The following is a 72089-nucleotide window of genomic DNA, read 5'->3' as shown; positions in this document are numbered from 1 at the left end:
ATTTTCAGTGATGGGGTCAGTCACAAACATTCAGATTACAGTAGGAGTATATTTAAAAACCTGGAAAACACAATTAATTTTGCACAAGCTTACTTTGACAAAGATTCCCTAGGTTGATCTCCAATAATTTCTATCTCCTAGTGTTCAAGTATTTGCATAATACTCTTCCCTTGAGTGTGAATGGGACTTGTGACTTACTTCTAACCAATAGAATATGGCAAAGGTAAAGGGATACCACTTCCATAATTACATAAATATGTATATAAAACATACAATATATTGTTTATATTATTTGTATACATACATTATTATAATCTATAATAATAGGTGTATATAAGCCATTTTATATATAGATATGTAAGCAATTTTAAATATATGTACACACACAAATATATATTCAAAATAGAGCACAAAAACCCTGCCTAAGTCATTGACGATAAGGACAGCACTTGGGGTGGAGAAGATTCAGAGATTGAATCTGCAGTGAAAAAGAAGAAAATGACAATGGGAGATGATAGGAACAGAAGAGAGAGAGTCTGGCTTATTTAACAGGCTTGAGTCTCAGGGGAATGACAACAGCATTCACTCCAAAAGGACCTGTAAGCAGCAACTGACGTCTCTATTAGAGAGGGGAGAAGTCTTTAATATAATTCATTTATGCTGCAGATTTCAGGAACATGCTCCTATAATTTGTGCTTGGCTGAATTACCAGACATTAGGGTGGATGGTCTTTCTGGAAAAGTGGAGGGAGTGTTTCCTGTGGAAAATGTAACTTTGATGCTACATAAAGCTGGTGGCACGGAATGGCTTGGTGTGGCACTTTTTGCATGGAAAAGACAATTCCCACTTACTTTGGATGGAGCACGTGTTCTAGAGCTCATGTAATTTAGTTCACAGAACAACTGGTGATTTTTTGTGACTCAAAGTTGTCCAAATTTGTGGGGTAGGAGAGATGCAGATTTCTTTCCTTTTTTTTTTTTTTAGACGGAGTTTCACTCTTGTTGCCCAGGCTGGAGTACAATGGAACGATCTCAGCTCACCGCAACCTCCGCCTCCCAGGCAATTCTTCAGCCTCAGCCTCCCGAATAGCTAGGATTACAGGCATGCACTACCACACCTGGGTATTTTTAGTAGAGACGGGATTTCTCCATGTTGGTCAGGCTGGTCTCAAACTCCCGACCTCAGGTGATCTGCCTGTTTCAGCCTCCCAAAGTGCTGGGATTACAGGCAGGAGCCACCGCGCCTGACCTGAGATGCAGGTTTCCTAAACTCCTTTATTGAAACATTACAGTGGCCTCTGACTTTATGTGACCACTTGGCTTCTTCTAAAAACTGGCGAATTATTTGCAACAAGCACTAAATTAACACAAACCAGACTAGTCATCTTTTCTGAGACCAGTGTCCTTTTCTCATGTTTCATGGAAATATCCTTAGACAAGTTTAAATTTTAACTGGGCTTATTTGAGCAAAGAACAACAAAATGAAACATAGCAAAACAAAACAAAAACGATTGAAGAATCAGGCAACCCTACAAACCAGAGCAGGTTCAGAGAATGCCAACCAATAACATGGCCTAACAGCATTTACGGGAAACAGAAGTTCAGTGGAGACAACCTCATTGGTTACAGCTTACTTTGTTAACTGGTTACAGAGCCTCCAGCAGGTAATTAAAGCTCAGCTACTGTATTTCAACTCCATATTAGTTTGATCTGTGAGGCTTAGTGGAGGAGCCCAGTCCAAATCAATGGCCTCCTAGACATTTTATTCAACAGATACAATAGCCTTTATCTTTCCTTCAAACCTCTTGCCTTATGCACTCAGGTCTCCCTCTATAATATTTTCTCCTGGTTTAAGTGAAACACAAAAACTATTTTCTGTCATAAACTGGATTGTGTGATCAAATTTATGTTGATTCATCAAAGTTATTATTAGGACTGCAAATTTAGACTACTGGGAGGGAAAATGTAGAAATATCCCACAAACATAAGGTAATTGTCCTAACTCAGTGCAGAGGGTGTGTCTGTGCCCCCTGTTCATGTGATGGTGTGTCTGTGCCCCCGTTCATGTGGTGATGTGTCTGTGCCCTCCTCTGTTGTCTCCATAAATGCTTAGGACTTCCACTCCATTTCTTTTTTTGCAGCCTTTTCAAAAGGTGGTGCTCCCTCAACAATACCCAGAGTCTGACCTCAGCACAGGTAGAAGACAAAGGAGTTTTTCTGCACTCTCGCTTCTTTCACTTCAGGATTCAAACCGGGCAGAACAGGGTAGCAAGTCTTTGCGGTGAATAAGCATCTCCTGCCTCCTCAGTTCAAAACTGGCATTGTTGAACACCTACTTTTCTATCTCTTAGGAGAGGGTAAAGAAACAAGAAAACGGCTTGTTTCTTTGTTGGGGATGATCTCTTCTATACTTGTCATCAGGGCCAGCTTCACGGGTCTGTGACCAGTGCAGTTCACAGGATTTTGGGCTCCACATATTGTGTAACAAAGTCTTGCTTTTCATTACTGGGTTCTTCATCCCACAGGATGCTGCTTTTTCCGAAGTACTCGAGCAGGCTGACTTTTTAAAAATGCTCCAGCCTTGCCGGGCGGGGCGGCTCACGCCTGTAATCCCAGCACTTTGGGAGGCCGAGGTGGGCGGACCACGAGGTCAGGAGATCAAGACCATCCTGGCTAACACAGTGAAACCCTGTCTCTACTAAAAATACAAAGATTTGGCGGGGTGTGGTGGCACGCGCCTGTGGTCCCAGCTACTCGGGAGGCTGAGGCAGGAGAATCGCTTGAACTCGGGAGGCGGAGGTTGCCGGGAGCCGAGATCGCGCCATTGCACTCCAGCCTGGGTAACAAGAGCGAAACTCCGTAAAAAAAAAAAAAAAAAAAAATACTGCAGCATCCTAATATTAATATTAAACTTTCCGCCAAATCCAAGAACGAACCCTGTTGAACTAATTCCTGATGCTAGTCTGAGGTGCACGAAAGATGAGGTGGAAGTGTGGCTAAGTGTCTAAGGAGATCCTTTTCTAAGTTAAGGTGATTTTCCTGCCCTCAGAACTTTAATTTTTCCCACTACATTTTTATGAAGTATAAGACTGTAGCCAACATAGCAGTGATTGCTCAGAGTGGGTAGAGAGAGTATGTGAGTAACAAAAATGTCAACAAGTAACTTTGGTAGAGTCAGGGAAGCATTGGGAAGATGTTGGTAAAAGAATACAAAAATTACAGTAAGAAGAAGTTCAAGAAATCTATTGTACAACATGATGACTATAGGTAAAAACAATACAATGTATTGAAACATGATGAGATTTTAAAGAGTTGTCACTACAAAAATGATAACTATGTGAGGTAATGCATATGATAATTAGCTCGATTTAGCTACTCCACAATGCATGTGTGTGTGTGTGTGTGTGTAACATTTTATTTTTTATTTGCATTTTAAATTGACAAGTAATATTACGTTTTTATCATTTGAGATATATATCTCAAAATAGTATGTTGTACATAATAAAAATGTAATTTTACTTGTCAATTTAAAATTTAAAATACGAATAGAGTATGTTATATAGCACTTTTTTTAGGACAGGATATTAGCATAGATTATCTTCTTGTAAATCAAGATGGTTTTGAAAACCTAAACTCATGGTGAGGAAACCCGCCATCTTCATTGGTGGTGGTGCACAATGTAGTATCAACTAGCTGGAGATACCAGGGATTGAACCCAGGGCCTCGGGCATGCTAAGCACATGCTCTATCACTGAGCTACACCCCCATTGCAGTGACTTTTTTTGTTATAAACATTGTAATTTAATCTTTCTCTTTGCTTGTGAGTTTTGAGATCTGAGTGGCTTTCCTTCTGTTTTCTTTGAAGCCACCAATATCAGTGGCTACTTTGTCAAAAACAAAAATTAAACTGTATGCATGCTTTCCAATGTGCAGTTTGTCTATCTCATTTATTGATCTAAAAGAAGTTTTAGCAACTTAATCCTCGACCAAAAAATTAACTGAATTACTAAAGAGGTGAGTGAGTGAAGAGGTGGCCAAGGTGAGAGTACCCCTAACTTTTTCTCTGAGGGTGGAAAGAATGTTGTGGTATCTGTTGTGGAACTTGGGGCTTCCAAACTTAAGTTTAAACTGAGAGCCTAGTGGCCAAAACAGGTCAATCAGACACTTGGATTAAATATCTAAAACTCCATGTATTTTGGCTAGAGTGGGACCCCAATAAGTTTATCGTGAGTTCATTTACACAAAAGTCTAGGGCCATTTTGTGTGACTTTCAATGTTGCCTAAAAGATTGGTGGGCAATAAGATGTAAGAAACCAGCTGGGCGCAGTGGCTCACGCTTGTAATCCCAGCACTTTGGGAGGCAGAGGCGAGCAGATCACCTGAGGTTGGGAGTTCAAGACCAGCCTGACCAAAATGGGGAAACCCCATCTCTACTAAAAACACAAAATTAGCCGGGGTGGTGGCACATGCCTGTTATCCCAGCTACTTGGGAGGCTGAGGCAGGAGAATCACTTGAACCCCAGGAGACGGAGGTTGCAGTGAGTGAAAGTCATGCCATTGCACTCCAGCCTGGGCAACAAAAGTGAAACGCCATCTCAAAAAAAAAAAAAAAAAAAAGATGTAAGAAACCACAAACTCTTGAAATAGGGCAAATGTAGTACGCTCTCTCTCTCTCTCTCCCCTTTCTTTCTTGCTTTCTTCTCTGGCTTCCTTATTTGAATTAACAGGGAGACTTGGGGACAGCTCCTTCTTCTGTAGCATACATCAAGCACTGATCATCCACTTCTAAGGCTTCCAGAGTATGGCAGACAAAAGCTGAGGAAACAAAAATGTGTCTCATGTTTTTAGCATAGATGAGCTTTCATTTAATTGACATTACCTGAACATCTTGTTTTCTTCATTATAGGGGCTATATATTGCTTTCCTCCCTAAACTAGAGAAATTGGAAATCGGCATTTCCATTTTTTTGTTTTGTTTTGTTTTATAGGCTTTTATTGGTTTTAAAGTTTTCACAAATCCAAGATTTAGTGCTCTTAAACTGAATCATAATGTTTTTTCCAGGTGAGTGATAGTTGAGGTACATTTACTACCAGGTGTAGGGAAGTTTGAGTTTTGAAGGCACTGAAATTAACTGGGCTTCTCAAGGGCAAGTTGGAATCGTACTTATAGAATCCAAGGTCGAGTTCTGACTGTGGTCAATATGACCCTGAATGCTTGAGGTAGCTGAAGATAACATGTGGATAATGTAATAACAACGGGTTGCATTAAATGAGCACATCATTCCTTTGATAAACCAACTTTTTCAGAGGTGAAATAATTGGCCACATAGCTCACAGCCAACATGTAGCAGGACGAGTTTCAAAGCCAGACAGATTTCCTCCAAAGCACTTGCTCCAGATATTTTCTTTAGAGACAAAAATCCTGAATTCAAAAGACAGTTTGAATTCATTTTCAACTTTTGGATTCATTTTCAGTCCAGAAACTATCTCTTCATGTTATTTATTGTTAAACACACTGTTTCTGGCTAATTCTGTTTCCTACCATGAGTAAAAGGTAGCAACATGGTTATTACTCACAATACCACGGCTCTTTGGAACTCCTTTGTGTTGAAACAATATGGATCTTCCTGCCTCTACAGTTCCCAAATGCCTTTTGTTGGATGCTGACTGCATCCTCACTCATGAAGCTGCATCAGCTTTCTTTCCACCTGTAAATGCTGGCTTCCAACTTCTCTTTAGAAGGTTATTACTATGACTTGTTAATAATGACCACAAATGGAAGTCATATCCAGAGTATGTAGGAAAATGTGTACAGGTTAACTTTTTTTTTTTCTTTTTTTGAGAGAGTCTCTGTCACCCAGGCTGGAGTGCAGTGGTGCAGTCTCAGTTCACTGCAGCCTCTGCCTCCCGGGTTCACGTGATTCTCCTGACTCAGCCTCTCAAGTAGCTGGGACTACAGGTGTGCACCCCATGCCTGCCTAATTTTTTTGTATTTTTAGTAGAGACAGGGTTTCTCCATGTTGGCCAGGCTGGTCTTGAACTCCTGACCTCATGTGATCCACCTGCCTTGGCCTCCCAAAGTGCAAGGATTACAGGCATGAGTCACCGCGCCTGGCCAGGTTAACTTTTTCAGTCGAGTTAAATTTACAATTTGGAATTTAATAGCATCAATGTAGAATAACACATTTAGCAATATGTTCTTCTGAACTCTTTAGAGTGTAATCATTGGATTCGTAAAATGTGATTTCTTCATTGGCAGATGTAGCCTCTCCAATAATTTTTATATTTTTCATTCCAAACCTATTCCTGAATCTGTGTAACCATCCCCTACTTGCAATATATGGGTTGGTGTCAATCATTTCAGAGGATCCCTTGATGAAGTCTTCATATGGGCTCAGTGTTTTCTGGTATAACGTGTTGCCATCAAGTAGATTAAGTGTTCTGTTTAAGTGTTTCACCCGCACATTTACTGTCTTTTTAATGTTAACTATGCACTTATCACACACTGTAGCAGTAACTTCTGCAAAACTAGCACAAATTTCTTTTCTCTTCTTTACAATTTCATGGATAGAAGATTTATTCTTTTTTTTTTTTTTTTTTTTTGAGACAGAGTCTCGATCTGTCGCCCAGGCTGGAGTGCAGTGGCGCAATCTCGGCTCACTGCAATCTCCGCCTCCCAGGTTCATGCCATTCTCCTGCCTCAGCCTCTCCGAGTAGCTGGGACTACAGGCGCCCGCCACCACGCCCGGCTAATTTTTTTGTATTTTTAGTAGAGACGGGGTTTCACTGTGGTCTCGATCTCCTGACCTCGCGATCCGCCCGCCTCGGCCTCCCAAAGTGCTGGGATTACAAGCGTGAGCCACCGCGCCTGGCCAGAAGATTTATTCTTACCATAGCTCTTAGCAACCTGTGATATGAATTTGTTTCTGTTTCCTTATTAAATAGAGAACTTTCTCTTTTTTACTTAAAGGTAGCACTTTAGGGCTTCTCTTTGGCATACCCAAACTGCCAGCATCACTACTCTTGCACTTTGGGGCCTTTATTGAGTAAAATAAGGGTTATTTGAACACAAGCAATGTGAGGACAGTAGCTCAGATAACTCAGATGGCTACTGACTGACTAACCAGTGGGTGGCTTACTACACAGCGTGGATATGCTGGACAAATAGAGGATTTACTTCCCAGGCAGGATGAAGCAGATGAGGCGAGATTTCATCACGCTGCTCACAACAGGGAAATTGAAAACTTATGAATTGCTTATTTCTGGAATTTTTCATGTAATAATCTCAGATCGCAGTTGACTGTGGGCAAGAAACAAAGGATGAAAGGGGATTACTGCTATTCATTTTAATTCCAAGGGCCTTGGTTTTTCCTAATCCCACACTTCAATGCAGCATTATTTAGACATACCACCCAAAACGTGGACCTTAGGCTACTTTTGAGTTGGTTGCCACTTACAAAGCAAATCGTGCTGTCTTATGCCCAAGGGCCCCTGCTCTGGGCGGCTAGGCAAATAAGCATAATACATGGAGGTGCTGGGGATTGAACCCAGGGCCTCGTGCATGCTAAGCACACGCTCTACCACTGAGCTACACCCCCTGAAAGCTGCTTTTTCTACTATATTTTATAACTGGCTGTCACTATTATCTGCTAGAGTTCTACGATTTAAACCGAGGACAAAGTCTACTCTATTCAACTCTACTGTTTCTGAAACCCTCAAGTTCCATTCTGGATGGAAAGATCCCTTTAGTGCTACTAGGGTCTTTCATAATGGCGGACTCTCCAAGGACTGTTCCTAGGGAACTTCCCAAATGGCAGCTTTTGCCCACCACCAAGGAGAATCCCAGGTAGAAATATTATCTTAAACAATCAACTTCCTACTTTTCTGTCTACAGTGCTCCCAGAAAAGCATAAACGGTGCTGCCAGGGAATACTAAGACCAGTAATAGGAGAGCTACTCAGGGAACGTAGGTCCAAGAGTGGAGATAAGACTGGAGGGGAATTAATTCACAGTATCAGCGTGAAATGAAGAGCAAAGCATGTGTCAGTCACAACTATCCCAAGCCGCTGGGACGAGCGTCTACGGAAGCGTGGAAGCGGCGTTCTGTCCAAGACGCTGCTCACTGGCTGAGATCCCTAGAGAGCGAAGACCAGAAAGAAAACAGCTCCAGGCGACTTTTACCTCTTTCAGGCAAAATCCTTTCACAGCGAGGCGAACACAAAGAAAGCAAGAGGAACGAATTTGCTCTTTTTAAGACCTCCTTGAGCCTGGACAGGTCCTCAGACCCTGTGTTCCTGGAGCACAGAAGGTAAGGGTTTCCTGCCTTTATTCAACATGCGTGCCACAGTCAACACAGACTAGCGTTTTGGAGACAATGGGGGTTGGGGGCAAGAATGTACGTAATTTAAGAACTCCCCCAGGTGACTGAAAATCAGCACGGTTCAGTTACAAGTGGAATGTCTGAGAACGGAAGAGAACTGAAGAGGAGGACGAGAAGAAGGAAGGAGATAGAGAGTGGAGGGTGTTATGGGCGAGAGTGGGGAAAGGGGAAGAGATGAAGCAGCGAAAGACGAAGAAGAACAAGAGGACGAGAAGACAAGAAGCGGGTTCAGGCAGGGGATTTGAAACACCATCAGCATTTAAATAGGGAGGGAGACTGGACGTATCCAAGTTCCCCTATCTGTCGCGTTTTCACCAGGCCCACGGCAAGACAGAAGGTTCCACTCTTCTAAACAAAGTAGGCTGAAAACGTAGGTCCTGCACGAAGATTTGGTTTGGTTTGTTCTAGATTGTCGAGGGTTGGGAGCAATTCGTTGCTCTTTCTCTCTGGATAAACAGTTTGAGCGCTTCACAGGCGTTCGTGTGGCTGAATTTTTGTGCAATAGGTACTGGGAATGGCACTTTTTAAATTTTTTTTATTTTTTTTTTTTGAGAAGGAGTCTCGCTCTATCGCCCAGGCTGGAGTGCAGTGGCGCGATCTCAGCTCACTGTAAGCTCCGCCTCCGGGGTTCACGCCATTCTCCTGCCTCAGCCTCCCGAGTAGCTGGGATTATAGGTCCGACTAATTTTTCTTTTTCTTTTTTTTTTTTTTTTCAGTAGAGACGGGTTTCGCTATGTTGGTCAGGCTGGTCTCGAACTCCTGACCTCGTGATCCGCCCGCCTCGGCCTCCCAACATGCTGGGATTATAGGCGTGGGGAATGGCAGTTTTATAAAGAACATCTTGAAAGCCACGCCCGGACTGTTTTGGTGTTCTTTACTTGCATCCTGCACTTGTCTTAGCTGGAGTCAGAAGAGAAACAATTTGAACAGAGAAAATATGTTTGCCATAGCGTTGTAGAACCACACTATCGTCTGCCTCATCTCATAGGGATTAATTAATGGGCTGAAGATGAGGGACCATTCTGACAGGTGTGTAATGACATCTCATTATGGTTTTATTTTCATTTTCCTAATAGTTAGTGATGCTGAACATCTTTCCATGTGCTTCCTTGCTATCTGTATATTTTCTTTAGTAAAATATTTCTTTATATCATGTTCTAATTAATTTTTTTGTTTTTTACTGTTGAGATCGGAAGTTATATTCTAGTTCTTTATATATTGATACTAGGCCCTTATCAAATGTGTGGATTTATGTTTGCCACTTTCTAATTTGATTTCCATTTGTTCTCTCTGGTGTTTTTGTTGTAGCATTAGTTGTTCCATTATCCTTTTTCTACCTTTTTTTGGATGTCTTTGATGATTTTTGTATTCCATTTTAACTTAATCATTGGCTTTTTCTCTAAGTCTTGTTACTTTAGTGATTGCTCTGTGATTTAGTGATTACAATATGCACACCATCCACTTAGACTTCATAAAAGTCAGCACCAATATAGGATCTTTACCCCTTCACCAACTTTGTTATAGTTGTCAAATGTATTACACCGACACATGGACAATTCCACTAGATAACACCCATATATATTTAAAATAACCTAGGAGAAAAAAATTATTTTATATTATCACAGATATTTATCATTTCAGTGGCTCTTCCTTCACTCCTGAAGATCCAAGTTTCCCTATGGTATCATTTTCTTTTAGCCTGAAGAATTTTCTCAATATTTCTTGCACAGAAGATTTGATGGTAATGCATTCTTGTAGCTTCCCTTCTTTGAGAATACCTTTATTTTCTCCTCATTTCTGGATTGTCTCCCTAGATACTGAATTCTGGATTAATATTTCCTTTATCATTTTAAAGATGCTGTTCCATTGTCTTTTGACTATCATAGTTCCTGAAAGAAAAATCCATGTATTTGGATCGTGGTCTCCATTTTAAAATTGTGTTATTTTCTGTAATTGTTTCCAAGATTATTTTTTGTTTGTTTTTAAGATAGGGTCTCACTTTGTCACTCAGGCCGGAGTGCAATGGTGCAGTCACAGCTCGTTCCAGCCTCAATCTTCTGGGCTCAAATGATCCTCCCACCTCAGCATGCCTCTCTGCCTTCTGTGGCTGGGACTACAGACATGCACTACCATGCCTGGCTAAGATAGCTTCCTTCCTTCCTTCCTTCCTTCCTTCTTTCCTTACTTTCCCTTCCTTCCTTCCTCTTTTTTTTTTGAGATGGAGTCTCACTATGTTGCCCAGGCAGGTCTCAATCTCCTGAGTACATTGATCCTCTTGCCTCAGCCTCCCAAAGTGCTGGGATTACAGGTGTGAGCCACCATGCCCAGCTCCAAGATTTTTAAAAAAGCTTTTATTTTCAGCAGCTGGATGATAATGTGTCTAATTCATTTTTTTAAATTTTGATTGGAAGTTTCTTGAATCTGTAAATTTACATCTTATTTTTGTCATTATTTATGTAAATATTTCTCTACACCAATCTTTTTTCTCCTGAGACTCCAATGACATCTATTTTAGACTATTTGATATTATTCTACAGGACCTTGAATTCATTGTTTTCAGTCTTTTTTTTTTTCTATCTCTTCCCATTAAATTGAATGGTTTCTATTGATCTATCTTTAAGTTAACTGATTTTTTTCTCTACATCTCCACTGAGTCTATCCATTGAACTTTTAATTTCAGATATTATATTTCAGGTCTAGAATTTCCAGTTGGTTTCTTTTTCAATACTTTCTATTTCTTTTTGTTTTTTTTGAGACAGGGTCTTACTCCAAGGCCCAGGCTGAAGTACAGTGGTATGTTCATAGCTCACTGCAGCCTTGAACTCCTGAGCTCAAGTGGTCCTCCCATCTCAGTTACCTGAGTAGCTGGGACTATAGGTGCATACCACCACACCTAGTTTTTTTTTTTTTTTTTTTTAACCTTTGACAACAGACATCTCTAGCTGTGTTGCCCAGGCTGCTCTCAAATTCTTGATCACAAGCAATCCCCCCCCTGAGCCCCCGTAAAGTGCTGGGATTACAGTTGTCAGCCACCATGCCTGACCAGTTTCTATTTCTTTTAATAAAAGTTTTTACATTTTGGTTCATTAAAGTATGCTTGGCATAGAGCACAGTTAAAATAGATACTGGAAAGTCCTCATCTGATAATTTCAAGATCTGAGTCACCTTGGATTTGCCATCTATTGATTGTATTTTGTCTTGAAGATTGAATATATCCCCCTGGATCTTTGTATGTTGAGAAATTTTTTATTGTGATGATTTTGTGGAGAATGCTTGATTGATTTATTTGTTTTTAGCAGGTAACTTACCTGATTAGTTCAGACTGAAAGTTTTATATCTCAGCCAGGCATGGTGGCTCATGCCTGTAATCCCAGCACTTTGGGAGGCAGAGGCGGGCAGATCACAAGGTCAGGAGATTGAGACCATCCTGGCTAAAATGGTGAAACCCCGTCTGTACTAAAAATACAAAAATACAAAAATTAATTAGCTGGGCATGGTGGCGGGCACCTGTAGGCCCAACTACTTGGGAGGCTGAGGCAGGAGAATGGCATTAACCCGGGAGGCAGAGCTTGCAGTGAGCAGAGATCGTGCCACTGCACTCCAGCCTGGGTGATAGAGCGAGACTCCGTCTAAAAAAAAAAAAAGTTTTATTTTCAAAGCTTTTGTTATGCTGCTTCAGGTCTTCCCTTGAGCATGTCCCACTTGGTATTAGTCTGAGATGGAGGTCTTCGTATAAATATACTTTTAGTTTGGAAAGAATTTGTTATGCTGTTCTGGTTCTGTCTACAGCATGCACAGCTCAGAGCTAAGCCCAAGACGTATGTGGCTTTATATACAGATTTTAGGGAATCTTTTCTTCAGTCTTTCAGGATTTTCCTTAACTCTTCAGACTTTTCTCAACTTTTCCTTGATAATTTGGCTAGAAATATGTAGTTTCTGTCACAGTTTCTGTTGCCTACACAACTGCTTCATGATTGGGGCTCACTCTCAGTAAAGAGCTGTGAAAAAAATACTAAAAATAAAAAAACTCATCTTTAATTCCTTGCGGGTCACCCTTCCAAGTTTTTATTGCCTCCATAATCTAATTGCTTTTGTTTGCTTGGTAAGTTTGGCGGGGGTGGGAGTGTGTGTGTGTGTGTCCCCTCTCCCCATAATTTTTGCTATAATCAGCAAGATATATTGTGATGGGATTATGCAAACATAGAAAACCTGGAATCTTCTGCTTGTAAAGTTTTACTTTTAGTTCTTGAAATGTTGGGCTTGATTCTTAGAGCTCCCAAGGGAAAAATGCTTTCACCAGAGGCCACCAAAGGAACGGTTCCATTAAACCAGAAGTTGAGAATGACACTTTACCACTTTGGCCTTTTTGTGCCAATAAACCAGCAGGCAAGGAAGGGGCTTACTCTATTGCTCATGGTGATTGATCCTGATATCAACTTAAATTGGGATGTTACTACACAAATGGGGTTATGAAGGAATATGTCTGGAATTTAAGGGGGTTTTTAGCAGTGCCTTTCAGTAATATCATCCACTGTGATTAAAGTCAATCAAAAACTAGAGCAATCTTTTGTACAGAGCACTGCTAAATGTCATAAACTCTCTAGGAGTGAAGGTTTGGTTTACCCCACCAGGCAAAGAGCCTTAACCTGCTGAGGTACTTGCTGAAAGCAAAGAGAATATGGAGTGAAAGAGATAATTACAAATACCAATCAGCTGCAGATATAAGTACTGTAATAGTTATGAGCATTCTTCTTTGTGTGTTTATCATAACCAGTCTTTTTTCTTTCCTTTTCTGGCTCACCCACTGTATTAGTTTCCTAGGGCTGCTATAACAAATTATCACAAACTCAGTAGCTTAAAACAATGGAAATTTATTCTTTCATAGTTCTGGAGGCAAGCAGTGTGAAATCAAGGTATGAACAGGGTCATATTTTCTCTGAGACTCTGAGTAGAATCCTTCCTTGCCTTGTCTTAGCTTCTGGTGGTGGCCATCAGTATTTTGTATTCTCTGGCTTGTAGCAGCATCACTCCAATCTCTGCCTTTCTGGTCACGTGGCATTCTCACAGTGTCTTTGTATACAAATTTCTCTCTTCTTGCAAGGACATCAGTCATATTGGATTAGAGTCCACCTTAATAATCTTATCTTAACTTGATTACATCTGCAAAGACTCTATTTCCAAATAAGGTCACATTCTGAGGTTCCGAGAAGTTTATGATTTGGGGGGAAGGACACTATTAACCCAGTACAACTACCATCTAACATAAGATGTATTAATACTAGTTACATTTATATCCCTGAATTTAAGTAACTGTATATCAAAAGAGGAGTGGAATAAATATCGCCAAAAGAGGGTTCTATGGATTTTGTTTTTGTTTGGAAGGTAAGTACGGTTTAAAGATGTGTGTGGGGGGCTGAGCAAGTTGCAATACATAAGTATTTGTCAGCATAGGCAATGGTTGAAAACAGGAACAGAAAATACAGGAAATTAGAACCCAGGCTTGTCCAGTCAAAAAAAAAAAAAAAGAAAGGAAAAAAGAAAATACAGGAAAGTTTGGAGACACAGGAGGAAGAGGAGAAAAAGAAGCGAAAAAAGAATAATAAATAAAAAAGAAAGAACAGGGAGAACTCCACAATATAAATGGGAAAATTATTTACCACTGAAGGAAAATAGATTTAGAAGAAGCCAGGTAACACTGAAGAAGCTCTGGAGGCAGAAGAAAGAAGCTCCGATGGTAAGGAAATCATCCCAGCATTTTTGAGATTTGAAGCCCTAATTCCTCAGTCCCTAAAGAAGAATTATAAATCCAGACTAAAGAAATTAGTTGCAATTATGTTTTTGCTGCATTACTCGAAGGGAATCTTATGCAACTATTGTTTCCCTTCAAGAAAAATAAAAAACAGTAGCTGTGCACATTATCTTCCATTCATTCAATCAAAGATAAGTATCAGCAATGTATAAGGGGGCAATTATCGGGTTAATCTCTTGATTCAAAGATGTGGATGAAATAATCCCTGACCTCAAGGAGTTAGAACTGGAGAAGATCAGAAAGTAAATACATCAAAACCTGCAAGACTATTTGATAACTTACTATTCTCTGGTCCTACCAGCTGCAGTGTGCAGCCATTTCATAAGATACAAAATTGAGAGAAACAAGACAATTGGAAATGGGAGTCAAAAAGGGGTCACTAATGTTAACAAAACCCTGACAAATAAAGCAGGGGAAAACCATGAAGAGAGGATTCTCATGCTTGTATGCCTAATAACAAAAACTATCACAAAAGACTGTGAAAACCACAACCTTGCAGTCTTACACACAAAAAATATGTCTACAAGGACATCTGCCTAGCAACTGCCTGTCCAACCTTGGACTAGTGTCACCCTTGTTATTAATATTTGCAGCCAAAGATAATTATTTCAAAAACAATTTTGTAGCCCTCCTCAATTTTTCTTTAAAAACTTTTGTCTTTCTTTACCTCCCTGAAGACATACATCATTTACTATGGCATGCCTATTCCCACTGCAATGCTCTGTTCACAAATAAACATATTTTCTTTTAGAGAACCTCTCTCTGCTATTTAGGTTGACACATGGAAAGTCTCAGGGTGGAATATTCTGTTGGGTCTTCAGTCTCTTCCTCACTACAATTTCTTTTTTGTTTCTTTTTTCTCTTTTCTCTTTCCTTCTCTATTTTTTTTTTTTTTACAGTATAGACCAATCTATCCAGTCTTTCTTGGCCATTTTGTCCATATCCATGTGTTAAAAAATATTATCTATCTAGAAATAATTTCCACCTTTGCTTTCTATATCATGCCCTTTCTTCTTCAGCAGCAATCAACAAAGTCCAAAAAAACTTCTTGAAAAATTAAGAAGCATCTCAACATCAACATGTGCAAAATAAAAATTATTGTCTCCCATTTCCACTTTCACATGTGTAGGTGGCACAAAATTAAAAATAAAAAGAAGCTTTAGACCAGTGACAGGATCTGAGAGAGGACTTACTTGGCAGGTAAGATTGAGCAGGGGCCAGGCACTGTGTCTTACACCTGGGAGGCCAAGATGAGTGGATCACTTGAGGTCAGGAGTTCAAGACCAGCCTGCTCAACATGGTGAAACTTTGTCTCTACTAAAAATACAAAAATTAGGCCGGGTGCGGTGGCTCACGCCTGTAATCCCAGCACTTTGGGAGGCCGAGGCGGGCAGATCACGAGGTCAGGAGGTCGAGACCATCCTGGCTAACATGGTGAAACCCCATCTCTACTAAAAATACAAAAAAAAAAAAAAATTAGCTGGGTGCGGTGGTGGGTGCCTGTAGTCCCAGCTACTCAGGAGGCTGAGGCAGGAGAATGGCGTGAACCTGGGAGGCAGAGCTTGCAGTGAGCCAAGATCATGCCACTGCACTCCAGGCTGGGTGACAGAGCGAGACTCTGTCTCAAAAAAAAAGACCAAAAAACAAAAACAAAAACAAAACAAAAAAATTGGGCGTGTATGTCTGTAGTCCCAGCTACTTGGGAGGCTGAGGCAGGAGAATTGCTTGAGCCGGTAAAGTGGAGGTTGCAGTGCGCTGAGATTGTGCCACTGCACTCCAGACTGGGCAGCAGAGCAAGACTCTGTCAAAAAAAAAAAAAAAAAACAAAAAAAAGAGCAAAAATGGTGTCATATGCTTTAGAATTTATTATCCTTTCTTTAACATAGGTGTGAGAAAGGATCTAGGAAAAGGTTATTGAAATGGACTTTAACAGAATAGACATTTACTTTTAAATGTTACACTTTCACAAAACCATGTAAAATACAAAACTAGAGAATATGAAACAAGAAATTGCAACAGTGATGGGGCTGTGGCTTGATGGTAGAGCTTTTCTCTTGCAAGTGTGAGGTCTCAAATTTGATCCCTGGGAGCGCCAGTGCTGCTTTCTTTTTCCACAACTCTGACAATGTGGAATTGGCACCTTCCTTTATTCCCCCTTTCCCCCTCATTATTTTCTGCTCCCTGGCAAAGTAAAACAAAATGCAATGGGTTGCCACTACACAGAGTTATTGGGACAACACAAGAAAAGCATGAGTGCAAAGCACCAAGTAGCCAACAGATTAATCAGCTTTTTTAAAATTTACCTGGTCTAGGCTGGGTGCAGTGGCTCATGCCTGTAATCCCAGCACTTTAGGAGGCTGAGATGGATGTATCACTGGAGGTCAGGGGTTCAAGACCAGCCTGGCCAACATGGTGAAAGCCTGTCTCTACTAAAAATACAAAAATTAGTCAGGCGTGGTGGTGGACGCTTATAATCCCAGCTACTCGGGAGGCTGAGGTGGGAGAATTGCTTGAATCCAGGAGATGGAGGTTGCAGTGAACCAAGATCCCACCACTGCACTTCAGCCTGGGTGACCAAGAGATACTCCATCTCAAAAAATAAATAAATAAATAAAAGAAAAGAAAAGAAAAGAAAAATTTACCTGGTCTACCATTTAACAATAGTACTGAAGAGAAAGAAAGACTATGAAATGAGGAAAAAGAAGCTCATAAGCAGAAAATACGCCACTCTCTCCTGATCCTCTGTCCTTTCTGTCTTTGCTGTCATTCTCCATTTTTATCTACACAAACTTCATTGCAGACTTTATCTCGTGGGTCAGACATTTTCACCATCATTATCAGTGAATTACGTGCATATCACATGGCAAAACCATGCCACTTCGTTTCATTTTAAAGTGGATTATGTCTAAGTAACAATATACAGAGTTTTTAGAAGGCACCCTAATCTCTGAGTCAGAAACTCTGCAGACATGACATCTCTTATCCTGAGTTTTGCATTTTCATGAGGCTGTGAAGGAGAGGTCCTCTAGAGAGTGGCTAGCATGAGCGCTCAAAATTATTCATTCTTATCAGAACATATAAGATTTTTGAGTATTGTTCCAATTTTCATCGTGAGCTGTCAATTTTCTGATTGGGAATTAAGTGTTTTTCCATTTAACCTCATGGGTTCTTCATGCTCAATTTTCCTTAATGCCAATACAAAGCCTAATGCCACATAACAATGGGAGGGATTTTGTTTCTTACTTTTAATTCAAAAGGTAATCAACCTAACAACAACAAAAAACCTGGCAGAGATTCTGCTTATCTTTCTGTACTTACTAGCTAGATAGAAGACTAATCAAGCTACTTGGAAGTCTCCTTAAGTAAATCCCTCACTCACTAAATCCAGTATAACTCCAAATCCCCTATCAATCTACATTCTTCCTTGTTCTCTTAAATCTGTTTTTCCACTTTCATGCCTATAGTCACTCTTCTGGTAACCCATCGAATTCTCGTAAGTCTTCAATGTTGGCTTCTGCCTACAGTGGTAGAATAGAGTAGAAAATTGCTGGGTTGAATCTGTTTAAACCATGGAGTTCTTATTTTACTGCAACCTTGGTTTTGCTCCCTCAAACTCTCGACTTTTAGAATCCAGTTGAGCAAACAGGAGGATATATGGAAGGATGTGCTCACTATAAACACTTAGTTTCCTAAGAGAAAGCCAGGTTTCAATTTACCTCTATCTAAAAGTTAGAAATACATAGGTGAAATAAAAGATTAGCTTTACCAAGGGTTTAAATCCTGAAATCTCACATTAAAAGACTAAACCTCCACCAAATGGGCTATGCCCTTTCATAGTTAAAGAGCTTCTTGAAATCTTTGTCAAGTGAATATTTTAAAAATTATACTCTAACTGGTTTGTCTCATATTTTCTCTTTCATTCCAAGTTTCCACACTATTTTTTCTTTCTTTTTTTGAGTCGGAGTTGCCCTTTTGTCGTCCAGGCTGGAATGCAATGGTGCGATCTCGGCTCACCACCACCTCCACCTCCCGGGTTCAAGTGATTCTCCTGCCTCAGCCTCCTGAGTAGCTGGGATTACAGGCGTGTGCCACCACACCCGGTTCATTTTGTATTTTTAGTAGAGATGGGGGTTTCTCCATGTTGGTCGGCCTGGTCTTGAACTCCCAACCTCAGGTGATCTGCCCGCCTTGGCTCCCAAAGTGCCAGGATTACAGGAGCGAGCCACCGCGCCCGGCCCTCCACACTGTATTTTGCTTACACACATACCTGAGATGCTCAAGCCAAAATCAGTCATAAATTCCACTTCTATAATTAACATTGATTGCAGTGTAACCACTCACACTTTGCACACTGTGGTTCTTATGGAAGCCACCAATAACAGTGGCTCCTGCACCATGCACCTTCAAATCAGCTACACGCATGCCCTCCAAAGTGCTCATGGTGTTTGTCCAGTGACAGAAAAAGGCAGCGAGGCATTGTCAAAGCCATAACAATTTTAGACTAAACAAGTCAGATCTTCCTGTGGGACAAATGTCTTTAGTGTTTTTTCTTCCAGAAGAAAGGGGACCTTGTATAGATAAGAACTTGTGCTCTAGTGATAACAAGAAAGATATAGACCTTTGGATATATCCTGTCTACTATATGTTCACTTCACCTCCTCTTCTATGAAATTTTCCTAAAAAATTAACTCAATACAGGCTCTGGGTGCTTGACTTCCTAGGCTATTGGTTCTCAAAGCTGACTGATTACTGGAATCATCTGGGAAACTTTAAAATCATGTACATTACTGGCTGCTTCTGCTAGAAGGTGCCCTAGGGTTTTCTTCAAAGCTCCTGTGAGGGTTGACAGTCACACAAAAATATTGGCAAAACTCACAGGGACTACTCTTCGTGTCTTATGTGACAAAGTTGGAGGACTTCTCTAGGCCTAAAGAGGTTTCACAAGGATCTGGATTTTTTTTTTTGAGATGGAGTTTCACTCTTGTCCCCCAGGCTGGAGTGCAATGGCAAGATCTTGGCTCACTGCAACCTCTGCCTCCTGGGTTCAAGCAATTCTCCTGCCTCAAATTCTCCTGCCTCAGCCTCCCTAGTAGCTGGGATTACAGGCACACGCCACAACACCTGGCTAATTTTTGTATTTTTAGTAGAGGTGGTGTTTCACCATGTTGGCTAGGCTGGTCTCCAACTCCTGACCTCATAATCCACCTGCCTCAGCCTCCCAAAGTGCTGGGATTACAGGCGTGAACCACCGTGCCCAGCAGATCGATCGATCTATCTATCTACCTATCTATCTATCTATTTTTTTTTTATAAAAGACATTATAAAGACTTAATGTTCCAGCTCACATATTGTTTCTTTTCCACTTTCCTTATTCTGGAGAGAATTTTATCCAAATGAGGCTTTATAATACATTGCAGATTTTCCCTTCCTTTACTCTTTCCGTTTCTTTCTATGGGGCCTCCTTAACTAGAGCTGAAGCATCCATTAACTGGGTCCAGGCCAGGGGTTGCTAGAACAGTGACTGTGAAACACTGTTGTTGCTCTTCATTTATAGCCAGGCTTTGAGATAAATTTTTTCCTCTTCTGTCTTATCTACCCAACATTAGCCTATATTTTGAGATTGGCACTCATGTCACTCATTTTGTCATACTTCATGTCTCAGCAAGTATTATTAATTTATTGCACTTCTATCTTTCCCGCTTACCTGGATCTAAATCCCCTGAGGTAACACATTGCTAATATTCTTTATGTCCTTCTGCACTGTCTTCTTCTTTTTGTCCTTCTGCATTGCCTTCTTTTTTTTTTTTTTTTTGAGATGGAGTTTTGCTCTGTCGTCCAGGCTGGGGAGCAGTGGCATGTTCTTGGCTCGCTGCAACATCTGTCTCCCGGGTTCAAGTGATTCTCATGCCTCAGCCTCCCAAGTAGCTGGGACTACTGGCATGTGCCAACGCACCTCACTAATTTTTGTATTTTTAGTAGAGGTGGGGTTTCGCCATGTTGGCCAGGCCAGTCTCCAACTCCTGACCTCTGGAGATCTGCCGGCCTTGGCCTCCCAAAGTGCTGGGATTACAGGCATGAGCCACTGTGCCCAGCCTGCACTCCTTTGTCTTTTTTGATACTTTGTAGACAACATGGAAGTTGAAAGAAAATAATATTGAAAAGAAGTAAATATCTCAACTTGGGATTCTCCTCGATGAGTTGAAGCTGATGCTCTGTAGTATGTTGGTGAGCAGAGCTTGGAGTGGCCTGACTGGAGTGAGAAAATTGGAGGAGGAAGCTCTTAGTAAACAAAACTGTTTTTTGGTCTAGCATTCCATTACTTTTCATGGCATAGCTGCAAAAAGGGACTGGTCTAGGATTTTCTGAAATAGTGAAGATGAATACAGTAAACTGTCCTACCAACCACTAGATATCCAGAAATTGGGACAATCATCAGTTTTAGAGGATTTACTGAAATGTAGGGTCAACTGGGGTATATAGCTTGGTGGTAGAGCACCGGTTAACTAAGCATGCAGATGAGTCCAGGTTTATTCCTTCAATACTGCTTTTCTCTTACTTCTTCAAAGCTGTACTTAAATAACACACCCCTGTTGCATCAGCATAAGACAAGAAGAATTGAGAGAGAAATATCCCCCTCACTCAGGATCTCCCGAAAGGAGAGGAACAATCATGTCACCACCACATTAGTAAGCTCTCATTCTTTTCATTCCATTACACAGTTTCCTGAGGAACAACCATGAAAAAGAACGATCAAGGAAAAGAAAAAGAGGCCCTTAAGCAATCTTTGTTAACAAATCTTTTTGTGGTTGTTCCTGTGTGAAGCCTGAGGAGCCGAAACTCACCCACTGATTTTTCTCTCCCCTCACTTCTCTTCCATGCACACAGATGGCAGTAGTTTCAATCAGTTACCAAATGTGGCAGGTTATTGATCCCAACTTCTGAGTGAGGGATCAAGGGAAAGACATCTCTCAAATAATGCAGCGCTTTTGAAACTCAATAGCTGAGATAATTACTAGTGTCAGTGAAGGTAGAGGTGTAGCTGACATAACTCAGTTGGGAGAGCCTCCGATTAAAGGTCTAAAACTCCCATATCCCTCCTCAGAGTTTGAAATCAATGATTTGTTTCAGCAGCATGTTGCCTGATCACAAACATCCTCCTGCACTCACTTTTCAAGGAAATCTTCTAGAGGGCTAAGGCGAGGAGAATCAAAATTGGGTGCCTTAAATGTTCCTTGCCTTTGCCAGTGAACACTTATTTTTCAGTGTTTTGAGTCTTTAAAAGGAAAACTTGCTTGATATAACTTTCGTCAATGTTACACAACAGCTCTTGGATAAAGAAGCAGCCCAAAGCTTTGATGTGAATATGTACATCCTTGGCCTTATATGCTAAGCTGAAAGCTTCCCGTGAACAAAGGGCTGTGCTCGTTCCCAGACAATTCCATTCTATTTGCTTTGCCATATCCAGGACCTGCTCGCATTTTCCAGTCCCCTGGTGGCACTGCTTGAAGGTTTCCGGGCCTCTTTGACCTTTTCTTTCAAATATGTACATATATAGCAGAATTCCTCCTTGTGTCCGTGGGTTCTCAAAAGGAAGGCAGTTGGAAATTCTCTCCGCTGCCCTGCGTCTGACCTTGCCCTCTTTATTCCCTAAGTCTGGGTGGGAGGGAATATGTCACTCCATTTAAAGTTGATGGAGTTTTGAAGTCGCTGTTTTAAAATCCCTTTGTGGATATAATAATCGTCAAGCGAGAAATAGAGATGGGGTGTGGAATCAGAGCAGGACAATCTCAGAACCTGGGACTTACGAAAAGAGCTGGAAAATGGATGTTGGCAGAGCCTCCGACCCAGCATGATGTGAAGTTCAAGGAAAGCCCGCGGCTGCCTCTGGACTGAAAAAGCACTTTTTTCTGAGTCATTATCGCTGCTATATATGTTGGAGACTTGAGACTGTCTCAGGACTTCCCTGGTGGAGGCAAGAAACTCTCACCAAGTCGCTGGCGAGTGGACCTCGGAGCAAGTTATCAGGAATGGGAAGGTCCTAGAATAAAAAACGGTGCTATTCAGACTAAAATCTGTTACTCGTCTAATGAAGCCACTACACAGTATCCAGTCTTGTAACTTCAGAGATAATGAAATGTAATCCAGTGGACTTTCTCTAGCTAACTCTTACGTTAAAAAACTATAACAAAACAAAACCAACAAGAAAAATAGCAACAACATTTTATAAACGAACCCAGGCAGTTTGATGGTCAAGGGGGTGTAGCTCAGTGGTAGAGTGCGTGCTTCGCATGTACGAGGTCCCTGGTTCAACCCCTGGCACCTCCATTTTTTCCTTCAGCCAATCCGTCCTCTTTCATTATGGACCTCCATTGACTTCGAAGAAGCAGATCTCAGGTCTGTTTGGGTGAGTGACTGGAAGAACTTGGATAACCCAAACCGTGTCTCTTGAGGAATGCGGAGCTTGCCAATGTGAACTTTGAAAACTCATTTGCGGCCTGGCGCGGTGGCTCACTCCTGTAATCCCAGCACTTTGGGAAGCCGAGGCGGGTGGATCACGAGGTCAGGAGATCGAGATCATCCTGGCTAACACGGTGAAACCCCGTCTCTACTAAAAATAAAAAAAAATTAGCCAGGAGCGGTGGCGGGCGCCTGTAGTCCCAGCTACTCGGGAGGCTGAGGCAGGAGAATGGCGTGAACCCGGGATGCAGAGCTTGCAGTGAGCCGAGATCACGCCACTGCACTCTAGCCTGGGTGACAGAGCGAGACTCCGTCTCAAAAAAAAGAAAGAAAAAGAAAAAGAAAACTCATTTGCAAGTTTGAGGGCCAGATGCTATCAGCATGCAGGGAGAATTAGATTTGGTAGGGGCTTAGGCTTAAAGTCTTAAAAGTTTTCTTCTCGACGCCGGATTTTGGCAGAGTGATTAGTCTGGTAGATAGTAAGTAGATTCTCATTGAATATTTTGACAGGCTGTGTTATCACATACTTAGTTGAAATAAAATTGCAAGAGTATTAGTGGGTGATGGGTTAAAATTTCTTCTCTACTATGTGTCTTACACTTGCCTTCTGAAAAATCAAGTTTCTTGTGTTTACAGTTGTACAATCAGAAAGTAGATTCGTGAGTTAACAACACACCAAAGATCCCTGCGGTAGATGCAGCCAAAGGGGCAGTGTGTGTGTGTGTGTGTGTGTGTGTGTGTGTGTGTGTGTGTGTGGTGGCGGGTGGGGAACAGTTTAAGCATAGACAGATGCCTAAGTTTTTTGAGTTTCCTAAAATAAACACTGGCCGTACAAACAAGGGGCCAGTAAAAATGATAAGATGAAGAACTACTTTGTTTCTAAACATAGTCCTACACTGGAGGAATGTACTAAAATCAGTTCCATTTTTGTTTCCTTTTGAATGCTAGTTCATGTATCAAAGCGGGGGACAAAAAGTGAAAATTTCAAGCTGGAATTCTGCTGAGAGCTTGCATCTGGAGCTCTGGCTTTTCCCGTGTCTAGGGAGAAGGCCTTTGAAGTGAGGGTAGCAGGAAGACTGGAAATGCATTGATATAGATTTCTGGAAAACAAAATAAAACTTGGCCTTAGACCGATTTTGGACCCTGGGATTCATTGCTTCTGCCTCACACATCTTCCTACCTGTCAGCTTGCTCCAAGGTCCGCTCCACAACCGACTCCCTGGCGGGCACTTCCATTCACAAAGCCCCAGGAATGAAGCATTTTCTTGCCTCTTCAAGTTGCCCCTTTCCCTCAACTTCTTCTGTCTAAGGACACCAAAGGTGACACAGAAAGGAAATCAAATAAGTCAAGTTAAATGCTGCTTGGGGAACTCTAGGTCCTTACGGAGGATGTAAAACAGAAGCATAACGAATTCACAAAACCTGGCCTGAAATGCAGAGCGACAGCGTGTGTCTGGCAAATTTGCGGTGGTTACACGGCCAGGACAGACAGCTGCTTTTCCATCGCCGAAGCTCTGATCTGAAAGAGAGCAGGCGGGGTAGGGAGGAGGAGGGAGAATGCTGCAGTCGGATACATAGCCACTTTCAGATAGGATTCTCTCTGGAATCAGGAGAGGGCAAGGGAGAAGGTGTGTGGACTGGGGCAAGATCTATGCAAGGAACTAACACTTTGTACGCCTGGTGAGCGTCTCAAACGTGATCTGACATAGCTCGAAGGGTCGACGCCGTCATCCTCTCGCCACTGTTTTTTTGTGACAGTCAACCCAGACCTGAGTTTTGGATGACGACCGAAAGCACAGTCCAGACGGGGCCAGGCAGTTAAGTTACATCATTTAGAAAGCGCCCTAGATTCGAAATCCGGCAGATTTGGGAAATCCTGGCCTGGAAAATCAAGAATTCAAGCTGGATGGAGTGGGCTGAGTTATTGGGAAGTCATCGCCTAGGAGGAGGCAGTGAGGAGACCAGAAGGGAAAGGGTGAAGGGATGGGTGGTTGGAGAGAGGGGTGAGGCGAGGTTGGGGTTAACAAAACAGCACGTAGAGGATTTGGATGGATGAGTAAGTAGGACGTGTCCAAGCTCTGCACGTTTTCTCTGAGTCCTCTAGGTACGAAAAAATATTACAGTCTTGTGTGTTTGAAAGGAAGTGGGCCAAAACCTTTCGTCCCCTAGTAAGATACCATTCCTTTTTACACAAACTGTCGGCTTTTGAGAGCGTCTTTGGGCTGTTTCCAGAGCTGAACTCCTCGGGAGCATACCCGCGTGGCTAGGTTTTGTTTGATGTGTAGTAGCGGCTGGTTTTGGTGGCTTTCGAAAAAAGCCAGATGGTTGTGGTGGGAGTAGGTTGGTGAGTGTAGAAATGGGATTTGCCGGCTGTTTTTGGTTTGAGCACGTGAGGTGGTTCTGCAAGCGATTGTTTTCGTTTGGAATGGAAGACAAAGTTGACGATAACTGAATGTATTTCTCTGTACTTAAGCTATGAGGGGAAAATTACTGCTGTGAGTCTGGGTAGCTCAGTCAGTAGAGCTATCAGACTTTTAGCCTGAGGATTCAGGGTTCAAGCCCTTGCTGGGGCATGAGGCCTTGGCCTTCTGCTGATCAGTGTTTTATATACCAAAAAAGGATTTTAATTCACCTTGCTCCATTCTGGACATTTGAATTTGAGCTGTTAGGCCAGAAAAATCATGGCTGAAGCCATCAATGAGAGGTTTCTGGTGCTTGGGATTTTGTTTAAAGGCAAAAATTAAGGAAAGCCCTGGTGCGGTGGCTCACGCCTCTAATCCCAGTACTTGGGAGGCCAAGGTGGGCAGATCGCTTGAACCCAGGTGAAGGGGTGGCCTGCCCCTCCACACCTGTGGGCGTTTCTTGTCAGGTGGGACGAGAGACTGAGAAAAGAAATAAGAAACAGAAACAAAGTATAGAGAAAGAAAAGTGGGCCCAGGGCACCGTCGCTCACAGGCTGGCACTGGTCTCTGAGTTCCCTCAGTATTTATTGATCATTATCTCTATTGTCTCAGAGAGGGGGATGTGGCAGGACGATAGGGTAATAGTGGGGAGAGCGTCAGCAGGAAAACATGTGAACAAAGGTCTCTGTGTCATAAATAAGTTTAAGAAAACGTGCTGTGCTTTGATGTGCACGTACAAAAACATCTCGTACACAAACCTCTCTCGGTGCATTAAAGAGCAGTATTGCTGCTAGCATGTCTCACCTCCAGCCTTAAGGCTGTTTTCTCCAACTCAGTAAATAGGACATACAATCAGGTTTTACACTGAGACATTCTATTGCCCAGGGACGAGCAGGAGACAGATGCCTTCCTCTGATCATAACTGCAAATAGGCCTTCCACTTTTACTACACAGACCCTTTATGGGTGTCGGGCTGGGGGACGGTCAGGTCTTTCCCTTCCCACGAGGCCATATCTCAGGCTATCACATGGGGAGAAACCTTGGACAATACCTGGCTTTCCTAGGCAGAGGTCCCTGCAGTGTATTGTGTCCCTGGGTACTTCAGATTAGAGAATGATGATGACTTTTAACAAGCATACTGCCTTCAAGCACTTTTTTAACAAAGCACATCCTGCATAGTCCTAAATCCATTAAACCTTGAGTCAACACAGCACATGTCTCTGGAAGCACAGGGTTGGGGCTAGCGTTACAGATTAACAGCATCTCAAGGCAGAATAATTTCTCTTAGTACAGAACAAAATGGAGTCTCTTATGTCTGCTTCTTTCTACATGGATGCAGTAACAGTCTGATCTCTCTTTTCCCCACATTTCCCCCTTTTCTTTTCAACAAAACCGCCATCGTCATCATGGCCCGTTCATCATGGACTGTTCTCCATGGTCACTGTTTCTTTGGAGCTGTTGGGTACACCTGCAGACTAACAACAGACAGAACAGACATACAAAGACTAATATGAAATTTATAATATTAGTACTTCCGATGGTCTTAACCCAAGTGACAGGGTTAAGATTTGCGAGACCATCAGCAACTCCCGCGATTGTCTCAGTTCCTGCTACCAAATTTAAATGGGCTTTTGATGCTTCAAAAATTTGTTCTTTTAATTTGGAAATGTCTAAAGTGAGATTATCTTCTCTTCCCTGTAGATGGCATCTAACCATGTCCCAGTGATGTTCAGACTCATTATAAACTCGGGGTGTAATACAAAAATCTGACCTATTCCAGTCACACTGTAACTGGAAATGATGTTCCAAGCTCATGAGCCTATCTCCCATCCAAATGACAGTTTGTCTAAGATCATTAATTTGATTTGCCAATTTTTGATCAATACGAGATTGTGAATTCCACAATCTTGTAGAATTCTTTTGCCAATCGTTAACAAAGTTTACTGTCTGAACAGAAGAGTGCAATGCAACTCCTGCCACAGCGGCCGTAGCTGTGACTGCACTTAATCCGCACTGCATTTAAATAACACTGCAATTAAAGTAAAAATGAATCTTTTGGATCTATTTAAAATGCCTTTTAATACTTCAGTCAAAATATGGACAGATGGCGAGGCCTCCCACGGTCGGTCCATGGACACGGGGATCCACACGACTTCTCTTTCTCTCACTAGCCGAATACGGTACTGCCAATTAAAAGTCGAATCAATGCAAGTAAACAACCTGCAATTTTCACAGGTTATAGTTTGGGAGTCTGGTTTAATAACTATATTTCCTACAACTAGCATATAAGGGGGCTTTACACAACTTTGCAAAGGAACCGTTAGACTGGAATTTAGGTTGATAGTATAAAATGGCTTACGATCTCTTGTTTTTATAGCTTGATTTCTAGACCAAATTCTAAAGTGGTATGAGGCCACATTAAGCCTCCATAATTCTGGATGTTCAGGACCAGAAGGAGGACTTATTATTTTTGGTCTTGGAGTAGAGATTTCTTTTTCTCCCCATTCCCAAGGGTAGAAAGACTGTAACTTTTCATGCTTACGTTTGTCTAAACTTTCTGTTAAGTCACTATTAACAGTTGGACTCACTTGTGCACTGGGACACGACTGAGTTTGTCCTGTGCAATTGTGGTAGAACTGACCTCGAGGTGCCCAATCTATAATAGTTCTGAATTCATCGTTTTGTATTATCACCGCTCTATTGGCCACACATTCTTCCCAAACTAAAACTTCTGTGTATTTTGATACTTTGGAAATTTCCTTGGGGCAAGGTTTCGCTTTAGGCCTAAATTTTAATGATCTTTGATAAGAAAAGTCCTGTAAATAATTTACCTGTGGCCTGAGTGACATTCCACTTACCATGTGATAAGTAAATCTACTGGTGGTACTGACAGTAGGTACTTCTACCAACAAATTCTGGATTGCAGGCATTAAACATCCTGGTGATCTCCCTAGGCAAATAGGAGGATAACAATACCCAGTGGAAATATTTATCATCATTCCTTCTTCCTCAGGTTTGGCAGGGCAATAATCATCTGTGGGGCCAGGTACCCATACACTATTATTAACATATAATTCAGTAGGATTATCCATCCATGTGACTGCCTGAATTAAGGGCGGGAAAGGCACATAGGCCCAGTAGGTATAATTAGCTGCAGCTGCTCCTGCAGGCATGGGGAGACTTACCACCGGTGATACAATCATCAAAGCTGCAAGCAGCATACTCTCTGGAGTTTGTGTCTCCTTTGTGCTCTTTAGACATTTTGAAGCTAACTGCGTCAGCTTCTTTAATTGTGCCCAAGTCAGCGGCTCCACCTTCTTGGGGGATGGCAACTTCATCTGTTCTTCTGACATCACCATTCTGTTCATCTTGTGAGTCGATGGTGCTCGATTGGGGTGTTTCCGTCTCTGTGGAGGCGCTTTTCTTTGCATCTCCGATGGGTTCATTGTATAACTTCAAATATTTAGTTGGTATCCAAACAGGAAGCTGATTTTCTCCTGGTGAAACACAAGCAAAACCTCTCCCCCACGTTACCACCTGCCCTATTTCCCTTGTCTTATTTTTGTTGTCTTTCCACCAAATCAGTTTTCCTTCATGCGGGCTGTTCTTTTTACCAGTAAGATGTTGTTCTGCAGAAGTAGTAGTCTGATTTCTATAAATGTTTAAAACATTTAAAGTATAGAGTGCTAGATTAAGTTGCATCTGAGGAATGGTGCAGTCCTTACTGTCTCCCACTTCTTTTTGTTTAACTAATTGAGTTTTGAGTGTTCTATTAGTTCTTTCAACTATGGCCTGTCCTTGGGAGTTATAGGGAATTCCTGTTGTATGTGTAATTTTCCACTGATTTAAGAATTTTTGGATTTTGGAAAGCTTTACTACAGTATCCTGGTCCATTGTCAGTTTTAATTTTTTCTGGAACTCCCATTACAGCAAAACAAGATAATAAATGTTTTTTAACATGGGAAGTACCTTCTCCTGTCTGGTAGGTTGCCCATATGAAATGTGAATAAGTATCAACTATTCCATGAATATATGATAATCTTCCAAATGAAGGTACATGCGTGACATCCATTTGACATAACGCATTAGGACACAGACCTCTGGGATTAACTCCTGCCTCTTGAGTGGGCAGGTGTAGGAGTTGACACTGGGTGCAATGTTGTACAATATTTTTTGCCTGTTTCCATGTGACATCAAATTTGTGTTTTAATCCTGCTGCATTTACATAAGTCAAAGCATGAAGTTCTTGTGCTTTTGTGAATGCAGATGATACCAGTAAGTCAGCTTGTTCATTTGCTTTAAACTAGTAAATTAGTGTGTGCTCGAATATGAGTAATATAAAATGGGAAATTTCTTTTTCTTACAGTTTGTTGTAATAAATTGAACAGCTGGCTTAACTGATCATCCGTGCTATATTTAATTAGAGCTCTCTCGACATCCCTTGTAGCCTGTACTACATATGCAGAATCTGATACAATATTAATAGGTTGATCAAAATCTTGCAGCACTGTAATGACTGCAACCAACTCTGCTCTTTGAACCGATTGATATTGAGTTTTGATTACTCGCTCTTTTGGCCCTGTGTAAGCCGCTTTTCCATTGCTGGAACCATCAGTAAACACTGTCAGAGCATTTTCTAAGGATTCGTGTCTGGTAATTTTAGGTAAAATCCAAGTAGTCAACTTTAAAAACTGGAAGATTTTTGTTTTTGGGTAATGATTATCAATAATTCCCATAAAATCAGCAAGACCAATCTGCCATGCACCAGAATTAATGAAGCCTTGTCTAACTTGTTCCTTGGTTAAGGGAACAACTATTTTGTCTGGGTCATTTCCACACAATTTTATTATTTGTAATCTTGCCTGACCAATTAATGTAGCTATTTGATCCAAGTACAATGTAAAAGTCTTAATTGTACTGTGAAGAAGGAATGACCAATCCACAAGATCAGTATTTTGAACAATGATGCCTGCTGGAGAATGTGCTGTAGCAAAAATCAAAAGTTGGAGTGGGGCTAAGGGATCTGAAGAGGTGGCCTGCCCCTCCACACCTGTGGGCGTTTCTTGTCAGGTGGGACGAGAAGCTAAGAAAAGAAATAAGACACAGAGACAAAGTATAGAGAAAGAACAGTGGCCCAGGGGACCGGCGCTCAGCATACGGAGGACCCGCACCACCAGCTCTTGTCTCTGAGTTCCCTCAGTATTTGTTGATCACTATCCCTATCATCTCGGAGAAGGGGATGTGGCAGGACTATATGGTAATTGTGGGGAGAGGGTCAGCAGGAAAACATGTGAGCAAAGATCTCTGTGTCATAAATAAGTTTAAGGGAAAGTGCTGTGCCTTGATGTGCACGTAGGCCAGATTTATGTTTGACTTTACACAAACATCTCGGTGCATTAAGGAGCAGTATTGCCGCCAGCATGTCTCACCTCCAGCCATAAGTCGGTTTTCTCTATCTCAGTAACTAGAACATATGATTGGGTTTTACATGGAGACATTCCATTCCCAGAGAGGAGCAGGAGACAGATGCCTTCTTCTTATCTCAACTGCAAAGAGGCCTTCCTCTTTTACTTATCCTCCTCAGCACAGACCCTTTACGGGTGTCGGGCTGGGGGACAGTCAGGTCTTTCCCTTCCCACAAGGCCATATCTCAGGCTATCACATGGGGTAAACCTTGGACAATACCTGGCTTTCCTAGGCAGAGGTCCCTGCGGCCTTCTGCAGTGTATTGTGTCCCTGGGTACTTGAGATTAGAGAATGGCGATGACTTTAACAAGCGTGCTGCCTTCAAGCACTTTTTTAACAAAGCAAATCCTGCACAGCCCTAAATCCATCAAACCTTGAGGCAACACAGCACATGTCTCTGCAAGCACAGGGTTGGGGCTAGGGTTACAGATTAACAGCATCTCAAGGCAGAGGAATTTCTCTTAGTACAGAACAAAATGGAGTCTCTTACGTCTACTTCTTTCAACAGAGACACAGTGACAGTCTGATCTCTCTTTCTTTTCCCCACAGGGATCTATTCTATTTATTCGCGCTGACTGAATTTTTTCTTCCACTAATTTAATTTCTTTTGTTGCCTCTGGGGTTAGTATTCTTTTACTATTTCAGTCTGGGTCTCCTCTTAAGATAGAGAACAAATTTGACATGGCATAAGTAGGAATGCCTAGAGTTGGTGGAATCCAATTAATATCTCCTAGCAATTTTTGAAAGTCATTTAATGTTTTTAATGTGTCTTTTCTTATTTCTGTTTTTTTGTGGCTTAGTTTTTCTATTTTCTATCTGCATCCCTAAATAATGAAAAGGAGTAGAGGTCTGAATCTTATCAGATGCTATTGCCAGTCCTGCGTTGGCAACCTCTGCTTGCAGAAATGTATAACAGTCAATTAATTTGTCTCTCATTTCTGCAGCACATAAAATATCATCAACATAATGAATGATACAACAGTCTGAAAACTTATCTCTAACTGGTTGAAGAGCTTGACCTACGAAAGTCTGACAAATAGTTAGACTATTAAGCATTCCCTGAAGTAACACTTTCCACTGAAACCTGGTGGCTGGTTCTTTATTATTTATGGCTGTTATAGTAAACGCGAATTTTTCAAAATCCTGCTCCTCCAGAGGAATGGCAAAAAAGCAATCCTTCAGATCAATTATAATTAAAGGCCAGTCTTTTGGGATCATGGCCGGAGAGGGCAACCCAGATTGGAGATGCCCCATGGGTTGAATTAGGGCGTTTATGGCCCTGAAGTCAGTTAACATACGCCATCTGCCGGATATTTTCTGAATTACAAACACAGGAGAATTCCAAGGCGAGAATGAGAGAATGAAGGCTCAATATGTCCTTTTTCTAATTGCTCCTTTGCTAATAAATGTAAAGCCTCCAGTTTTTGTTTTGGTAGTGGCCACTGATTTACCCATACTGCTTTTTCTGTTTTCCAAGTTAATGGAATGGGTTTAGGAGGCTCTACAGTGGTCGCCCCTAAAAAGGATACCCTATTCCTTTTCTTTCTTGATTTTTCTCAGTCTCAATTGGGACTTTAATGCCATTTTCATTTTTTCCTAGTCCCTTTCCTGGTGTATATCCATTTTAGTTATGATTTTTTGACTTGTGGGGCTGTATAATGGAGTGGGCATAGTGATTTCTGCACCCCATTGTTGTAATAAATCTTGACCCCACAGATTAACAGGAATTGAAGTAATCATTGGCTGAACAGTACTTTCTTGATTATTCGGACCTAACCAATGCAAAATCATAGTACTTTGATACTCTTCTTGGGCAGTCCTGTAACAGCCTTTTGTTTAGGCCAATTTTTTGGCCACTGACTTAAAGCAATGATAGAGACATCTGCTCCAGTGTCTACTAACCCTTCAAACTGTTTTCCTTGAATAATGGCCTTACACACAGGTCTGCTCTCTGAGACTTGACTTGCCCAATATGCAGCGTTTTCTGCCAGATCAGTGCTTCCAAACCCTCCTGTTCTTTTTATCTCACTGTTTCCAACCTTAATATAAGGCAGGAGTAATAATTGAACAATCCTGTCTCCTGGATTGGCACTCCAAGGAATTGAGGAGCTAATAACCAATTGAATTTCACCTTTATAGTCTGAATCAACCACACCAGTATGAATTTGAACTCCCTTTAGATTTAGACTGGATCTTCCTAAGATTAGTCCTGCAGTCCCCTCAGGCAGTGGGCCATATACCCCTGTGGGGATTTTTTGTGGGGGCTCCCCTGGAAGCAGAGAGACTGCTTGTATAGTACATAAATCTACTGCTGCATTGCCGCTTGTGACGGGGGCGGGGGGGGACAATTGCTGTATTGTGGTAACTGGCTCCTTCGCTGAGGCACTTGTGACAGTGGGGGTTGTTGTCCGTGAAAACCCTGAGGAACAAAGGGCTGAATTGGGAATGCCCCAGTTTGTTGTGGGGCCTGAGGCTGGCCCCTCTTCTCATTTCCCCACAATGGTTGCCCACTTTTATCAAATTTAGAATGACATTGATTAGCCCAATGTTTTCCTTTTTTACATCTTGGACATAAGTCAGGTGGCTCTATCTGTTGTTGTTATAGCTTGAATATTTTGTTTATTTGAGGCTGGGCAATTTTTTTAGATGACCAATTTGTCCATGATTATAAAATTTCCCCCCAAATGTTCTAACTTGTCCTCCTAAAGCAACTCCCGTTATTGCTTGAGCCATAAGCATAACTTTATGCATAGCTCCTCCAATTCCATCACAGGCTTTTACATACTATGAGATTACATCTGATCCTGCTGGGACCTTTCCTTTTAATGGCTTAATGGCTGATTGACACTCAGGATTGGCGTTTTCCACTATGACCTTACAGGCATTCTCATCGGTGACTGACTTTTGAGCAGCATCTTGGAGCCTTGCCACAAAATCAGGGTAGGGCTCTTTAGAGCCTTGTCTTATTGTGTTGAATGAGGTGAAGGCGGTTCCTGGGTCTTGGATTTTTTTCCCAGGCTCTAAGGCAGATAGCTTTAACTTGCTCAATGGCCTCATTTTGCATTATTGCTTGTTGATTGGTAGTGCTCCATTTTTGACCTGTTCCTAATAGTGGATCTGCATCTATGTTAACTGGAGGATTGGCAGCCCTATTTTTTCGGACCTGTTCTTGTGCCCCATCAATCCACCAAGTCTTAAATTGTAAAAATTGGGAGGGTGAGAGTGGTGATTTGGCCAAAATCTCCCAATCATTAGGAATGAGTCTCTGTCCGTGAGCAGTGGAATCTAATAATGTTCTCATATAAGGGGAGTTGGGTCCGTACTGTTTTACTCCCTCTTTCATATCTTTTAGCATTTTTATCGAAAAGGACTCATATCTGGCCTCAGCTAGGGCAGGCGCTCCCTCTTGGGCCCCTTCTCCAGGTGGTATCAGTTTTAATATTACTAGGAATTGCCACGCCTCAGTATCTCCTTGTTTTCTTGCCTTAGCAATAATTTTATGTAATGCACCATGTTGTCCACTAGGTGGTGCTGTAGGATTAAGTCTCATAGTGGGCGGCTGAGGCTATAGAGCCCTGCCCTGTGGTGCTGGAAGCATTCCTGGCTGTCCATACTGATTTTCTGGGGGCGGCCGATACTAAGTTCGGCTGGCGGCCAGTATTGATAGGCTGGCGGTTGGGTCTTATTTTCTACCGGCTGATATTGTGGATACTGTATCTGGATTGGCATTGCCGTGGCAGAGACTTTATCTTTTTCTATTTGATATTCTTTTGGGGTTTGTATTTGTCTAACCTGCATTTGAAGTTGTAATGTTACAGGCATCTGAACTGCTAGAAGAGGAGTTGGCCATCGTGGTTTAGACTCTGATGGCCCCGCTAATTCTGGACCTTTTTCTTCTAATTTTAATGTTTCAGGATATATTAGTTCCTGTAATTGATTATAGTCAACATTTTGCCTTGACCGAGTCATTACCGGCTCTGCTACATATTTACAATGTGAACTTTCCATTCCTTTCCGAGATTCTATCCCAGCCTCTTCTTCACAATCTATTACACAGCTTTCAGGGGCATCAGAAACTGAAATCCTATCTTCTCTTATTTGAAACGGTTCTAAAGCTACTTTAATAACGACCCAATCATTCCGTACTGTAAGTGGGATGATTTTACCCTCCCTACTTGTTTGTTTTAATTCTTTGCCAATTTTTTCCCAATCTTTTAGATCTAAGGTTCCCTGTTCTAGAAGCCATGGGCAGAATTGTTCTATTGTTTGAAATAGCGTGATTAGATTTTTTGTAGAGACTCTAACTCCCCCTCTTTTTAAAATAATTTTAGTAGAGCTGAGATAAAAGGCATATTTACTTTTAGTCTGTCCCGTTGTTACCCTAGGTTCTTCCGAGCACACAAGCTTACCGCAAGGCTAACGGTAGATGTGCTCGGGAATCTCTCGTCGACTTGTCCTCAATGACTACGCTCTAGCGTACCTTCACCCTAGAGAAAAGCACCCACGTTGGGCACCAGATGAAGGGGTGGCCTGCCCCTCCACAGCTGTGGGCGTTTCTCATCGGGGGGACAAGAGACTGAGAAAAGAAATAAGAGACAAAGTATAGAGAAAGAAAAGTGGGCCCAGGGGACCAGCGCTCAGCATACTGAGGACCCGCGCAGGCACTGGTCTCTGAGTTCCCTCAGTATTTATTGATCATTATCTCTACCATCTCGGAGAGGAGGATGTGGCACGAAGATAGGGTAATAGTGGGGAGAGGGTCAGCAGGAAAACATGTGAACAAAGGTCTCTGTGTCATAAATAAGTTTAAGAAAATGTGCTGTGCTTCGATATGCAGGTACACAAACATCTCGGTGCATTAAAGAGCAGTATTGCTGCTAGCACGTCTCACCTCCAGCCTTAAGGCTGTTTTCTCCTATCTCAGTAAATAGAACATGCAATCGGGTTTTACACTGAGACATTCTATTCCCCAGGGATGAGTAGGAGACAGATGCCTTCCTCTTATCACAACTGCAAAGAAGCCTCCCTCTTTTACTAATCCTCCTCAGCACAGACTCTTTGGGGGTGTCGGGGCTCAGGAAGGTCAGGTCTTTCCCTTCCCACGAGGCCATATCTCAGGCTATCACATTGGGGAGAAACCTTGGACAATACCTGGCTTTCAGTGTATTGTGTCCCTGGGTACTTGAGATTAGAGAATGGTGATGTCTTTTAACAAGCATACTGCCTTCAAGCACTTTTTTTAACAAAGCACATCCTGCATAGCCCTAACATATATATGTACATATAAACCCAGTCTTTATCTTGTTGTAGGTAGTGGTACCTTTTACCACACTATAGGAAAGGAATGCTCTCCTGTTTGTTGTTAGGTTTTCTTTTTGCTTTGTAGGCATTGGATGGGGCCAGAACGGGGGCAGGAGCCTGGGTTTAAACCTGATTAATTTAAGATGCCTACAAATTTAAGATTCGGTCATGTATTTGGTAAGCACAGTCTAACAACTCTGAGACTGAAACTCTGCAGGAATCTCTGACTAGGATTCTTATTAATTATGTAGCCACAGAGGAGAGGAACAGTAGGGAGAGTGAGAATTGAAAGGGTTAATTGTGATGTGAAGATTGGGAGCTCATTCATGGTATTCATGGAAAACCTTATGGTAAGCTACAGTAATCTTGGCTCTGTATTCATTCTGGATAGCATAATGTTCTTGGAACCTACTTAGAAATCCCAGGAAATTATTCGAAATCCAGGTGAGGTTATTGCTATCTGCATTTTGCCCTCCGCAGCCCTTATGAGACTCTTTTCATGTTCAGAGACATCGCATGAAGTGGTTTTGAACCTGGAAGGATCCCACTTGTCTGGCAAAGGTCTCTTGGTTGGTCCAAAAGTCTCATCAGACTGCTAGAATGTGAGAATAGAAAATAGAGAAAGGACAGGTCTCACCAAGGGAGACAACTAAGGTGGTGTCACACCCACAGGTGTGCAGGCATCTATGTGTAGGGTGGGGAGATGGAGCAGGTTTTAACTTGGCTTGTAGAGCCCAACTAGCGTGATGTCTAGTGCCCCTGGTAAATGATTACTTTTCATTGTGACTAGAGCAAACTGTATTCAAAGTAGACTCGTATATTCCTCATATGGAAGATTTTTTTCCCTGTCTGCCCCTAGCTGTATCTCCAAAATTATTTAATAATTTTTTTGTGGCAAGGTCCAGTCTTTGAATAGCATTATTGAAACATCTATTCAATGGGAAGTTGTGGGATTAACTCATAAATTACAGAATTTTCTGAGAAACCCAACATTTTACTCAGAAGACAGAACATAACCATGCTTAATATACAGTATTCAGGAAACCCTAAAACATATGTAGCATATGTCTAACCCATCTGTGTCATAAGAGAAAATAGAAGCCCATTGGGTGCTGTTTTGGAAGGAGTCACATAATCATTGTACACACCAAGCATGATGTTCTTTGATATCATAAAAATCCTTTTACATGGTGCTGGTTTTTGTTTTTGTTTGTTTGTTTGTTTTGTTTTGTTTTTCAGATAGAGCCTCACTCTGTCACCCAGGCTGGAGTGCAGTGGCATGATCTTGGCTCACTGAAACCTGCTTCTCCTGGGTTCAAGTGATTCTCCTGACTCAGCCTCCCGAGTAGCTGGGACGACAGGTGTGCACCACCACGCCCAGCTAATTTTTGTATTTTCACTAGAGACAGGGTTTCAGCATGTTGGGCAGGCTAGTCTCAAACTCCTGACCTCAAGTTATCTGCCTGCCTAGGCCTCCCAAACTGCTGGAATTACAGGCGTGAGTCACCGTGCCAGGCCAACATGGTCCTGTTTTACAGATATGGAAAGAATAATGAAATGTGCTCCAAAATTTACCCTATCTCACCAACTGTTAAATGGCATTAGATTACCTACCCAGATTTTAAGACTGCAAATCATGGGTCTTTTTCTCATAACATTATACTATACTCACACATACTCATACACAATTTAGTGGTTCTCTTTAATTTCAAGTGTTGTGTTAGATATTGAAGACAGCGTTCAATTAGACAGAAAATAAATATAATACTATAGGTCATTTTTTTTTTACAAGTTTTACAGAAGTCTTTTAGTCCAGGCCCATTGTAGGCATTGCAAAGGTTATTTGTTTAATGATGCTTCAATTTTTCATTTAGCATCTTTGACAAAAAATTCCACTATATATCATAGATTAATTGCCAGAAGTTAAGTCAAGTAGCTTCTATCATTTCTGCAATTTGGCATGAAAAGGGACCAGAAGAAACACAGCAATCATGAAGGGACCAAATCTAAGGAACATGATGGCTTTTCAATTAAGACATATGGTTGTCCTGTGCCAGAGTTGCTCTCACTTCTTTTATACAGTGGAGAGTGTAAGGACAACTTTGTTACTTGCTTTAACAATCAATTTTTTTTCAAGAATCTCTTATAATAAAGTAATATTTACCAATATTGAAGGAAAAAATAAAACACTTTCTAAAATATTTGAGAACTATTATCTACAAGTAATGAACTGGGAAAGAAGAGAAGGCAATATGGTTCTTCAAGGTCACTCTTCCTGAAATCATTGGTTATGGTGATGAAAGTTGGGGTGGAAAAACCTGAGGCAGGAACTATGGTTTATCATAAGAAATTAAATTTGTTTATATTCTTCATGATCTTTCACTCAATGTTTACTTTCTTATTAGGGCTTATTTAGGAAAATATTTCAGAACTGGTCTCCTACTTATTTACCAATCAGAGAAAATAAATGTGATTTTACCAAATGCTCCTATATACATACACACATTCATATAGATAATATGTATTATAGTATATATATAAATTTTGTGCACATGCAAATACACACACAATCACCCATCATGAGTTATCATTCATCCATACACTTTCCATGGATTATCTAATTTAATTCCAACAAGTTATGAGTAAATACTGAGCTCAAGATTGAAATCAGATTTTGTCCTACTTTAGAGACTCTAATATTTTATAATTATATAATTGATAACAAAAGTCACTTCTTAAAGTTGATAGTTATTTCTGTTATATATGTTAGCTAAGAAAAATAGCAAGATAATATAATTTTTTTAGCATGGCAAATTATGTACATTTAAAACCATAGTCATTATCTTACTGAAAATAATAATTTGGGACTAATAGACAGAATATAGAGTGAACTCAAATAACTTAATGGGGAAAAAATCAAATAATCCAATTGAAAAATGGGCAAAAGATCTGAGTAGACAATTCTCAAAAGAAGACATACAAATGGCCATGAGGTATATTAAAAATGTTCTTCAGATGTTGGAGTGCTCTTAAAAAATGAAAAAATGCTCAACATCACTAATCATCAGAGAAATGCAAATCAAAACTATGAGATATCATCTCACTCCAGTTAAAACGGCTTTTATCCAAAAGACTGGCAATATCAAATGCTGGTGAAGATGTGGAGAAAGGGGAAATCCTTGCACACTGTTGATGGGAATGTAAATTAGTACAACCACTATAGAGAACACTATGAAGCTTCTTTGAAAAACTAAAAATGGAACTACCACATGATCTGGCAATCTCACTGCTAGGTATATATCCAAAAGAAAGGAAATCAGCATATCAAAAAGATATCTGCACTTCCATGTTTATTGCAGCACTATTACAATAGCACTTCCATGTTTATTGCAGCACTATTTACAACCTAACTGTCCATCAATGGATAAACCGAAAAAGAAAATGTGGTACATATGCATAGTGAAATATCATTCAGCTGTAAAAAAGAATGAAATCCTGTCATTTGCAATAACATGGATGGAACTGGAGTATCTTATGTTAAGTGAAATAAGCCAGGCACAGAAAGACAAATTTCGAGCATTGTCACTCATAGGTGGGAGCTAAAAATTAAAACAATTGAACTCATGGAGATAGAGAGAAGAATGATGATTAGCAGAAGCTGGGGAGGGTAGTAGGGAGGGGGTTCTAAAGTAGGGATGGTTAAATGGGTGCAAAAATATAGTTTGATAACACAATAAGGTGACTGTGGTCAACAATAATTTATTGTATAGTTTTAAATAATTAAAAGAGTGGAATTGAAATGTTCCTAACACTAATGATAAATGTTCGAGGTGATGAATACCCAAATTACCCTGAAATGATTATTATATATTGTATGCCTGTATCAAAACAACACATATACCACATATATCCACCTATTATATACCCATAAAAATTAAAAATTAAAAAAACAAATTAAAAAAAGAATAATTTGTCCACCCAAAGTCAGGACAAACAGCAATAATAAAGGAAAAAAAAAACAGCATCGATATAGAAAGAATTACAATTTTTTTGTTAAAAAAGTGCAAAATTACATTTATGTTCTGATAATATAATTTTCTATATCAAGAAAGAAATAGATGCAACAAAAAAGCCCATATTAAAAAGTTCATACAAAGGCTAAGTAGGAAATAAATTTATACCAATGTATTAGTTATCTGTTGCTACATAATAAATTACCCTGTCTTTTGTGAGCCAGTCTCTGAAGTTATACAACTCATTTGCCTCATTCTAATCAATCACTCATAAGAACAGTATTACACATTAAAAGAACACTGATTATGAAGCAAGATTGGCCATCAGCTGATAATAAAGCTGAGTAATGAATAGATGGGAATTCATTATAATATTTTTTTGCTTTTTTTTTTGGAGACAGAGTCTTGATCTCTCGCCCAGGCTGGAGTGCAGTGGCGCAATCTCGGGGCAGTGCAACCTCCGCCTCCTGGGTTCAAGCAATTCTCCTTCCTCAAATCCCCTAGTAGCTGAGACCACAGGCACGCGCTACCATGCCTGGCTAATTTTTGTATTTTAGGTAGAGATGGGGTTTCTCCATGTTGGCCAGGCTTGTCTTGAACTCCTGATCTCAAGTGATCTGCTCGCCTCAGCCTCCCAATGTGCTAGGAATACAGTTGTGAGCCACTGCACCCGGCCTTTTTCCTCCTTTATATGTTAAAATAGTCTCCGATAAAGAGGAAAAGAAAGGAAAAACTACACTGATTGCTTCACAAGAAGAAACGAACAATCCAAATAGGCCTATATCAATTAGAGGAATTGAATCAATAATCAATAACCGTCTAAAACAGAAAGGATTAGGATCAGGTAGGTTCATTGGTGAACTCTAACAAATATTTTAGGAAGAAACTATACCAATTCTTTCATTATTTAGTGAAAATAGAAGCAGAGAGAATAATTCCCAACTCATTCTATGAAGCCAGCATTATATCCTAATACCGAAACCAAAGACATTACAAAAGAAAGCTACAATGCAATATCTCTCATGAACATAGAAGCAAAAATCCTCAACAAAATATTAGCAAACTGAAAGCATAAAGTATAAAAGGAGGTCGGTTGGGGAGTCAGGGGGCTTAGGGAAACTCTGTACTTCCTCTGTTTTGCTGTGAACCTTAAACTGCTCTTTTAAAAAAAAGATTAATATTAAAAAGTAAATTAACGAATATCAGGTTCATTTTCTGTGTTGTGTAATATTCCAATTTAATAAACTAAGGCAGCCCAGCTATTTTTATCATCTACTGAAGAGCCAGATTTTCTTCTCAAATTGTTCAGTAATAAGAAGATCCTTCCCTCATGGGAGCACCCTGCAACATGAAGTTTCCATGTCAGTGATCATGTAGTTTTCCATAGTCTCTGCATCCTCACCATTTTTTTGTTTTGTTTCGTTTTTGAGCCCGGGTCTCACTTTGTGGCCCAGGCGGGAATGCAGTGGCACGATCATGGCTCACTGCATACCCATCTCCCGGGCATCGTCCCACCTCAACCTCCTCGGTAGCTGGGACCACAGGCATGTATCACCACGCCCAGCTAATTACTATTATTATTATTATTATTATTATTATTATTTTGTAGAGATGAGGCAGAGTATCACTTTGTTACCCAGACTGGTCTTGAACTCCTGGGCTCAGGCGATTCTTCTGCTTTATCCTCCTAGTGCTAGAATTACAGGCATGAGCCAACACACCTGGCCTCACCGCCATTTTAAAAGGCAATATTGAAACAGGTTTCTACGTTTCAAGGAAGCCACTGTGAAAGCAGAGGGAGCAAAAGATATTAAAATACCTTAATTATCTCCCAAGTAGCCAGGGCTGGGATTTGGACCTGGATTATGACCCTGTTTTATGGCAGCATTTTTGACAGTCTAGAAGCAGGGTCTGTAGCAGTAGCCAAGCAGTACTGGATCTCTCACATTTTTTATGAGGAGATGCAGCTTTATGGACTGGTCAATCCTAATCGTTGTTTTTTGTTTTTTTGTTTGTTTGTTTGTTTGTTTTTGAGACGGAGTCTTGCTCCGTCTCCCAGGCTGGAGTGCAGTGGCACGATCTCAGCTCACTGCAAGCTCCGCCTCCCGAGTTCACGCCGTTCTCCTGCCTCGGCCTCCCGAGTAGCTGGGACTACAGGCGCCCGCCACCACGCCCAGCTAATGTTTTGTATTTTTAGTAGAGATGGGGTTTCACCGTGTTAGCCAGGATGGTCTCGATCTCCTGATCTCGTGATCCGCCGGCCTCGGCCTCCCAAAATGCTGGGATTACAGGCGTGAGCCACCGCGCCGGCCCCTAATCGTTCTTACTAGCATACAATGGGAAACAGTTTCCTTTTGCCTTTTCTTCCTCAGTCAATAGGCAGCAGGCAGAGACTGCGGATGTAATGGCACACCTTGCATGCTTCCATGTCACTGTCCTGAGTCCATGAAGGTTTCATTCCTTTTTTCCTTTTTTTTTTTTTTTGAGTCTTTATTTTTTTAGAGCAGTTTTAGGTTCACAGAAAAACTGAGTGGAAGGTACAGAAATTTCCTGTATATCCCTGCCCTCACACAGGCAGAGCCTCTTCCACCAACAGTATCCTGCACCAAAGTGGTACGTTTGTTATAACTGATAAGCCTATATAGGCACAGCATTACCACCTAAAGTCCATAGTTCACTGCAGGGTTCCCTCTTGGTGTTGTGTAATTGATGGGTTTTGACAAGTGTATGATGACATATATCCACCACCATAGTATTATACAGAGCATTTTCACTGCCCTAAAAATCCTGTGCTCTGCCTATTCACCCTTTACCCCTAACGCCTGGAAACCACTAATGTTTTTACTGTCTCCATAGCTTTACCTTTTCCAGAATATCATATAGTTGGAATCATAGTACATTGGCTTTTCAGATTGGCTTATTTAACTTAGTAATACGCATTTAAGTTTCCTCCATGTTATGTTTCCTCCATGTCTTTTAATGGTGTGACAATTCATTTCTTTTTAGCACTGAATAATGTCCCATTGCCTGAATATGCCACAGTTAACTGTTTATGCATTCACCTACTGAAGACGTCTCCGTTGTTTCCAAGTTTTGGCAATTATGAATAAAGCTGCTATAAACATGCATGTGCAGGGTTTTTGCATAGATATGCTTTCAACTCCTCTGGATAGGTACCAAACAGTGTGATTGCTGGGTCGTATGATGAGAGTATGATTAGTTTTGTGAGAAACTGCCAAATTGTCTTCCAAAGCGGTTGTATCATTTTGCATTCCCACCAGCAATGAATGAGAGTTCCTGTTGCTCCACTTCATCAGCGTTTGGTGTTGCCAGGGTTTTGAATTTTTGCTATTCTAAAAAGTGTGTACTGGTATGATTGTTGTTTTAATTTGCATTTTCCTGATGATATATGATGTGGAAACTTTTTATATGCTTATTTGCCATCTGTATATCTTCTTTGGTGAGTAATCTGTTCAAATGTTTTGCCTACTTTTAATCAGGTTGTTTGTACTTTTATTGTTATGCATTGAGTTCTTTGTATATTTTGGGTACCAGTCCTTTATCAGACATATGTTTTGCAAATATTTTCTCCGTCGGTAGCTTGTCTTCTCATTCTCTTTGAGAGTGCGTTTCGCAGATCCGATTTTTAGATTTTTAATGAAGTATAAGTTCATTATAATTACTTCTTCCATGGATCATGTCTTTGGTGGTGTCATTTTCCGTTGAAGAGTCGCTGTTCTGTACTCTACAACATCTGAAGCAAGAGACAAAAACCTTTGTGCCCGCGGCTGCTGCAGGGGGGTCTGAGGGTAGAGAAGCGCTTTCAGAGGTTGAGGGCGTTGCGGCTGCCGCCGCGGGAGCGCCTGTCCAGGGCCTATCCCGGGTCCCGGGAAAGGCTGCTGCGTGCAGCTTCATTCTTCCCCGCAGCAGCCTTGCGGAGACTCAGAACGAGGTGCAGGGAAAGAGCTGACGGGTGGATCAAGAAAAGAGGGAAACAAGCAAACGCACCTTCTTAAACTAGAATTCTTGGTGAAGCCAGAGTTCCCACATAAAGCTTCGGTGTCAGGTGAGCTAGATGGTATGTGTGGCCCGAGCCATTGCATGTGGGGACAAAGGTCAGGCAGGATTTTCACGTTTTCATGTATTTGGACAGTTCCTTCTTCGAGCCGGGTCGAGCGCGTGGGGTGCGACAGCTCCCAAGGTACATTTCATCATTCAACGTACTCAGATGCAGGGAATTTGGGTTGCATTTTCCATGAGCCTTCGGCTAGCAGAAAATTCATTTTTCAAAAGATCTTGAACAATGCCTTAATTCTTTCCGCCTTGGATTCAATTGCGCCAAGAGGACTAATTGTGCTAAAGCTATAAAAGTGTGCTCTGCTGTCAGTAACGACACAAGCTGGATGTCGCTAGTGTGTCCCGGAAGGAGGTTACTCAGGTGTAATCTGGGTTAGGCTTTAGGTGGAATTCATCCTCAGAGTTGGTCACCCCCTGGTCGAGCACCAGATAATATAAAATGCTTCGCGTTTTTAACAGGACAGGAATTCTCTCTTACTGCTAACTTGTGCGAGGGGATGTAGCTCAGTGGTAGAGCGCATGCTTCGCATGTATGAGGCCCCGGGTTCGATCCCCGGCATCTCCAAGGCAACTACGTAGTTTTTGTTTAATTCAGCCTCTGGCACAGAATATAAGAAAAAAAAAAAAGAAAAAACTATTTAAGTCCTTTCTTATTTTTGCCATTATCATTTCCTTTAAATCGATCAATTTCCTGTCTTTATGTTTGTTTCTCTTCTATTTGGTTGACTAGCCACACGCCATATTCCTGTTTCTTGGAAACTTCCAAGGTGTTTTATTATGCAGTAATACAAAGTCAGAGGGACAATTCAGAAATGTACTATTCCTATGAATGCATCCAGGAAGAGGGAATAGAGCTGAATATCCAAGGATGTTTTAAGATCCACTAAATGAGGCCCTAATCCATTCCCAGTCTCCAGTGAAAAACAATCAGTAAAAATAAAATGTCTCCGTATCATAGTTTTGTTTTGGGGGGTGGGGAAAGTGGAATAGGATGGAGAAGAGGAAAGTAGCATGCTTTTTTTAGTTTTAGTATTCAGGTGGGAGTTGTTTTCAACTTAATGTCCACTCTAGCACCTTAAGATAATGCAGATCTTGTCCTATAGTTACTAACCTGGTAACCATTTTCTCACTGCAGCTTTTCAAGGTTTTTGTGTGGGAGAGCTGGTCATAGAACATTTGAGACATTTCGGAAAGTAGTAAAGGTTAGAAATAGTCTGTAGAAATGGAAGGCAGAGTTGGTTAGAAACTCACAACAGGTGGAACGCGGTGGCTCACACCTGTAATCCCAGCTACTGGGAAGGCTGAGGAAGAAGAATCACTTGAGTCCGGTAGGCAGAGGTTGAAGTGAGCCAAGATGGCGCCACTGCACTCCAGTCTGGGCAAAAAAGAAAATCATAACAGATTTCCTGACAGCACTGAAAACCCATCTGAGGTTGCATTCTGGGCAACTGTAAGTAAATGAATTTTTAGGTTTATGTTATTTCTGCATTGCACTTATGTTCATGCCTTGATTCATTTGAGTGCTTTGGAATATTGATAGTGAATTTGTTCTATTGCTTCAGTTCACATTTAAAGATACACCAAAAATGCCAATGAGTATTTCTCTGCCATTGTTAAGAGGAAATAATTAAACATGATAAACAAGAGAGGATCACAATAATAGTGAAATATTACAATGAAACATTATAAGAGGACATAATGAAACATTACAAATGCAAGGATCACAATAATAAGAAAACATTACAAAAAAATTAGCCGGGCATGGTGGCAGACACCTGTAGTCCCAGCTAGTTGGGAGGCTGAGGCAGGAGAATCGCTTGAACCTGGGAGGTGGAGGATTACAATCAGACTTGAATTTTACAAAGTTAATTCCATAAATAATGTGGAAAATGGATTGGGAATGGTGGTGAAATAAGATGAAAATAAGACTAGTTCAGATATTACTGGAAGAGTCCAGAAGAATTTTGGTGGGGACTTTCACTGAGAAGTAAATTTCAGAATATGAAGACCTGTCCTATGACCTTTCCTTAGGAAACAGAGTAAGAGTAGCCAGACGCTGGAACTTTCCCAGGTGCCTGAACTGTAGTAACTGCTGACTTTTCCCAAGAGATTGATATCCAGCAAGATCTACCTCAAGGATGAAGCTATCTCAATCTCTTAATTTCTCAATTAACCTCATTTCCCACTCAGTTTTCTACTTCCAATGGGATCTTTTGGACTGTGGGGAATGTTTAATTTACTTGGAAAACATTTGATTCACTAAACTTACTGTCTCATATTCCTGCTATCCCAATTACCACTCTCGATACATGTCCCTCTAATTCTCCACCTATACCTTCATCTCCATATCCCTCTGTTCTTCTGTTTCAATGATGTAGACTTGCAATTTGTCTCTCTGCATATTTCAACTCCACTCTTTGTATCTCACATTTCCATGTTAACAACCACAATCCTTAACTACTTATCCAAATGTTCCTGCATTAACTTAAACCTAGATCTCCTAATGCATTGCTATTTAAATTAGAAACTACACATTCTCCAATCTCAGGATCAGGAAATAGGTTAGTACCTTCTGAGGCCACATTCCAATTTCCAAATCATTGCATTTCATTTTATTTTATTATTTTTTGAGACTGAGTCTTGCTTTGTTGCCAGGCTAGAGTGCAACCTCTGGCTCACTGCAACCTCCGCCTCCCAGGTTCAAGCAATTCTCCTGCCTCAGCCTCCCAAGTAGCTGGGACTACAGGTGCCTGCCAACATGCCCAGCTAATTTTTTGTATTTTTAGTACAGAATGGGGTTTCACCATATTGGCAAGGCTGGTCTCAAACTCCTGACCTTGTGATCCGTCCTCCTTGGCCTCCCAAAGTGCTGGGATTACAGGCGTGAGCCACTGTGCCCAGGCTTCTATCTGCATTTTAAAAACCCTATTCTGGGTTGGGCACAGTGGCTCATGCCTAGCACTTTAAAAGGCCAAGGCGGGCAGATCGCTTGAGCCCAGGAGTTTCAGACTTGCCTGAGCAACAACATGGTGAAACTCTGTCTCTACAAAAAACATACAAAAATTAGCCAGATGTGGTGGCATGCGCCTATAATTCTAGCTACTTGGAAGGCCCAAATGGGAAGGTGGCCTGAGCCTGAGGAGGTCAAGGCTGCAATGAGCTGTGATTACACCACTGCACTCCAGCCTAGGCAACAGAGTGACACTCTGTCTCAAAACAAAAGCAAAAACAAAAACAAAAAAATCCTATTCTGGCCACGTGCAGTGGTTCATGCCTATAATCCCAACACTCTGGGAGGCCGAGGCAGGAGGATTGCTTGGAGCCAGGAGTTCAAGACTAGCCTGGGCAATATAAGTAGACCTCATTTCTAAAAAAAATTAGAACAACCACTATCCCCTAAGAAAAACCCTGTTCCGTGGAGGCTTTGCTTTATGAAACACAATCTTGGCCAGGTGCGGTGGCTCACACTTGTAATCCCAGCACTTTGGGAGGACGAGGTGGGCGGATCACCTGAGGTTGGGAATTCAAGACCAGCCTGACCAATATGGAGAAATCCTATCTTTACTAAAAATACAAAATTAGCTGGGCATGGTGGTGCACGCCTGTAATCCCAGCTATTCCAGAGGCTGAGGCAGGAGAATCACTTGAATCTGGGAGGCGGAGGTTGGGGTGAGCCGAGATCACACCATTGCACTCCAGCCTGGGCAACAAAAGCGAACTCCATACAAAAAACCCCAAAAAAACAAAAAAACACAATCTCACATTTCTCAGCAAGAAAACTCTTCCTAATTTAATGAAGACCTTGTGCCTGGTTTCTTCCACTCACCCTTGGTGACTTCAGGGGCCACGTGGACAGATTATCCAGCACCCCAGCTTCTCATTCCTTTGATCTCTCTTTTTCCCAGTAATCTTTATTTCCACTCTATTTAGTCACTTGCACACATGGCCATGCTCTGGACATTGTCATGTATCAATATTATGCCAAAAGAATAAATCCATCAGTATTATGCCAAAATAATGACTCCAAAATAATATAATCCAGTATAGAGTAGTTTATAAGAACGCAGACTCTGGAATTAGAATACTCATGTTTAAATCTCAGCTTTTCTACTACTGTGAGACATAAGGCAGACCACTTAATTAATTTAAACTTTGGTTTTTTCATTTGTAAAATGGGGAGAAAATGATGCCAACTCACAGGACTTTCTGAATTTTAAATAAAATAATACATTTAATAGTTTCTAATTATTAATAACTGACTATGGTAAGAACTCAATGAAAATTAAATATATAAGAATCAATTGGCTGGGTGTGGTCGCTCATGCCTGTAATCCCAGCACTTTGGGAGGCTGAGGCTGGCGGATCACCTGAGGTCGGGAGTTCGAGACCAGCCTGACCAACATGGAGAAATCCCGTCTCTACTAAAAATACAAAATTAGCCAGACATGGTGGTGCATGCCTGTAATCCCAGCTACTTGGGAGGCTGAGGCAGGAGAATCACTTGAACCTGGGAGGCAGAGGTTGCAGTGAGCTGAGATCGCACCATTGCACTCTAGCCTGGGCAACAAGAGCGAAACTCCACCTCAAAAAAAAAAAAAAAAAAAAAAGGGCCGGGCGCAGTGGCTAACACCTGTAATCCCAGCACTTTGGGAGGCTGAGGCTGGTGGATCACCTGATGTCAGAAGTTCTAGACCAGCCTGGCCAACATGGTGAAACCCTGTCTCTACTAAAAATACAAAATTAGCCAGTCGTGGCAGGCACCATAATCCCAGCTACTCAGGGAGGCCCAGGCAGGAGAATCGCTTGAACCCAGGAGGCGGAGGTTGCAGTGAGCTGAGATCACGCCATTGCACTCCAGCCTGGGGGACAAGAGTGAGACTTCGTCTCAGAACAAACAAACAAACAAAAACAAAAAAAAGAATAAATTAATTTAAAACTTATAGGAGGATTTGTGACAATATCTGAGAACAATATACATGCTCAATAAATGTTAGCTGCTATTATTATTAATATTATTACTATCTGCATTGTTTCCCGGTAACTGCCACAAATATAATGACTTAAAACAACACAAATTTACTATCTTACATTTCTGGAGTGCAGAAGTCTGAAATGGGTTTCACTGGGCTAATATAAGGGTGTCAACAGGGCTATGTTTCTTGTGGAGTCTCTAGGGAAGAATCAGTTCCCTTGTCTTTTCTAGCTTTAGAGTTTGCCTGGATTGCATGGATCATGGCTCCTTCCTCCATCTTCAAAGACAGCAGTGTAGTATCTTCAAATCTCTGACTCTGACTCTCATGCCTCCCTCTTTCACTCATAAGGACCATTGTGATTACATTGTGCCTATCCAAATAATCCAGAATAAATACTCCATCTCAAGGCCCTTAAATTAATCAACCTGCAACGTCCCCTTTGTCATGTAAGGTATCATGTTCACAAGTTTAGGAATTAGGATATGGACATCTTTGTGGAGGGTGGCAGGGCATTAGTCTGCCTACCATAGCATCCCTAATCTGCTCTCTTTTCTGGCAACCTCATCCAGTCACTTCCTCAACTTCTGTTTATCTACTGAAATGAAACTTCCATTTCCTTAACATTTTTTTCTCTCCATGGATCTTTCTGTTCCTACCTTTTCTTCCTTCCGTTTCCAGCTTAGATTCCTTGTTCTTTCCCTTCAACCACATTTCAGCAGTGTCCTCACACTCCTTTGTTTCATAGTGAACAGCCTCCCTCAGAGTTCCAATTGTAGATTATTCCATATGGATCTTATTCACTCCACACAGACTGTTGGGTGCTCCTAGAGAATATCACACCACGGTGAAGATTAGTGCCACTCTAAATAAGGAGTAGGCCTTCCAGTCCAGGACGCCTGTGCCCACAACCTCCCCTGTCTTCCCACCCACCACAAGGCCTGGAATGCTCATGCTGCTGTTACTCATACCCCACTTACTTGAAATAAAAGCAAAGAGGCCAGGTGACTGCTGCACACTCTTCTAGGGGTGAGTCCAAGGGGCAGTTCTGTACTCACCATCTCCTCCTGCATAGGGATTCAAGTTGGTATCATCTTCAGGGAGACAAGAGCAAGATTAGTGAAATAATTATGGCCTTTGTTACTTTGGGTCCAGATACTTTTGGGAAGTTCAGTCCAACCCTTCACTTTAGAGGCCAGGAAGCTTAAGAACAGAGAAGAGAGGTGACTTACTTGTTCCCTTCAATGCTATCCCACTCACTTGCATTTCCCTAATAAGATTCATAGTAGCTACTTCAAAAAGGCTTGACTTCCTCAAGATATCTAATCCTACTTTCTGTACCTTCAGCTGATGACTTTGCCTCCTACTTCAAACTTAAAAATGCCATCAAATGAAAACCATCTTAACTTCCTTCGTTAACTTATAAGTGCACCTATATTTGTATGGATCCTTTTTTTTCATTTCTGTCTGCTAAAATGGAATAAATATCCCTTGTATCAGTGCTACACAAGCTTTAATGTTTATATAGCATCACCTGGGAATTTTTTAAGACAAAAATTCCATATGTCTGGGGTAACTCCTGAGATTCTACATTTATTATTTTTATTTATTTGTTTATTTTGAGACAGAGTCTTGCTCTGTCACCCAGGCTGGAGTGCAGCGGCACGATCTCGGCTCACTGCAACCCCTGCTCCCCAGATTCAAGCGATTCTCCTGCCGCAGCCTTTTGAGTAGCTGGGATTACAGGCGTGTGCCACCATGCCCGACTAATTTTTGTATTTTTAGTAGACAGGGTTTCAGCATTTGGCCAGGCTGGTCTTGAACTCCTGACCTCATGATCCACCCATCTCGGCCTCCCAAAGTGCTGGGATTACAGGTGTGAGCCACCGCACTGGGCCGAGATATTACATTTATAACTAGCTCTCAACTGATGCTGATGCTGCAGGTCTCTATCCTATACTTTTAGTAGGGAGAGCTTAAAGTGTCCACAGCTAGTTCTTCAAAGGTCCTCAGGCCATCTTGTCCTGCATTCACAGGGAATTTGTGCTGTTGATTATTCCTGCTCTCTCTATCTTCACCCTGTCCTCTGCTGGTTTCTTTTTATTACTATTTAAAATGATTCGAGTCTCTTCATATTAAAAACCTCCCCTAGCTCCACGTTCTTCTGCAGCCAGCACAATTTCTCTTTCCTTCCAATTCCAGCCACATTTCTTGAAATGGATATTTTTACTCTGTGTCTCCATTCCTCATCTTACTCTCATTTCTCAATCTTCTGAATGTAAACTTGATACTTAGAATTGCAGTGAAATGACTCTTACCAGAGTCACGAATGATTCCCATGTCTCTAAATCTAATGAACTTATTAGCCTTCACTTTACTAAACTTATTTTATCATTTGACACAAATGATTCTTGCTTTGAAACAGCCTTGTCTTTCCAATACAATATATTGCATTGATTTCACGTAAGTTATTTGTAAAATTTCTGTTGTTGTTAAATGTGAGTGTTTTTTAGAGTTCAAATGTAGGCATACTTTCTTCATGCTCTACACATTCTTCCTAACCATTCTTATACATTACACTTGCTCTACATAGCCTCTGTATGCTTCTATTTCTTAAATATATATCTTTAGTCTCTACCACCCTCATTAAGTGTTAAGTCCATATAGCCTACAGCATGTCGCCACTGTATTATTCCACAGGCACCTTGCTGCCTTCCTCCCACACATATCTAATTCACCACCAAAGACGCTCAATGCTACCCTCTACTATCTCTCAAAACCATACACTACTTTCCCACTCATTTAATGTAGTTTGCATCTCCAGAAATTTTTCTAACTTATTGTACATATTCATAAGTCGATTTCCCTTCTGTCCTTGTGCTGGCCTTTTCCGGTAAGGACCTCAATCCTGGTTAAAACTAATGATGCAGGCCTGGCGCGGTAGCTCACACCTGTAATCCCAGCACTTTGGGAGGCCGAGGCAGGAGAATCGCTTGAATCCGGGAGGCGGAGGTTGCAGTGAGCCGAGATCGCTCCACTCCAGTCTGGGTGACAGAGCAAGACTCCGTCTCAAAAATCAAAAACAACAACAAAAAACCAAAAAATGAATGATGTGCCTAGTCCATATGAGTGCATGAGAAGCTCTCCTCTTAGGCCTCTGCAGATCTCATAGTCTTCAGTTAACACAGGTTAAGAGTTTAGCAACTAAGTTGAGAGGAGTGCTTATTTATCAAGATAAGAAAGAGTGAAGGGAAGAAATTTGGAGGTAAAGGAAAAACAAGGTTTTAGTTTTGAACATGTTGAGTTAGAGATGCTGATTAGACATCCATGTGGAGATGTCAAGCAGGCATGAGATCTGTGGAGGCCAAAGGGACAGCTTTTATTTTCTGAGAAACAATGTATACGCTAGGAAAATTCAATCTTCCCAGTGTTTATTCTCAATCAGGTTCACTTAAGCAAATGAGGGATTCAAACTCTCTTAGTTCCAATTGGTTGATACAGCTGAGCCCTGATTGGACAAGGCAGCTGAGCCCCGATTGGGTAACTTTTAAGCCCAAAACTACAAGTCTTGTTGATTGGATGTTTCTAGGTGGTCAACTGGGGATTTCTTGCTAGAGTTTATCTTGGCCCTGGTTACAAGAACTACTCTAGTCTAGGGTTGCAAAGCAGAGTGTTTGTCATGGGTCATGTTTTCTGAGAACCCAGAGTACATGACTGTTCCCTTACCTGGGCCATGGCCTCTGGACCCTGTTAAATTTCGAGCTGTCTCCGTTAGCCAGAGGGAGTGCATTTTGTTGGCAGGTGTTCTTTAGACTGAGGCTGTTTCACAGCTGGATGTTATCTTTTCTCTGCTGTCCAACAGAACACCATATCTATTTTGTGTCAAAAGTGTATCTGGAATCCACTCACACCTCTCTTCCACTTTACAGTACCTAAGCCAAAAACATTCACTCAATAAATGTTGACTAAGCACTACCTAGTTGCCAGTACTCTAGAAACTGTAGATACAATCGTGAACAAAGATAGGCAAATTCGCTCCACTCAGTGAGCTTACATTCTGGAAGACGTCACACTCTCTTGCCAAGATTACCACAGTAGCCTCCTACCCAATCCCCTAGCATTTCCATTCTTCCTAAAATTCATGCTCCACATGGTTCCAGAATTATCTTTGAAAAATATATCTTACCGCCAGGCACGGTGGCTCATGCTTGGAATCCCAGCACTTTGGGAGGCTGAGGGAGCAGATCACTTGAGACCTGGGAGTTTGAGACCAGCTGGCCAATATAGTGAGACCCAGTCTCTATTAAAAATACAAAAATTAGACTGCACCCGGCTACACTTTTCACATACAGCATATAATCCAGGAATGTAACTACTTTGTAAATTGTGGAAATGTTTCATAGTACTTTGTTTGGAACTTATTAAAAATTGTTTACCGGCTGGGTGTGGTGGCTCACACCTGTAATTCTAGCACTTTGGGAGGCTGAGGTGGGTACATCATGAGGTCAGGAGTTCAAGACCAGCCTGGAAAACATCGTGAAACCCCGTCTCTACATGGGGCTCATGCCTGTAATCCCAGCACTTTGGGAGGCCGAGGCGGGTGGATCACCTGAGATCAGGAGTTTGAGCCTGGCCAACATGGTGAAATCCCGTCTCTACTAAAGATACAAAAAATTTCCCGGGCGTGGTCGTGGGCGCCTGTAATCCCAGCTACTCCTGAGGCTGATGCAGGAGAATTGCTTGAACCTGGGAGGCAGAGGCTGCAGTGAGCCGAGATTCCGCCATTGCACTCCAGCCTGGGCAACAGGAATGAAACTCAGTTTCAAAAAAAAAAAAAAATTAGCCAGGCATGGTGGCGCAGGCCTACTCGGGAGGCTGAGGCAGGAGAATTGCTTGAACCTGGGAGGCAGAGGTTGCAGTGAGCTGAGATCTGAACTCCAGCCTGGGTGACAGAGAGACTCTGTCTCAAAATTAATAATAATAATAAATGTAAATATATACATTACATTGTATCATTTCCTACCTCAAATTCTGCTTCAGTTAGCATATGTTTTGCTTCCATTAACGGAAAACCTGACCATCAGTCATTTAAATGAGAATGGTTTATTGGTCCCACATAACAAGAGGTCAGAAGGAAGGGTTGATGAAGCACCTTAACAACATCATCAAGGACCCAGACTTCCCGAATCTTTCTGTTAGAGGAACCCCTGCTTACTAGGCCTCTGGTTTAATAAAACATGACCAGAATGAAATAGTGAGGCACTTACAAGTTACCTATAAGGTTAATACTCATGGTCGGAAAATAGTCACATTCTAATCTGACCACCAATTGTAATTGCAGAATATTTATGGGTCATACAGAACATCTCCCACCAAGCCTGCAGAATGTCGAAATGTCCTAAAAGTACAGCCCACTTTAATGAAAGATAACGTTAATGATCAGGCTTAATGAGTTATTGATAGAAACAATAGCCCCTACCTTTAGTAAGCACATCTACATATTACAAGTTTAATTATAGCTCCTTGTAGTTTTTTGTCTGCCTTCTTTTTTTTTTGAGAAGGAGTCTCACTCTGTCGCCCAGGCTGGAGTGCAGTGGCATGATCTCTGCTCACTGCAATCTCCGCCTCCCAGGTTGAAGCAATTCTCCTGTCTCAGCCTCCTGAGTAGCTGGGATACAGGCGCACGCCACCACACCCGGCTAATTTTTGTATTTTTAGTAGAGACGGGGTTTTGCCATATTGGTCAGGCTGGTCTCGAACTCCTGACCTCAGGTGATCTGCCCACCTCGGCCTCCCAAAGCGTTAGGATTACAGGCGTGAGCCACCACTCCCGGCCCCTCAGAGTTTCTTATAAGTAAAGAAACTAACAAAGGATGTTATGTTCCTCCTCCTGCTTTCTGACACCCTACTCGGTAATGGAGTAGCTCCATGACTCATCTTGAAGTCATTCCTGGGTGAGATCCAAGAACCCTTTCTTGGGATCTGGATCAGGACCTTCTTTTTCCAGCGACATTTTCATTCTGTCATCCTTAAGTGTCAAGAGTGTCTCTTTCATGATCACAGTAGCTCCAAACACTGTGTTTTGACTTCAAAGTAGTGTTTCTGAAGCAAGAAAGTAAAGGCAAAAGCAAAGAACATTCTTCCTTAGCACATTTGTCTTCTAACAAGAGAAATACTTGTCCCAGAAACCTCTCAGGAAGGCTGTACTTACATTGCGTCAGCCACAACCGTGTCTCATACTCATTTCTAAATCAATTGCTATAAACAAGAAATAGATGACAATGATTGAATAAGCGTTTCTCAGGACAGTTTCACTGGGACATTTTTAGAGGGGTTGGTTTTCACAGAGACTAGTGGCTGCTACAGGCATCTAATGGAAAGGGGTAAGAGTATCTTACAAATAAACACAGCAATTCCTCATAACAAAAATTGCTGTACATTCTGCAAGACTTTTATATGGTTTCTGGAAAATTCATGCAGGTAAGAAAAAAAAACAAACAACTAACCTGTTTATAGTTTCCGAACCTTTGTTTTATGTATAAACACAAAGTTCTTTATTTCTGAACAATTTTTTTTTTTTTAGACCGAGTTTCACTCTGTTGCCCATGCTGGAGTACAGTGGCAAGATCTCGGCTCACTGCAACCTCCACCTCCTGGGTTCAAGCGATTCTTCTGCCTCAGCCTCCCGAGTAGCCAGGACTACAGGTGTGCGCCACCATGCCCGGCCAATTTTTTGTATTTTTAGTAGAGACGGGGTTTCACCATATTGGCCAGGCTGGTCTCGAACTCCTGACGTCAGGTAATCCACCCACCTCGGCTTCCCAAAGTGCTGGGCTTACAGACGTGAGCCACCGCGCCCGGCCACACTTTTCACATACAGCATATAATCCAGGAATGTAACTACTTTGTAAATTGTGGAAATGTTTCATAGTACTTTGTTTGGAACTTATTAAAAATTGTTTACCGGCTGGGCGCGGTGGCTTACACCTGTAATTCCAGCACTTTGGGAGGCTGAGGCGGGTACATCACGAGGTCAGGAGTTCGAGACCAGCCTGGAAAACATCGTGAAACCCTGTCTCTACAAAAATTAGCTGGGTATGATGGCACCCAGCTACTCGGGAGGCTGAGGCAGGAGAATCACTTGAACCTGGGAGGCGGAGGTTGCAGTAAGCCAAGACCATGCCATTGCACTCCAGCTGGGGTGAGAGAGTGAAACTCTGTCTCAAAAAAAAAAAATTGTTTGCCATATTAACAAATCAGTTTGGCAAGTCAAGCATGGCTCTTGGCTTTAAACATCCAACACTACATACCTATGCCTTCATTACTGTTTCTTTCAAACTAATTCTTTTGAAAGGTACAAGAACTTGACTGTATCATGTTTTCTAAAATAGTCATTTATTGGTTTTGCTGAGAGTATTAAAAAGATTGTCATTCCCAACCATTTCCATAAGGAAATATATGTTGTCTTATTACCAATTTTGAATTTCTATCCTTTTATTTCTCATCTATATACCAGTTAAGGAGTCTTAGAAATTTGAAAGGAAAATTATATCTGTAGCTAGTTTAAATTAACTATCACTTTTATTTCAGGATATTAAAGGATGTGCTGCAAAAAACTTGTTGTAAAGAGAGAGTATTGGTTCTGTTAAGGTTAAGAACCATGCCTTAATTACATTATGATTCATCCCCTGTGATGAGGCACATCACCGTCTGAAGACAATTAAAATTTTACAAGGAAGAAGGACTGAATGTTAGGTAAACAACCAAAGTAGCACCCTCCATTTCACTACCTTTAGCATAAAATTCCAACACTTATTTGCCTTTACAAAGTTCTACAATGTCTAGCCTCTAGAGTCATTTATCAAACTTCAATCACACTTTCCTTTTTTATAATTTTTGAACCAATTAAGTTAATTTCTACCAGAGAGCTTGTTTCCTTATCTCTTCTTTCTCCATGGAATGTTCCATTTCCTTATCTTTATATGACTGACTCCTTATTGTTCAGATATTATTTCAATCTACTCCTAGTGGCGTCCCTCTCTCCCTTGCCCTTCCAGTTCAGGGGAACATTCTTTTCAGTAGCTAAGACTGTTTTCCAGACATGATGGCACAATGTGAACCTATTGATACATATGTGACATGATGTGATATATATTTTTCAAAGATAATTCTGGCATCAAAGTCTTGGTGGCAACTTTTATGACAAGACAAGAATGCCTACACCATGGAATGAATACATCTCAAAATATATCCACCGGAAATTCTCTTCTTGATTCTTGAAACAACTCACATCATCAGTATTCTCAGTGCACTCTAAGGTCCTGCTTTTTGCTCTCTGAGATAGGGAATTATGGTTATCCCGTACAATTATTTCAAGTGATTGTGGTAAAGGGAGGCCATCCTTCCTCTCTTACCAAAGAATAGTCAACTATCTATTAAAAAGAAAGAATGATTTAAACTTATATTTCCCAAATCAGTGCAGTGCATGGATTCCTTTTTAAGAAATTGTTAAGGTCTTGCTTTTAGGATTTGTTAGGGAACATCATGCCGATAGTTAACAAATGTTGTGGTCTGGAGTCTGGAGGCAGCCTGGAGGTAGAATTCAGTCCTCTTGTTTTCGCTTTTCTTTCAAGTCAGCTGATTGGGTAAGGCCCATCCACACAATAGAGGGTGATTTGCTATACTCAGTCTACTTTCTTTTTTGTAACAAAGTCTCTCTCTGTTGCCCAGGCTGGGACATAATGATGCAATCTCAGCTCGCTGCAACCTCCTCCTCCTGGGTTCAAGCGATTTTTATGCCTCAGCCTCCTGAGTAGCTGGAATTACAGGCATGTGCCACCACGCCTAGCTAATTTTTGTATTTTTAGTAGAGACAGGTTTCACCAGGTTGGCCAGGCAGGTCTTATTCTCAAGTGATACTCCTGCTTCTGCCTCCCAAAGTGGTGGGATTACAGGCCTGAGCCATAGTGCCCAACCTAGGCAAAGTCTACTGATTTAAATCTTAATCATATCTAACAACCACCTTCACAGAAACTTCTAGACTGATGTTTGACCAAGCAACTGTGCATTCTAACCTAGTCTAGTTGGTACATAAAATTAACCATAACAGCTGTGCGGTGGCTTGGAGACACCTCTGAAGGCAGTAAGCTGAGGCATTCGTTGTGCTCATCTTGTTTCTCATTTCTCAGAGATCACTGTCCTTCATTGCCTAATGTTCATTGTTTCAGATTTTGCCTTTTTAGAAAGTTTTGGTTGATTCAGGTGGAATAGTAACTCTGGTTCCTGTCACTCTATCTTGGCCAGAGGTTTTCACTTACCACACTTATCAGATTTAAAGTTCAAAGTGAATCATGTTGGAAGGAACAAGAAGACACACTATGATTCCAAGAAAATCTTGTTTCCAAGCAGAGGTGTTAATAGTTGTCTGAGTAATTTGTTCCTTACCTTCCAGGTGTGTACTGGGGTCTAGAGTAGTGCATGATTAATTATGTGAATGTCAGATCTGGAAAATATATTTAGTACTATTACTTCTATTTTCCACTCAGCAGTGAGAAAACTTTTCTGAAAGTGTTGTGATTATTACATGTTTTTCCCTCTTTTAATCCTCTAATATGTTGCATTAGATTAATGAATTTTATAATATTCATTGAAACATGTCCATTCCTTTAATAAACTCCATCTTTTAGTCAGTTCCGGCTGCTATAACAAAATACCATAAACTGGGTGGCTTAAACGACAAGCATTTATTTCTGGAGGCTGTAAGTGCAAGCTTTTAGTTCTGGAGGCTCTGGACAAGCATTTAGTTCTGGAGGCGCTGGACAAGCATTTAGTTCTGGAGGCTCTGGAAAAGCATTTAGTTCTGGAGGCTGTAAGTGCAAGGTAGGGTGAGAATTGCTGGTGTCATCTTGCCAAGCTACCTTTTATAGCCTCCTCCCCACCTTGCTCCTTCTCCCAACTCCAACCGTTCTGAACACTCCCAAGCACAGCCCTCCCCTCATTTCTACTTGGCATTCCTATACATCCTTGCAGATTCGGTCACAGGTGGCTGTAACCGAGGACTTCTGAACTCTCTAAGCAGGTATAAACCCTTCTCTGTTCCCTTGGTGAGACAGGGGTCTGAACCATCTCTACATTTTCTGTAGAGAGAACCATTCCCTCGACAGAAAATAATGCGCCACAGAAGCAGAGATTTAGCCTCAATCTTAGAAGTAACACGTCTCCAACTTCATTCTGGGCTCTTCATTTCAAAGAATCAGAGTAGGATCTGAGGATTCCTATTCTCTGGATTTGATTTGTATTCTCTGGATAAAATGCGGATCGGGGGCCGCGGGAGGCAATCCAACATCTTTAGCCTTTAACCGTCCCAGTTGCTAACGGAGTGGAACGAATTTATTTTTGTAACAGAAATTCCTTCACTACCTCCTTGTTTTCTAAGAAAAGGCGCGTAGCGGTTTCTGGAGTTTGGGAATAGGATGCAGAGATGGGGTAAGGAATTGGAGGCAGTTCAGTAGTTTCCCTAAGTAAAGACAGTAGTTGGTAAGATATTTGCTATCTTTTCTGGAAGGATCTTTCCTTTCTCCTGAAAATCTTTTTTACAAATGAGAAGAGCATTCAGAAAAGGAAGGTCTGGGAGGATGTTTCTTAACTGAAATTTCCTCCTCTAGTCTGTTCTTAATCCTTACCAAATGTCCGCAAGATGCTGGTTAATCAAAATTTCTTGGTGATAGAGGGCTACAAAAAGGGGAAATGAAAATTCTAACGTTCGTTTATGAAAGAATAAATATAAATGTTTTTAAAAAAATAAAGAGGTAAATTTCTATATTCTTTCATAAAAGCAGTTTAAAGAGTAACAGTTTTCAAGGTGGGGATGTAGCTCAGTGGTAGAGCGCATGCTTAGCATGCATGAGGTCCCGGGTTCGATCCCCAGCATCTCCAGTGTTTTGTATCTGTGCTCCAGAACCATCTTTCTTTTACAGATACAGTCACAGCCCATTTCTGTAGAATCTGAAAATTAATCATATTGCCCCCACTCCCATACTTATATCTTGCTTTGGTTACGCCTGTAGCTCTTTCATTTTTAAAATTTCATTCCTGCCTGGCCAACACGGTGAAACCCCGTCTCTACTAAAAACACATAAATTAGCCGGGCGTGGTGGCAGGCGCCTGTAATCCCAGTTACTCGGGAGGCTGAGGCTGAAGAATCACTTGAACCCGGGAGGCGGAGGTTGCAGTGAGCCGAGATCGCGCCATTGCACTCCAGCCTAGGAGATAAGAGCGAGACTGCGTCTCAAAAAAAAAAAAAAAAAAAAAAAAAGAGAAAAAGAAAAAAAATTTATTCCTCTCCATTCTTAGCAGCATTTACATATGGTGAGTGACTTTGGACCCTGTTCCATTAGGGCAGTGGTGGAAGGAACATTTACCAATAAAAGGACAATTATCAATAAAAATCCTAAATGGATGTTTTGTGAACGAATTCAACTTTTCACTGAGTTTTGCTGTTGCGTTTGTGGTGGGGGATGCAACGGTAGGCTGAGCTCCGGTCTCAGGTTTCACCTTTTGGGGCTCAATGGGAAAAAGATGGATTTCTTCTCAAGCTCGCAAGAAAGAAAATGTACTCTTCCCAGGCCGGAGGCTACGAAGGTATTGGGTAAATTTAGTGTCTCCAAACTTGACAGTTCTCTCAGAAATCGTACACAAAGAGGTGAAATAGTAGTATTTTGACACTGACGTTTTTCCTTCAGTGACTGCATTTCGCCAGTGAGTTCATAGCGTTCCCATGATTGTGTGGATTTGATCCCTTCTGTATTGATCTCTTTTGAAATCTCTAAATTTGCTTCACTGATTCTAAAACTGCTCACTTCAATTGTGCTTCTCAAACAAAAAAACAAAAACACTTCTCTTTTTAAAGCTGGTGCTTTTATACCATGCATGTGTGTGAGGACTTTCTTTGGCAAGCCCTTTTGTGTATTTCACAGAATACACAAAAATCTCCTTTTGGGATGCAACGCGTCTCTTGTATCTTGGTGCTTTAGTCTCAACTTCCAACTTGGGACAATGCAGAGATGCAGTAAGGAACCGGGGGGCAGTTCAGTAGTTTCCCTGAGTAAAAACAGTCGTTGGCAAAACATTTTCTATCTTTTCTGGAAGGATCTTTCCTTTGTCCTGAAAATCTTTTTACAAATGAGAAAAGCATTCAGAAAAGGAGGGTCTTGGAGAATGTTTCTTAACTGAAATTTCCGTCCCCACTCTGCTCCTAATGTCTGCCCCCAGTGGCCCTCAGTGCCACTCTTTCCCCATTAGTTCCCTAAATTAATTTCATATAAGAGACCTGGAGAAGTTACACATTTCACTGATTTAATACTTCAGCTACCCACATGTTAAAGCTGTGCATGCTTTATATCCCCTCCAAGAAAAAAAAATAGATTCTTTTATTTTGGTCACAGAAAGCCTGAGTCTTCCATTTATTTCTTCAGCAAGTAATTTAAGTGATAGATTTATAGTTATTTATTTATTCATTTATTGGGATTTTCAGTGCATAACATGTAACTGTCTTCCCCTTCCCATCTACCATCTTTCTCTTAGGTCCTTTATATTGTCGCAGGGTAGGACAGTCCCCAAAGTCTGCCTTTCATCCCAGTTGACCACAGGTTATAACTTACTTCGTATTTTAGAGATTCTTGCCAAACACTGCCAGATTTCCTCCCTTGAATGTTTAAACTTTCCCAGGTTTGCCCAATACAGACAAGAAAGAAGAGAGAATCACTGTTAAATTTCTGTCTACCCACCATGATGTATTTTATTTTAAATTACTGAGAGGTTATCGATCACAACCCAAGAATAAACTGTGTGAAGATTTTCCTACATTACGTTGTAGGTCTGCTGTATCTCATTTCTCTTTAACATGAAAATAGTAAATTATATTCCTCACTAAATAACCTCAATTCACATCTAATTTTCTCTAGCACAAGACTGTAGAAATCACTAAATGGAGGCTCGGAGGAGTTTCATTCAGGTAACAAAAAGGAGTCTTTTTAGCTTTTCAATGCTAAGGAATAGGGTCAGCAAATAACAGATTTTTCTCCAGGTTTCAGCTCTCTGCTCATTTTTATGTTTTCAGAAAATTGCCCCTTTTTTTTTCTACCTTTTGCTTCTCTTAATATTCTTTCAGCAGAAAAGCTACAGAAAATTAGGCCTGGTTTTACCCAATTAAAATAGTGATCTTTTGAAATATTGTTTAAAAAATTTTTAAATTTCCTATCAGGAACCCAGAGTTATATGATCAATTAAAACAAGCCTTTCCTTAGTAAGACAGTCCCAAGTTATCAACTTCCCTTTTTCATGAGATAAGTTTATTTCAATTGTCTTCCCTTGCTTTAGGATGAGGTCAGAACCATCTCAGACCACTGGCAAATAACTTCAAATTTCGATTTTGGGGAACAGGGTTTAAGGGTCTATTTCTTCCATCCCAGAAGGCCCTTAATTCTGAAGGGATCCACTTTTTTCCCCAATACCTAGCTTTGCAAAGTAAGGATCTCAAGGAGTGGCAATTCTGATTTCTTAGTCCTGGGACAATTTTGGAAAGACAAAACATAAAATAGAAGCTTCTCTCTACTTGGCAGAACTGTACCTGGCGAGATTAAGTTACATCACCTCCACCGACCCTTGACTTTTAAAATGTCTGCGAACTGCTCATGTGTCTATGACTAAAGGGCCAGTGGATACAGAGATACTGCTTTGACTCTTATTTTCCCTAAGAGCCTCTCCACCGTGGGAAAGCCTCGAGTCTCCCTGCCTCCTGCAGGAGCCTCAGTTCTGTATCTCTACCCCAAAATAGGCCCCAGGCCATGGGTTCTGGCTCTGGAAGCACTAAGGTAGAGCTGCCATCTTTCACTGAGGCTTCTGTCTGTGCCTCTGGGTTAAATGGTTTTACTTCACGCACTTACTATGCTGGACGTGAATTACTGGTGGGTTTTTGTTTGCTTGTGTTTGGTGGATTTTTTTTTTTTTTTTTGGAGATTTCTTCTCTTTTTTTCCTTTACGATATGGTTATGTATTTATTTTGTAGTCATTTTACATTTATATTGTGGTCATTTTACATTTATACTGCGGTCATTTAAAATCATATTGGATCTATTGTTGTTGTTCAAGTGGGTAAATTTTTCTCAGAGATATCTCCAATAATAGATTTGCATAAGATAAAAATCTTCGTGTGTGTGTGTGACGGAATCTTGCTCTGTAGCCCAGGCTGGAGTGCAGTGGCATGATCTCAGCTCACTGCAAGCTCCGCCTCCCGGTTTCACGCCATTCTCCTGCCTCAGCCTCCCGAGTAGCTGGGACCACAGGCACCTGCCACTACGCCCGGCTAATTTTTTGTATTTTTAGTAGAGACAGGGTTTCACCGTGTTAGCCAGGATGGTCTCAATCTCCTGACCTCGTGATCCGCCTGCCTTGGCCTCCCAAAGTGCTAGGATTACAGGCGTGAGCCACCGCGCCCGGCCCAAGATAAAAATCTTTATACAGTCGTGTGTCAATACGGGGCAAATGTTCTGAGAAATGCATTGTTGGATGATTTCGTCATTGTGCGAACGTCACAGAGTGTACTTATGCAAACCTAGATGATATAGCCGACTACACACCTAGGTTGTATGGTATAGCCTATTGCTCCCAGGCTACAAAGCTGTACAGCATGTTGCTGAACTGAATACCGTCGGCAATTGCAATACAGTGGTATTTGTGTATCCGAACATACGAAAGGTACAGTAAAAATGTGGTATAAAAGTTAAAAATGGGTCCAGGAACAGTGGCACACGACGGTAATCCCAGCACTTTGGGAGGCTAAGGCAGGTTGATCGCTTGAGCCCAGGAGTTGTAGACCAACCTGGGCAACATGGTGACACCGCATCTCTACAAAATACAAAACTTAGCTGGGTGTGGTGGCACACGACTGTGGTCACAGCTACTCAAGAGGCTGAGATGGGAAGATGGAGTGAGTCCAAAGGTCGAGGCTGCAGTGAGCTGAGACTGCGCCATTGCACTCCATTAAAATGGTACACTTGTACTGGGCACTTGCCATGAACGGGTCTTGCAGGACTGGTAGTAGTTGTTCTTGGTGCGTCAGTGAGTGAGTGGTGAGTCAATGTGAAGACCTAGGACATTACTGTACACTACTGTAGATTTTATAAATGCTATACACTTAGGCTACATGAAACATAAAATATTTATTTCTTCAATAATAAATTAACCTTAACTTATTGTAACTTTTTTACTTTATAAACTTAATTTTTAAAAACTTTTTGACTCTTTTGTAATAACACTTAGCTTACAACACAAACACCTGGTTTGGCATGGTGGTTTATGCCTGTAATCCCAGCACTTTGGGAGGCTGAGGCATGCGGATCACTGGAGGTCAAGAGTTTGAGACCAGCCTGGCTAACATGGTGAAACCCTGTCTCTACTAAAAATTAAGAAAAATACAAAAGTTAGCCAGATGTGGTGGCGGGCGCTTGTAATCCCAGCTACTCGGGAGGCTGAGGCAGGAGAATCGCTTGAACCCGGGAGGCGGAGGTTGCAGTGAGCCAAGATCTCGCCAGCTCTAGCCTGGGTGACAGAGCAAGACTCCGTCTCAAAAAACAACAACAAACAAACAAAAAACCAAAAGACCACAAACACCTGTAAAGCTGTACAAAAAACATTTTTTCTTTATATCCATATTCCATTAGCTTTTTTCTATTGAAAAGCTTTTTTTTTAACTTTTAAAACTTTTTTTTAAAAACGAAGACACAAACACACACACATTAGCCTAGGCCTAGACAGGGTCAGGATTATCAATATCACCATCTTCCACCTCCAAATCTTGTTCCCCCGCAAGGTCTTCAGAAGCAATACCAAGTAGGAAGCTGTCATCTCGTATGATAACAATGCCTTCAAGAATCCCTTGTGAGGGCCTGCCTGAGGCTGTTTCACAGTTAACTATTTTTTAATAAGTAGAAAGAGTACACTGTAAAATAACAATAAAAAGTATAGTATAGTAAATACATAAACCAGTAACAGTCATTTATTATCATTATCAAGTATTATGTACTGTACATAATTGTATGTACTATATTTTTATACAACTGGCAGAGCAGTAGGTTTGTTTAAACCAGTATCACCATAAACATGTGAATAATGCACTGGGCTACGTTACCACAGCTACAATGTCATTAGGTGATCAGAATTTTTCAGCTTTATTATAATCAGTCTTATGGGACCACTGTCATCTATGTGGCTCATTGTTGACTAAAATGTCCTTATGTGGCATGTAACTGTGTTTCTGCCTTTAAATGTCAAGTACTTCATCTTTCCTTCAGTTATATCTGGTTGCTCATCAAGATTTTTAATGCATGTTTATGGTTCAAATAACTATTTCACTTGAGTAATACTCCAAAGTGTGATGATCTAATAATCATATTCCTAGGCTACTTGACATAATGCAATTTCTTCTCGAAAGCCAATCCATTTGATATAGGACTAGCAATTCTACTGTGCTTAACTATTAGTAAGTACTTTTACTTTCTCTTGCCTTATTATGGTGAAATCCGCACTCAAACATAGCCTTTTCAGGCTGGAAAGGGACTACACTGGGGTACTGTGCTGAGTTGCTAGTGTCAAAGCTACCATTAGAGAAGTTTGAAAGGACTTTCTGGTAACCCAGTGTCACAAATGCTGTATTAAAATCACTGGTGAATGTAGATGGTGCACATGTGGTATACCAACCTTCTTCACTAGACACTGAATGGCACTTCAATCTGATGGCAAAGTTTTATTAGGGCAAAATGCCCAACACTTTAGCGTAGATACCTGCCAATTGCCCGCTTTCCATTGACGGACAGTCTTATTCCTCTAGCTGATTTGGTGTTCCCAACTTGCATTTCTCTAGCTTCTCCTTAAGCCCACCCATTCTGTAGGGTCCCTTCTATAGCCACCACCTATGCCTCTCACTTCTGTGTCCTCCCTCGAAATACCTTCTCCAGTGCACCCACTCCATCCCTTATTCCTAAATTACCTTCCCACCTTAATCTCAGATCACATTCATCTCCATCTTCTGTTCTCCAGATGCTCTTACTTTCCCCCACCTCAACTCATTCACTACACTCACTACAGTAACTCACTACCCTCAGGATCCAGCCAGCTTTGTTCTCCTAGCTCACAGTCTTTGCTTTTACCACCTCCTATGATGGCCTCTTCCTCTACCATCCCTATTCTATCTTTCGGTTTCCATCCTTTCTAACTCCTATTCTTAGCTTAACTTTTTTTCCCTGGTTCAAGCTCTCTTCTTCCCACACATCTGTGAGATACTCCCTTTCTGAGTGGTCCTTGTTTATCCCCACCTCTGGTTGTTCTCAGAAACTATGGACTGGGATCACTAAGCTGACACATAATTTTCCTTGTGCCTTTTATTTTCTTCTATCTTTGAACTCAAATTTTTGTTCAGCTTTTTAATTAGGCATATGAACCTGTCACACTTACTTCACCTCACCCCTTATTTACTAGTTTTCTTTTTAATAAGTTCATTTTAATAAAGCTTGGGGGAAATCTTAGGACACAACTTAGTTATTTCTCAGAGGATGCTGCTTACTGCAATAGTTTCCTCGGGCTGCTATAACAAAATAACACAAACTAGGCAGCTCGAACAACAGAACTTTATAATCTCACAGTTCTAGAGGCAAGAAGTCCAAGATCGAGGTGTCAGCGGGGTTTCTTCTTTCTGAGGGTTGTGAGGGAGAATCTGTTTCAGGCCTCTCCTCTAGTTTCTGGTGGTTTTCTGACAATCTTTGAAATTCCTTGTGGATGCATAACCAAATCTCTGCCTTCATGTTCACATGGCATTCTCCCTGCATGTGTGTGTATGTTCAAATTTCCATCCCCCCACTTTTTTTTTTTGAGATGAAGGCTCACTCTTGTCCCCAGGCTGGAGTGCAGTGGCATGATCTTGGCTCACTGCAACCTCCGCCTCCCAGGTTGATTCTCCTGCCTCAGCATACTGAGTAGATGGGATTACAGGCCCCTGCCACCACACCCGGCTAATTTTTGTATTTTTAGTGGAGATGGGGTTTCACCATATTGGCCAGGCTGGTCTCGAACTCCTGACCTCAGGTGATCCACCCGCCTCAGCCTCCCTAAGTCCTGGGATTACAGGTGTGAGCCACCGCACCCAAATTTCCCCTTTTTATTAGGACACCAGTTATATTGAATCAGGGGTTCGCTTTACTCCGTATGACTTCAAGTTAACTAATTACCTCTTTGATTATCTTATTTCCAAATAAGATCACATTCTGAGGTACTGAGGGTAGGATTTAAACATGAATTTTCAGGGGACAAAATTCAATTCTTAACAGCTACTAACTAGTATTATGGTAAATCACCCTATTCTCAACAAAGAAAGCATAACTGAGGGTAATATGAAGTCACTGCTGTTGTGACAAATCCCCGTGCTCCAGTATTAATATTCATATCCTTGAGTCAGCTGTCTTGGATTCTGATGTTAGTTGAGCACTTTTGCATCAAATTGGCTGGAGATCTCACGTGAATTATTTACCCTTTCAAGTCACTCACATATTTTTTTTTTTCTTTTTGAGTGCAAGTCTATTTGGAGGAGGATCCCATTGGGATAGTGATATGGTTTGGCTGTGTCCTCACCCAAATTCCATCTAGAATTATAGCTCCCATAATTCCCACATGTTGTGGGAGGGACCCAGTGGGAGACAATAGAATCATAAGGGCAATTTCCCCCATATTGTTCTCATGGTAGTAAGTCTCACAAGGTCCAATAATTTTTTTTTTTTTTCGAGACGGAGTCTTATTCTGTTGCCCACGCTGGAGTGCAGTGGTGTGATCTCGACTCACTGCATCCTCCGCCTCTCGGTTTCAAGCAATTCTCCTGCCTCAGCCTCCTGAGTAGCTGGGATTACAGGCACCCACCACCATGCCTGGCTAATTTTTGTATTTTTAGTAAAGATGGGATTTCACCATGTTGGACAGGCTGTTCTCCAACTCCTGACCTCAGGTGATCTGCCTGCCTCAGCCTCCCAAAGTGCTAGGATTATAGGCATGAGCCACTGTGCCCAGCCATATTCTTTATTTTGTTTAAATATCTTGGATTAACTTGAACGTATTCCAGGTGTGTTCGAGTACTAAGTGTGACATTACGGGGAAAAATCTATTAAGACTTTTTCCAGCAAAAGTCAAAAAGATATTTTAAAAATTAGTTGAACTGGGCAATGTCAGAAATATACCTAAAACAAAATATTATGCTTTGAACTAGATTACCGGGCCCTGCTAGGCACTCAACTATCACATTGTACTTCTTTTATTGTGATACTGTTTCTTGTTTGATTTTTATCATCTGCTATCTTGTGCCTAGTTGTGTCTACAGAAGTTATTTCAATACCTGACACATAGTAAGTATTCAACACATCGTTCTTGTTGGAAAAAACTTGAACAATATTTCCCTGGACATGACGCCATCCTAATTGTATTTTAGTGACTGAAGTTAGTACAATCCTGATCATAAACAATTCAGCTGATTCAAATTCAGAAAGGCTATGATTCCTGGTCCTTATGATTTTGGGGGATGTTGCTTCCCAAACTCAGTAAATATACAGTAACCCTTAATACAGTAACTGTTAGTACAGCCCTAATCATAACATTTTGTTAATGTATATTAAATTAAAACGTGACCATCTTGGTTAACAGGAAAATAAGTTTATATTCAGTACAAAAACATTCTGAACGGGATAGGAAATGGCAATGCTGCAACTTTTGGCTCAAGAGAGGAATTAAGAAAGACTTTAGGATTCAAGGGCATTATCAGGCCCAGAGCCCCTTCCAGCCTTTGCCGGGTTAAACAGGGAATTTTGTAGTCCTCCCTGATGTCTTTTTAACATGGCGGGGAAGCTGGGTAATGTGCAGAGACACTTGCTTTATTTGGTGAACTCACTCCCTCACTTTGGCACCAGCCTCAGTACTAAGCAAAGGCAGAAAACCAGGATACAATCTTTAACAGTTTCAGAATGGATCTTAATTTGGGGATTTTTCAATCAATTAATGTTTGTTTAGCTTCTACAAGGTGAGGATCCATAAGGAAGATATTAGGAAACATCTAATTGAAGTTCGAAGAACCAAAATGAGGAAGGCAGAATTAGGAAAGACCCTGTCCGGTGACGCCTCCCCTTCTGGTTTCCATCTGTGCTCCCTCTCAGGAGCCGCGGGAACACAAGTCTCGAGCAGGCAAAGGCTCTTTGGATTTAAAATATAAAACGGTTAAGTGAGGTCCGACCAGGTCGCCGCCCAGCTGTCGCCTTCTTTCTCTGAAGCAGTCATCTGGCAGCTGTTTGGAGAGTCTGAACGCGTTAACAGTTTTTGTTTTTCAGCGCATCCGTGTGCTGTCTTCTAATTGGCCAGAAAAGCCATTAATGTGATGAAAATTCTGAATGATCTGTTTTGCTAGAAAAGCTTTTCACTCCACTTTTAGAATCCAATCACTTGATGATTCGAAATCACCACAGTGCCATGGAATGTAAAAACTGCTCTCTCCACGTCTAGAGACCGATGCCTCTTCCTCCGCTGGGAACACGGTTCATCTCCACTCTCCGATTTCACGGTTTTATTTGCCCTCTGGGACGCGCTGACATTGTTCTAAGCACATTTTCTAAGTAATTGTGTGAGTGTGGGTGTGTTTTGTTGGACTCGAAGGGAGTCTAATTTCTAGAAGTTCCTTTCAGGAGTCTGCCTTTACTGCAAAGTTGATGTATTCGAAAACATAGTAACTCTTGAGGGCAACAGATTTTGTCACCTAATTAAGTGCAATTCGGTCATAAAAGAAGCCACGGGGTCTGCACAGTTGGCTCTGTGGCTTAGTTGGCTAAAGCGCCTGTCTCGTAAACAGGAGATCCTGGGTTCGAATCCCAGCGGGGCCTTAGGGTACGCCTGTTTTTTTTTCTTTCCCCTTTTAATAAAGGCCGTCTGTTTTTGTAAATTTATCACAATTCTTAGTCTACAATCCTTAATCACAATATCAAATCCACTGCATAGAGCTTTAATCTCTCCAATCTCTCTTCATTACACCTGCATCCTCAAAGACTATTAGTTTCTGATGATCTCTCAGACAGTTATATTGGAATTTCACCAAACTCAGGGGTTCAAGTTCAATCACGGATAAAAAATCTCTAAAATAAAATTGTAAAACTTTTAATTCAAAACATTAAAAATATATTCTTCTGGTTTCTCAAACTCCGTGGTAACCTTACTTAAAGTCCACATGGATGAAAAATGGTTGCAATTTAAGGAACATTTACTAAGTTGCACTTTGTGTATTTTCTCACATGCTTTTAATTCCTAGAATATTCACTGAAGTAAACATTATTATACCAATTTTACAGATAAAAAATGAAGTATCAGAAGGAAATAAACTTGCCCAAATCTTACAGCTGATAAATAATCAAGCTAATATTTAAATCCAATATTTCTCAGTTACTTAAGTCAAAGTTATTTAAGTCAAAGTCTTAAGTAACAAAAAATATTATTTATAAAAACGAACAGTATCCAGTGTGATTTAGAATAATGGTTCTTAAAATTGTATGGCACATGAACTCATTACATTATCTGAAAAAAACTTTTGTCTATAAACACACAGACACACAGACTTATGGACAAATTTTGCATATTCTTTTGAGATTTTCTCTGACCTCCTGAAGTTCTTGGGTGTCCATGTGCCACTGAAAATAATCCATGACTTTCATAAATCAATAAACAGTAAATCACAAATGAATGTTCAGAAAAATAAGCTGTTTTAGGGACAGGGGTCACATTTTATTTCTTGACATTGATTTTTATAGTACTATCACTCCCTTCTCTTGGTTGATTTAAAGTGGGTTATTAGAAGCAGATGTCCCAACAGGGGTGTTATGACTCTGAACCAGCATGCCAGTTTCAAAAAGTTATATTTCTGGATGTGAGATCACGGAAGTGAATTCTGAAAAGAATTCTATGTGGCCCACAAACACCTCTTAATGCTAACTTCAAGCAGTGGAAGATATGCCTTCATCTGTTTTACGTGATAATTACAGAACTCTAGTCATCCCCTCATTCATTCCCAAAATTATTAATTCTATGCCTACTCACACCAAGGTGTGGAAAGGTAAGCTGAACAGGCCTGGTCTCTATCCCAAAGGAGATAAGAGCTTAGCTGGGGGTGGGTGAATGGATAGAAGTTATTTATATAATGACAAACATAACATTGTGGCTATGATAAGTGCTGCAAAAAATGAATGACTGTGATTTAGAACACACCGGTGGGATTTGGTTTCATCAGGGAGATAAGAGGAGAGTCTTCAGTTGCAAAGAAAGAGGACAGTGTAGGAGAGGGAGACACAGCATAGGAAAACCCAGGCAGAGGAAGTTGGACAAAGTGCACTGGACTGGAAAAAAGCTGGTATGAGTACAGTGGGAAGGCCATGGGCAAGCAGCCTGAGAGATGGGATGCAGAAGGATAGGACCAAACTGTGTCAGAATTTTAGAGGCCATGCCAAGGAGTTTTAATTTTATATTAAGAGCAACCAAAATCCATGTGTAATTGAACATAAACACATTTCAAAAATTATGAGTGAAGAAAAAAATATAAGGTTTGAGATGTATTCTCCTATTTATTGTGTTCTTTTTGGAAAATAAATTTAAAATTAACTAGAAAAGCAGATGACCAGTAACATAATCAGAAGTAGAGAAAGTATAAATGTAAGAAATAATTAAAAGGAATTGGCATCAAGTTCTAGGGGGAAAACCCCCCAAATTGAGATAAAGCCTGTATCTGCAACCTCAGGGGAGTTATTGCTCACAAATGACTCCTTTTCCAGAGGTTTTAAGAGTAAAACTTCAGCAGACAAGTACATCAATGCCTTTGTTTAATAATTGATTGATAAGAAATAATCCTATCCTCTTTCTCTTTACTTAATGGTGATGAATTCACTAATGTTTTAATGAGAATTTGGTTGTGCTTACTGGGAGTTCTCTGGAAAGTTTAGCTTTCTATTCTGTTTCTTATATAAAGTTCCTAGCTGCCAAAATAAGAGATGTTGGAGTCAAGTCCTCTAAGGTCTTTTGATCCCCAAGATGAATTATCTAAGGAGCCTTAAAAGAGCTTTGCAGTCCCCTCACACTCAGCAAAGAGCTGAGTCAGTCTC

General features: G+C 41.2%; 5 non-coding genes across 5 annotated transcripts; 4 read left to right on the top strand and 1 right to left on the bottom strand.

The window, feature by feature from the left end:
* Positions 1 to 7524: 7524 nt before the first annotated feature.
* TRNAA-AGC lies at positions 7525 to 7596 on the bottom strand. The gene has a single exon. It is a non-coding gene; the product is annotated as a tRNA-Ala (tRNA).
* A 14844-nt stretch (positions 7597 to 22440) lies between these two features.
* Positions 22441 to 22512, top strand: TRNAA-CGC. The gene has a single exon. It is a non-coding gene; the product is annotated as a tRNA-Ala (tRNA).
* Positions 22513 to 44396: 21884 nt separating this feature from the next.
* TRNAA-CGC lies at positions 44397 to 44468 on the top strand. The gene has a single exon. It is a non-coding gene; the product is annotated as a tRNA-Ala (tRNA).
* Positions 44469 to 59736: 15268 nt separating this feature from the next.
* Positions 59737 to 59808, top strand: TRNAA-AGC. Its single transcript has one exon. It is a non-coding gene; the product is annotated as a tRNA-Ala (tRNA).
* Positions 59809 to 69756: 9948 nt separating this feature from the next.
* TRNAT-CGU lies at positions 69757 to 69830 on the top strand. Its single transcript has one exon. It is a non-coding gene; the product is annotated as a tRNA-Thr (tRNA).
* Positions 69831 to 72089: the final 2259 nt, after the last annotated feature.

Source organism: Nomascus leucogenys, chromosome 22a (assembly GCF_006542625.1).
Source record: "Nomascus leucogenys isolate Asia chromosome 22a, Asia_NLE_v1, whole genome shotgun sequence".
Taxonomy (NCBI): Eukaryota; Metazoa; Chordata; class Mammalia; order Primates; family Hylobatidae; genus Nomascus; species Nomascus leucogenys.
The sequence above is the reverse complement of the archived record's forward strand: the minus strand, read 5'-3'. Positions and strand labels throughout refer to the sequence as shown.